We start from the raw sequence: 57,454 nt of genomic DNA on the forward strand, positions 1-57,454 counted from the left end.
GGAGAAGGATCTGCTAACCCTACCGGATCACCTGAGATCACCATCAGTCTATAGTTTTCTATGTTGTGTTTTGAAAGCTGTTATTTGTGTTTTGATCATTTTTTTTTTTTTGCCATGGTGTTGTCAATTCGTTTTAGTTATCTGATGAGTTTAGCCCTTTTCAACTGATTTTTATAGTTTGTTCATATGTTGTACTGTGTTAAGCGCCCGCTAACATGTTTAACCCTGCCACATTCTGTATGTGCCTGTCCCAAGTCAGGAGCCTGTAATTCAGTGGTTGTCGTTTGTTGCTGTATATCATATTTGTTGTTCGTTCATTATTTCGTACATAAATCAAGCCGTTAGTGTTCTCGCTTGAATAGTTTTACATTTGTCATTTCGGGTTCTTTTATAGCGGACTATGTGGTATGGGCTTTGCTCATTTGTTGAAGGCTGTACGATGACCTATAGTTGTTAATTTATGTGTAATTTGGTCTCTTGTGGAGAGTTGTCTTATTCGCAATCATACCATATCTTCTTATTTTTATAATGTGTTTGAATATCCCTTTGCCTTTGGTATCTTCTGCCTCTCTTTTAGTAAATAACTAGCGAACTAATGTTTTCTAAAATAAAAATATAAGACGTGGTGAATTAACGACAACAGAACTTTAATCTTTCTCGTGTATATTTTTTTTTCTAGATATTTGAAGATCATATTCGTAGACATTAAACATTGATAGTTACAATTAGTATGTCAAAAAATGTCGATTAACATTAGACACATGGAAAGAGCTAGCGCTGGTAATATTCAATTTTGGTGGCAGAGGGCGATGTAAGTGCAAATGTCTGCTTCCGTTTTAGTTTGTGCATGTGTGCAAATAAAAACTCTCACAAAATAATCGTTACAACAGAGTTCCCATGCTTAAGATATCAATGATTTGGGTTTTATTACGGTCAAATCATTTTCTTCGTCGTCATGTATAATCATGATTATCAAGTTCAGTTGAAGATATATACAGTAAACTTGATTGGGTCAGTGTGAACAATCAATGCATATTCCGGATGAATGAAAACATAGCAAATTGTACAGTAGCATGTTCCATATTCTAGAGTACAGCTACATATGTGCAAAACACAAGAGTCAGCTCAGTAACCAGCTCTTCGGTACATGTAATGGCAATACTTATAACAGTCTTTACTTAAATTCTGCGTTGATAGAAATTGTTAAAAAAAGCTAAGGTTATAATCTCGAGATAAACTGACATGGCAAAACAACGGAAGACAACGAAAAGACAATTAAGTTCATAAAACACTACAAAGAAAACTGACGACTGAGCAAGAAGGACCCAACCAAAAACTTGCAGTGGACTCATATACTTCAGAAGGGTTATTAGATCCTACTTCACATGTAGCACCCGCCGTGTTGGTCATGGTCAGTACGAATTCGGTAAAGGGTCTTATTCGGTGGTTTTTAAACTGAGGAAAAGATTGAGGGATTCTGGTTCCGATCATTTGCAACATATTAGCGGCTATCTGTGATACAGATATGCCATTACGGTCAACAAACTCGTGATTGAGTCAGTAGTACATACAATAGGATGACTTCAATTTTATCACTTGGAACACTTGATTAAATAAATTCATTGTAAGCAGCAACCTTCTATCAAGGAAATCACGATAGGAAACGTTCTGGAATAACGTATCAACTGGTAGGTACATACTCTATACAAGTATGCAGGCGCTGCTGAAATGTTGCTTAATAGAAATGAAAAATTCACCATTGGAAAACTGAAATTGTCAAGTATTGTACTCAAATTGTCAATATCTAGATTTCAAGATTTGATGCAGACTTACATTTGCAACTGTATATGTGGTATCCTTTATTTCAAGTTCGATGGAAGAGCTGTGTTCAACATAGTCACCACACTTATTCAGTGAGATAATATCGTCGTCTATAAAGCGGAACGCGAAGTTAAAGGATTATGCTAGTTTCTTACTGAAATCACCTGTATTAAATCTGCATCGTGTGAATAAAGGAGCAAGTTGGCATGAAAAGAAAGGAACGATTTCTCCTGAATTTATCTCACATTCGGGCAATTTTCAAAAAGTCTTCCATTTTACCAAAATTATAGTATCATATCTTATTGATTTATACTTAAGGGTTGTTTGTACTTAACAACAGTAGTCAAAAGTTGCCCGGGAATGGAATTTTGTCTATAGAAAATGGGTATATTACAGGAGTGATTTACCGTTTGCAAAAACATTTAAGTAATAGAAAATATATATATAAAATCAATCCAAAATTATTACATCAGTTTTTTTTTAGATATCAACCCTCTCCGTCTTAATATCGATCAGTAGATTAACAAACTTACATAAAACACATTCACCACAAACCACCCAGTATAAGAACAACACTTAACTCGGAAAATAACCGTTACGGTATAATAGATAACAAAACCACAAAAATACTCAAAGTTCTTAACCTGTCGTCCTACACTTATTACCAGTAAAAACAGAATAGGAAACATGCATCAACTTAAGACAAACGAATTGATAGTTCTCCTCCAAAAATAAATATGAGACGAATTGATTTATTAACCACATGATCCTTTATCAATAAATCAATTAGCCTTGGAGACAGATTTGAAATACATTTCCAAAACTTGTAACTTTTATAAACAAAGTTACTGAAAAAAAGCTGAATTTTGGAACATCTGGTGACAGAACAGTATTTTTAACTTAAGAATCTTAAGATACATGTGACGAAGCATTTCGAAAAGTTACTGACCATTTAAATTGTTCAAATAACAGTTTTCACTATGATATGGATGAAAAGATCGATTACAGTAGAAAATGATGAAACTTAGATAAAGAAATCGAAATTTTAACCGATATAAATATAAGGGGTATTTCACATTTTTTACATGATGTACAGAATTCAAAAGGCATATAACGTTTCATGTGAAGCTTAAAATCGCAGTTATCTAGATCAGTTGCCAACTAAGGCTTACGAGTCATGATCTGTCCGGTTTTGTTCGAGTTGTCTCTCTTAGATTGGTTGCCTTGCTGGGCTAATGACTCCTATCTAGCCAACGCGTTTTGAAGAAAAAAACGGACTTTGCCACTGAAGATTTAACCTATAAAATCTACAATGAATTCTTATATTTACAGTAAATGTAAAACAATCTAGAAGCTATATTCTAAGATTATGTTACATGTAAATACTCTAAATATGGATATAATTTCTGCAGATGTACGTACTTTTTATCATGTATGTCATGTATACGAATGGTTGGCGTAACACGTGCTACAGAATCCGTTTTATACGATACGAAAATTTGTAACATCACCGAGTGGCATATGCACTTGCTAACATTTTTTAATAATCCACATATTTTATAAAATGAATATATTTAATCATACATGTATTCTTCATCATATATATGATGGCCGACTGCTTAGGTATACAGTTATCTGTCAGAACCATCAATTCAATATTCGAAGTTACATGTATCTTTTTTAATCATTGATATACAATATAGCGATCCTCTGAAACCGTTTAAGGGTATTTTATTAATCAAAATTGAAATGTTTTCATAAAAAGCAAACAAAACAAACACAAAATACGCGTGACCGATAGTATCCTGAAAAAAGATAAGAGTCTTAAATGTATAAAAATCCGTTTCCGTCTTCTAAATATACTGTTTCAAGAGAAAATTAAGGCGAGTTGATAGTTAAAATAATCATGTTAACATGATCACAAAATTAAAGATATTTCAAATGAAAAATCTAAATGATTTTGAAATTGTATACACCATATTGAGAAAGTATTATTCAAATCTCTCTCTCTCTCTCTCTCATTATTCGAAGAACGAATTGGGTGGTTAAAGAAATGAAGTTCGAAGCTTAAAGTAGTTTTTCAATCGATATTTCACATAATTTTTTTAGCAAAATATGCGTACACACATATACATGTATAATATAAGATTTATATTTGAGATTAAATTCCGATTTTGTACAGTACGAATCATATGTATCCAATTTACCATCGAATTTGATGAATGTCAATAGCCTTTTTTTTAAAATTAGAACTCTATTTTACGTGGAAAAAAGATAACGGATGAAAAATCTTAGTTGTTTTAAAGGTAATAACTATATTGTCGAAATGTATTAATGAAGTTTAAAATATCTTACGATATCAAAGGAAATGGTAAGGAAATAATTACAAATATGTATTAGTCTTTTTTCATGATTGATCTCTTTTAAATTGACTTATTATTGACCGTAAAACCAGTACCATTACTTCTTTATATTTTTTAAAGATTTTTAAGCATGTACACTAAGTCTATAAGTGTTTTTTATTATTAGTAGTCATAAGTACTTATTAAATTGTAGACTATTAAAATGATGATAGTATATATCATGTTATAAATTTGATTTTCTTTCTCTCAGATGTTGACTTTAATACTGATACTTAATTGTTATCTAAAGAAATCAAAATTCCTTGCAAATTTTATGGAAGTTTAATGCGGTAATTTTTAGTTGATTAAGAAGCGGCGTCTTAGCTGCTGCGCTGGTACCCATAGTCGTTAGGCAACATGTTCAAAGTGTCGATTCCAGTTAGAGACAAAAACTTACACTTTCATTTAAATTCTCTTTTTTTCAGTGCTAGATCTTAATCTAATTATCGTTATTTGTATTAGTATTCATATTATCATGATTATCAATATTATTTTATTTTATTAGAATAATAATATTTATTATTAATCATACTTCACGTTAGAATGCCAGATTTTGATTGGTTGATACGACACATTTTACTCTATTCCTTGGCTCAGCGGTAGACAATTTGTTCAATGTCACCCTCTCGTGCAGATCAATCAAAAATTGATAATTTAAAAGACACAATGACAATGTTAAGGTTCTACGTTTTAGCCTCGGAACTTTTCATGGACTTTCAACATAAAAAAATCCACATCTTGCCGATTTTTTGTTACATTTCTAATGACTGTTAGTTACGTTGTTAGGTTCACGAACTCATAGTTTATTACTTTCAATTTAAATTCTTAAAGACAATAACGACAGAACATTCAGTATGATAAGATAAATAACAAAAAGCTTAGAGGGTGATAGAGGAGATTTTTACACCGTTTAAAACATTGTCAACCGTGGCGAATTTGGTACGATTTCAGTTGGACGTCAAACGAAAGTTATCCTTTCAAGTTGTAGGAGCTTTTTTCACAAAAAAATTGCGACAAAAACTGAGCGTAACTTATACTGAAATGTGCATGACTAAAGAGAATTTTTCTTGTAAGTTTTTTTGGTGAAATTGATCGCTATCCACAGTATTTAAAATTTCCGAAATTGAACATTTACATCACATTGTGTACACTTATTTTTATCAATTTATGTTCTTATATTCGCGGTCGTTTGTATCGTATACATTTAATAATTGACCGCCTTCCTTCTTTTTTTTCAGAGAGAATGCATATCAATCCATGTTGGCCAAGCAGGCGTTCAGATTGGCAATGCATGCTGGGAACTCTATTGCTTAGAACACAACATCAATCCCGATGGAACCGTGCAGGACGGAAATGGAAGCCTAGACGATTCACTGAATACATTTTATAACGAAACAAGACATGGCAAACATGTACCAAGAGCTATATATGTTGACCTTGAACCAAGTGTTGTAGGCATGTTTATATTTGTCAAAGTCTGTTTTTGTTACAATGGAATAGTTAAATTAAGTACAACTAATTGTGTAAAAGTTACAAAATCTTTTATTATCCCAGAGGTAAATAGCCACTTGTGAGTTTGAATGTCCGCCTCTCTATTTTGACGCGTTTTGTGCGAAAACATTAAAACTTGGAAGCACCTGAAGTTTTTTCCGAATGTTTTCTTTTGAACCATTTGTCAACTTGCACTAAACTTTATTCAATAATGCCCCTTTGGGTTAGAGAAGATTTAAATTGATTGGATGGTCAATAGGTCAAAGTTTAAAGTCGCAGCATCAATTGATAGACAGAATTTAAGAATAATTTCTGTTTTGTTTTGAACTATATGTTCAACTTTTACCAAAACTGACAAACTTGAAAATTGCCCTTTGGAAAGAACAATACCTCCTATTCAATTTTGGCACAGTGGTTAATAAGGGTAAATAATATGAATAAATGGAGGTATATGGTATGCTAGCAACCCAAATAAACAAACGACCAAAGATATCTAGAGGGTAATTAAAATTAACAGGTGTCTCTACAATATATCAAGCTCCAATTCGCTCCGAGTCGGAATAGTTGGAAATTTTTTAAAGGAAACTATTCAAGTTCTGTCATCAGCACCAAAATCTCCTAATGACCAACAACAACGACAAAAAACCATCAAGACAATGCAAATTGTGGCACAAGAAAACTTTTAAATATACTGTTTTGTTTGAAATTGCATTAATGAACAACGCACTCATTTCGCTTTTTCTGCGTTTGATGCTCAAGAAAACCATACTTTTAAGCAAACTGAATTCTTTAACTGTTACAGGTAGTAGTCAGCTTACGAGGGAAACATTCTTATATATGATCAAATTGGTGCTATATTAGCCCAATTATAAAGTTTTAACTATAAAAACATGTTTTTGGGATTCAATTTTAGATGAAGTACGAACGGGTAAATACAAAGAACTATTTCATCCGGAACAATTAATCACTGGCAATGAAGACGCCGCTAACAACTTTGCAAGGGGTCACTATGCCGTCGGAAGAGAAACTGCTGACGTTGCATTAGATAAAATACGACTTGTGGTAAGTCATCACAGAACATTACTGTTTGATTTCCGTAAGCATTTATAAAAGAGATTTCTTAAAACTAAAGAAGAAGTTCGCATTAAAATTCACGTGATAGTTTAAACATAAGACATCAATTCTTATATTCCGAGAGAGAAACAAAAGACACATTAATTTGAATATATGTTTTACGCTTGGAGTGTTAGATATTATGAAATCATCTCGACGGGTTTGAAAAAGTATATTTTACCGTAGTTGGTAACAAGTGTTCCAGAAGGAATTTTTAGTGGCAAGTTATTTTATATCGATCTTGTTTACCGGACTACTTTTGTTACCAATCTGAACAAAATGACGGCTTGCATTCCTACTTTATATTCAGTGGGACGTTTTGTGCGTACTTGGGATCTGCAAAGATATATTTTCAAAATAAATGATTTACTTGAAGAATTCGGAGGATTAAATATTATGTTTAAAATACAAAACGAAAAGAGACATCTTTCACTATGTTTCAATGAGTTTTGATTAACAGAATAAAACAGAGAACTGACATCGCCATCAAAGCAGTTGCCATGCATGCATCGCCATTGACTTTAGGCGTCTACGACTATTTCAAATAATCATAATAATATATTCTGCCAATTTTTTGTCTTTAAATTTCACAACTTTCTAAATATTTTATCTTCAGTACCACCTCTCGGGAACAATACATATCCTGAATTGTACAAGTACTCCCCTTTTATTCTTTGTCATATAAAAATAAGGAGATGTGGTATAATTGCGAATGAGAAAACTTTCCGACAGCGATCAAAATGACGTAGAAGTTAACAACTATAAGTCACCGTGCGGCCTTCAACAACGAGTAAAACCCATATCGGGTAGCAAGCTACCAAGAGCCCGACATGCGTGAAAATGTCGAACAATACTAACGGGAAAACTAACGACAAAATTTATGTAAAAAATATATATTCATATATACAGCTAATTGCACACAATTTTATTTAGGGGCCAGCTGAGGACCACCTCAGGGTGCAGGATTTTCTCGCTGCATTGAAGACCCATTGGTTTGGTGGCCTTCGGCTGTTGTCTGCTCTTTGGTCGGGTTGTTGTCTCTGACATATTCCCCATTTCCATTCTCAAATTTATTCTATTTAAGGCTGACATGTGTAACGGGTTGCAAGGTTTCTTAGTCTTCCACAGTTTTGGAGGAGGTACCGGAAGTGGTTTCACATCCAGGTTAATGGAACGCCTGTTCGCGGAGTATGGAAGGAAATCTAAACTGCAGTTTGCTGTATATCCATCTCCCAGGGTAAGGTGTTTTGTTGTTGTTAATATATTTATACTGCACTCTTTCTATTTGAGCAGTCAAAATGCGTTGACTGTACATTTCTATGTCATATACAGGCACTGACCCGATATCACTTTTCCTCATGAGTATTTAATACTCATTCTCTGTAACCACTTAAACTTTTTCGGCACACATTGTCACCGATCTTTCTGAAAATTGGCTGATATGTATATCCTATTAGCCTAGTCAGAAAAATAATGCCAACCGATATATATATTGGTTGGTTACCATGGTAACAGCGGAGAAAGTTGGGAATTTTGAGGAAAATACAATATTTGGTGTAGTGTTGTGAAATTATGCGGCTACATCTATTAAAAAGAAGCACAAAAACAATTAATTTCAGCCTTGTTTTTATCAAAAATCAAAAAAAGTTATGGGGAATCTACCTAGAAACATCTGAAATTAATTTCTAAAAAATTGGTCATTGTGCAATATTCCTCACAATACGAATTATCTCCCTTTAACGGGTTACACTAATGACTGGACCAAAACGAAAATGCTTTTTTTATTTCTTAAAAATTTTGTCAAATTTGAATTGCTATAAATTTAGTCCATTTAATACATAAATATAAGAAAAAATATAGAAAACTTTTAAATCTTCATAAAACGTGACCTGACCAACGCTGACAATGACAGGACCAAATGAAAATGCTCATTACTTTTTTATTTCTTAAAGGATTTATGTTAAATTTGAAATATAATAAAATTGTATCATTTAATATATAACTATATGAAAAAATTTAGAAAAAAATATTAAAAAATTCCGAAAAATTCCGAAAACGTGACCCTTCTAACGTTGACAATGACCTGACCAACAACAGCAATGACCTAACCGATGAAAATTTCTGTGTTATTTTATATCATTAAAAAAAGGGGGAAAATATATGTTTTTGGGTAAAAAAAAACTTGACCTGACCAACGTTGACGGTGTCCTGATCGTTGTACTACCTAATACTTATTTATATCTGATAGGATTTGCTTAAAATTTATATAAAAAAAAAACATTAAGATTGAATGATAAAGTCTTTATCAAATAATAAAAAAAACTGGGAAAAACAGTTTAGGGTACTGTGACGGGCACCAGGTTATTTAAACTTTTTATGGTATTGAGAAGTATATTGTATTTTACTGTGTTGTAAATTATGTTGTATATTACCAGTTATAATTTGACATGTTTGATCACAAATATAAAGTAACACACAAAAGGTGTGAAGTAGGCCAAAAATACATGTAAGTTGATAAATCCAATATAATTGTTTTTTAATATTTTCATAACAGTAAATAATTATTTCCACGCACAACTTAAGGCATGCCCGAGCCTTGTGTCGGATATCCTGGTAGTTTTAAATATTTTCATAAAAAAAAATAAACATTTCGCGGACTACTTGAGGTATGCCCGAGCCCCTGCATGCACGATATCTTGGTAGTTTAAAATATTTTAATAAAATATAAGTAAACATATTCAACGACTTAACTTGAGGTATGCCAAATGTCCTCGAAAGTCAATACATTTATCGTTTGCTAATATGTTTGAAAAGCATTTTATATTTTCTTATTTGATAAAATTAATGGTTCAATCTAAGTGTTTCTATAAATTTGATGCAAAGCCTATTACATATAAATAGGTATAAAGTAATTTTTCCTGGTCATGATAACGGTCAGAATATAGGACAAAAAGTCACAGACAGAAAGTCACAGACAAAAAGTTTAGGAAAAAAAGTCACATGTATATATGTTATAAACATTGAGTCCTGTTTCAAAGTAAAATCTTTTTTTTTTTTGTTAAAAGAAAGACAATATACTAATTTTGAGAAACATCTTTCTGTAATGCGCTTTCAGCATGTTCAGTGAAAATCAAATTATATGTACATGTATGTTATAATTCTTTTAAAGAAACCCTCTCACCGTAAAGAGTTATCATAATTTATGGTCAATATTTTTTAATTTGCTGCTAAAAATCCATAAAGATAATTGTTATTTTCTCAAATTTCAATAATCCAATGCCTAATACTAATGTTAAGATAGTGCTACCATAGGCGGATCCAGGGGCCCTGAGGGCCCGTCCCCTCCTTATTTATTGGAAATATTTGGTTGATTACATATGGAATCACTGAAGCATAAATGTAGCGAGCCATCACTTTAGGCAGTCAGTGCGACCCCTTATATGAAAATTGTCCAGATGGTACATTTCCACCCACTGCTCGTATTAAGACCACCAGCCACCATCTGACAGATCCTCCCCGGCCAGAACGGCACACAAAAATTGTGTCGGATGGATACCAGGGACCATCGGATCAACGGCCGACAGTACCCGCCCTTGTTGGTTACGCCCTTTGTTTGCTAAAGAACCCTTGTGTTAATTCTTTTAGGGGCACCCAAGTTGACCTATTGAAATTTCTGTCCTTGTCCAATTGATCCCGATTTCCAGTGATATTTCAAATTGTCCGCCTTCATCCCAGCCTACCCATATTGCCGGACCTTTTTGAAATTGTCTATTTTTTTCAACTTCACCTAAAAATGATCTTCATGTAGATACTCATCATCCAATAATACAATAATATTCAAAACGTATAGCTATACATGCTTTGCCATTTCAACATTGAGTTTAATAATGAATGAGAAAAATAAACAGCTCATAATATAGGTATTTTTTCCTTAATAGAAAGAAAGGTTCGATGGTCAATTATCATTTACTTAGAGGACCAACGTCTGACTCTTTTTGTTCTATTTTGTATTGTGTTGAAGTGTGTCAAATTAATTAATTTTGGGTCAGTAGACTAGCGATGGACCAATGTTCCTATTAAATTTATTGATTTTGTTCTCTTCTGAAATATACATGAGATATTTGACACTGGACACAAAGCAAACCATAACTAATCGATCATTTTATTTTTACAAAATCTTACCCTCCCCTCCCCCCCCTAAACGATATTGATTATTTTCATTTGTATTTATTTCTGTGCCTCACACACAAACAATTTTAAGCTTGGCCTTTCTTGAACTGTCAATGTTCTGATTGTATCATCTTAATATTATGTATAAATAGTTAGGAGCTAGTAGCTAGTAGCTAGTAGCTAGTAGCTAAAATTCCGAACTGTCAACACCAAGTGGCACTTTGATCTTTTGATCTCTACTACAGCATTTGAATACTAGTTGGTGGACTGACTTGTAAAAGTCATCATTCTTTGACATTGCATTAAATTGAAAACTTACAGAAGAGAGTTTTTGTATGAGAGATTTAGTCTATTTTCAAGCGTTTTCCAAGTTTATGCATATACATGTAATTTGTTGTTTCTATGGCAACACTATCACTAATAATGCCTGGAATATTATGAATATTTCTCAAATACAAGAAAACCTGCATATGTAAGCAAAACTGTATACATTCATTGTTATATGTATCGAAGTTCATTAATACGCATTTGTAAAAATTAGTACTTATCCGTATTTTTGCAAATGAACTACTTGTTTCCATGGCAACACATTCAATGGCAAATATTGTCCAATTGAATATGTAAATTTTTAAATTATTTTATTTGTTTTTTTCTAGATTGAGTAATTGTTTTTCTTGTATATTTTTCATGATCATGAAAACAGACTGAAATTTCTTTATAATCAGCACTTTTATCCAGAATAGAGAAATTGTGTTTATTTCCTTCAAGTGGTTACACCATTATCGAAATACTATACTAGCAAAATCATTTATATATACACATGTGTGTATAAAGAGAAACTTAATAAGTGTTTTAGTTTTCCTACTTTTGTGCACATTTAAGAAACTAACTGAAACTTTTTTCAAAATTGTTTTAAACTTGTGTATCAAAATGAAATTGTTTCCATAGCAACACAGTTGAAACTATCATACCGTTATATATGAATATGTTTAAAATTTTGATGATTACAATAATTTCTACATATTGTATATTTATTTATTTTTTTCTGACTGCAGAATTAGGTTTTAAAACATTTTTTTTCAAAATTTTCAAAAAAAAAAATTTCTGAAAAAATGAAAACTAAGCATTTTGTATCCATGGTAACAAAATATTGAGACATACTTCCCCATTACTTTTTCGCATCATTGATAAGATAAGACTATGATATTTATGAATTCATGGTGGACTTAAACTCAGGTGTCCGCAAACAATTATGGTGAGCATTCAAAAATTACCTCAAAAGGGTATTTTTTACCTAATGCAAACCACATAAAAAGGGGGGTATATGTGATTATGATTGAAATGGAATATGAAAATATCAGTTATTAAATTACATTAATAAAATGCATATATTTAATAAAATCATAAAACAATATTCATTCTCTTAATTATTTATTATGAAAAATTATGTTGAAAATAGCCTTTTTCAGCTTATAATCATAGATATTCAGAAGAGGTAAAACTGGTCATCGGTTGCTATGGCAACCGATATGCTTAGCAACCAAAATTTTGCCATTTTGTGTTTTTTTCATCAAGACTAGTAAGTGTGTGCAGTTTGAAGAAAATCCATGACCATGCGTGCCACACTCCCTATATAAGAGTTTAAATTGTTACAGAGAACCAGTATTAAATAGTAAAGCCGGACCTATATTTAATTATTCATGATGACCTCTTCAACCTGTCCTTGTTTCCAATGTATACAACGAAGCGTGGAACAACTCAAACTTATTTCTTTTACAATTGTTGGAAAAACATATTTCACTTGTAAATATTTTTTGTTTAAAACCTATAAATCATTATGTTTTATGCTTATTGTTGATATTTTAGTCCATACTCAAACGAATTCGTTCACCATCGATTTGTTTCAACAGGTAATGTCCATTTCATTGTGTTGTATATTTCTCCGCCAGATATGTCAGAGGCCTTTTTAAAGGGGGATTTTTCCCAATATTTATATCAAATAAATAACAATAACACAATAAACAACAATTGAAAATGTTTTTTTTCTAGATTGCAGTATAAAGACAATAATAGTGTATTGACTTGACATATCAACGATATAAGGATGAGGCCCGAAACGGGGAAAAAGCTCGGCAGAGCCTCGCATTTCCCCGTTTCTAAGCCTCATCCTTATACCGTTGATATGTCAAGTCAATAGACTATTATTGTCTATATATATGAACTACTTTAAAATCATAGCGTTCAAACAAAAATTATTAAAACAAATAAATAGTGTTGACGGTTATTTCAAATAATAAGTTATTCTTTCGAAAAATACGAATAAAAGGAGATGTTGGGGGAATAAGTCAATAAGACAGAAGCCCAACGATACACAAAAACGATACGACATTAAGTAGTTATCATACGAGCGTTTGTCTTTAATAACAAACAGATGTCTTGCCAATAAGTTCAACTTAGTAAGGCGAAGTCTAAGATTTATAAAGTAAATCAATAAGTGTTTTACTTTTCTGGAAAAAAAAGCGTATGCTCTTAATCGAAAACACTTTGGACATAGGCGTTGTCTTCCATCTACCGGAGTAAAAATTACTACACCATTGTCTGATACGTCGTTCATTTAGACATTCTATTGAGACCGGTTTTGATATCTTATTTAAAAAATTATCATTAAGCAATAGTGAACCCTTTTCAAATGAATATCAAACTGGTTTGATAAAAACTCATCAAAAATACCAGGCTTATAATTTGGTACGCCAGACGCGCGTTTCGTTTACATAAGACTCATCAGTGACGCTCGAATCAAGCAGTTGGAAATCCAAATCAGATACAAAGTTAAAATGCATAGATAAGCGAATATTCCGAAAAGTTGAGCCAAATGAGGATAAGGCTATCTATATATGGGGTAGAAAAACCTAAGTTTTTTTTTTAATATTTCAACATTGTATAAACAGTAAATTTACAGAAAATGAACATATCAATGATATTTCACGTCAGCACAAAACTGCTGACTTCTGGACTAATAAAGTTCCGTTATTTATATGCAGACTTCAACAGCTGTTGTAGAACCATACAACGCCATCTTAGCCACTCATGCAACAATGGATCATGCCGATTGCGCATTCTTGGTAGATAACGAGGCCATATTTGACATATGCAAAAGAAATCTTGATATCGACAGACCGTCCTACACTAACCTAAATAGACTGATTGGTCAAGTTGTCTCATCTATAACTTCGTCATTGCGTTTTAATGGCGTTCTCAATGTTGACATGAATGAATTTCAGACCAATTTAGTGCCTTATCCACGTATCCATTTTCCATTGGTTAACTATGCACCAATTAAATCAGGTAATTTGAGTATCAAATACTTTTCTACATGTATTTTATCTGTTTAGTAAGTTTCTGACAGTGAGCTCAAACCTTTATGTTTGAAAACTTTATATGAATATCAGCATCACTTGTCGATTGTCGGAGAAACTTTCTGAACTAATTGTCCTTTTTTATTCTATTACCGGTACGTTGTTGATTTGAGGTTCTGTTACAAAGTAACACTACACCGGGTATCCCGATCCGAAATCCGAGGAGCAATTACACGAGACCGCAAACGGTGGGTAAGTAAAATCTGTATCCGAGCATTATGCTCCGTGGGAATCGGATCCAGATTAATTTACCCAACGTTTGCGGTCTCTTGCAATTGCTCTTCTAGATTCGGAACTCGTTCGTTTTTTTTTTCATTACGAATACTTGAGAAGCATATTCAAAAAAGTTATCTCGGAAAGAGGTAGTACATGTATGCTTAACCGATGAGAGTGTCTTCTTTCCGACAGGACTCATTTTGAATTTTCACTGTAGTCCACAATGTCAGAGCTTGTTGTTAGTAGTATTGGACTCTACCATCACTCCACATTCTTATTAAATCTTCAATTGCATTTTATATAAACTAATTTGATGTAGAGCGACCCTGATAAAAAGTACTATAGAAAACAGTGTCGTACGCATTGATTCGGTATGATAAGTATGTTTAGTTTAAAGAAATAATTTTTATTTAAAGGGGATAACACCATAAGACAATCCAAAATATAAATAACAGATAAAGTACATAATTTACACAAATAGATACAAATTCATATACATGTATTCATAATATTTTCATATCTAATGAATGTCAGTCAATGATTTCGTTACTTTGTTACAGCCGAAAAGGCATATCACGAAGCTATGTCCGTAGCAGAGATCACAAATGCCTGCTTTGAGCCAAGTAATCAAATGGTTAAATGTGATCCGCGTCATGGAAAATATATGGCATGCTGTATGATGTATCGTGGTGATGTTGTACCAAAAGATGTCAACGACGCCATTGCTAAAATTAAGACAAAACGAAAAATCCAGTTTGTAGACTGGTGCCCGACTGGTTTCAAAGTAGGAATCAACTTCCAGAAACCGACCACTGTACCAGGTAGGATACAGGAAATTTTGTTAAAAAAACCCGTTTTTTTTATTTCGCTCTCCGTTTTTTGGTCAACAAGTGTAAACTAGTTTTGTTTGGGGGTTGGGGCGTTTGGACTTGGGCAAAACTTCTCAATACTCATCTTCAAATCTGCCTAATGTGATTTAGATATATACGCCACAGAAATATGCATTTAGATTCCACTAGAAATAAAAAGATAAGTTTATGAAACTTCGTTTATTTCTACTCTTCCTGCAGTTTGCATCCAGTATGTTTGATAAATCTATGAACGTTTGATGACACTGTAGAAACTCGTTCATTGCAAACAATTTACAATGATTTATTTCAAACGAAATGTATGTTTCTATGTTGTAATGTTACACTACTGTTTCATGTTAGGGTGATGGTTGGCGCCTGTTAAAACGTTTAAACCCGTTGCATTGTTTGCACCTGTCCTAAGTCAGGAACCTGTTTCAGTGGTTGTCGTTTGTTGATGTGGTTCTTAAGTGTTTTTCGTTTCTCGTTTTTTATATAGATTAGGCCGTTTTCCTGTTTGAATTGTTTTACACTAGTCATTTTGGGGCCCTTTATAGCTTGCTGTTCGGTGTGAGCCACGGCTCCGTGTTGAAGGCCTTACTTTGACCTATAATTGTTTACTTTTTACACATTGTGACTTGGATGGAGAGTTGTCTCATTGCCACTCATATCATATCTTCTTATTTCTATGTATAAACAAACCATAAGAATGGATATATTATCTTATGATACTGTACAGCACGCGAAAAGAATCCATAGAGAAATAATGCTGAGAAACTTCCTAGTTTTCTAATGTTGACGAAAGAATTCCCTTTTTACACTTATTTTGTAGGCGGGGATTTAGGTCCGGCACAAAGAGCTGTATGTATGTTGAGCAACACTACAGCCATAGCGGATGCATGGTCGCGAATAAGCCACAAGTTTGACCTGATGTATGCTAAAAGGGCTTTTGTCCATTGGTATGTTGGTGAAGGTAAGGATTTTTTATTAATGTAACACTGATTACAATTTTCTAATAATGTCATTTTGCATTTACCTAGATTTTAAGGGGTAGGATTATATGCCAATGAATTCACCATTTTACAAAGCTAAAAAGACTAGTGTCATTTTTTCTACTCTAAGTCTAGTGCTTAAATTGGTCGCTAGTTGAAAATGACGATACTAGAACGTTAAAGATCAGTCACAGCATTTTTGTTTACGTTTTTGAAAATGTTACCCGGCATGCATGCATTCTGTAACTAAAATTTTGTTCGAAAGTACACAGGAACGTCATGAGTCATTGTTAGGGTCACGTGCTATTGACGATCGCACTGCGTGTACATTTGTTGGATATTGCTCACTTTAATAAATGAATAGATTGATTTGTTACATGAATTTCTTATTCATTGGCGGATCCAGGGGGGGGGGGGGGGATTTGGTTGATTAAATTGGGAACCACTGAAGCATGACTGTAGCGGACCCCCTCTTATGGCAGTCAGTGGGACCCCTTTATAAAAAATTCTGGGTCCGCCACTGTTATTTGCTTCTATGAACTGTTAAGTTCAAGATTTCACATTGATTTATGTTTACTTGAAAATGTGGTCGAAGCCTAGTGATTGAAAAGTTTCAAATGATGAAACATTTAAATACTGACATACCATGCATGAGTTTTGACATTCATTTATAGAAACTGGATTTGCAAAACACATGTTTATTATATTTCCTATCCGTACATTCTGGTTGGTTATTGGTTTGATCATTCACTTGATATCTTAATCTCATTTATATAAAGTGACATCGTAGATGGATCAGTTGATTTAATTTTGCCCCAAAAAATCAGTAGTTTTCAGTAGGTTTTTTTTGTATCCATTTTAAAGACAACATTTAGTTGTGTCCACGCTTTCAGATCTCTTCCATGAAGAAAAATTGTAAACAGTTATTCCCCTGATACCTTATTTTTTTTCTCCAGACGAAGGTTATATCTTCCAGCTGTTAAGGGTAACATTATTCTAATCATACCATATCATATAAAAAATATTTTATTAAAGGAATGGAAGAAGGCGAATTTTCTGAAGCTAGAGAAAACGTGGCTGCTTTGGAGAAAGATTATAATGAAGTTGGAATGGAGTGTTATGAAGTAGAGGAAGAAGACGAATACTAGAAAAGTTAATCTTGCGAATAAAATATTACAAGTTATGTCTTTTATCAGCACATACAATTGGAATTCTGGTGATAAAAAAGTTTCCCTTCAAAAATGAGCTCCTTAATTTTTTACACGATATCCGCGAGGACAATATTAATTAAAAGTCTATTGGAAAATATACACATAATTAGTAACATATTATATGTAAATAAACAAATTAAACCAGACTGAGTATAAACCAATAACGTAAATAGTTCATTGGTTTTTTGTTGTTGTTATTCTTAGCATGCACTCTTACAAGATAAACACATGTTCTTTGTTGCATAGCTTTTATGCTTTTTAAAAATTGAAAAAAGATATCGCATGTAAACTTCAATGAGACAACAACCTAACAACTCAATCAGTAAATATATGTAGAGGTAAACATACAGTCTTCAACAACATACAGCAAGTCAAGCTCTAAAGCCCATAGTGTAAACACTTTAACCAAAAAATTTAACAGACCCTTCTAAAGATCTGCCTCAACAATAATTAAATAACATAGGATAGGTATGTAGTTAGCTACACTCGTTTGCGATTTCATATATAGGGTTCATTTATGTCAACGACCATTAATCATTTGTTGGGCATGGATTTTTTTTTCGAATTCAATATATAAATATAGGCAAAGCATTTTTATTAGTAATTTTTCAATAGCATACCAGGAACAAGAAGGTTTATTTTATGTGTATCCCCACCATCCTATAGTGTTCATTGGAAACAAACTATTTTTCTCATTTCATTTCTTTTCTTTTTATTGTAGTTGATAGATTTTATAGACTGCCGGGCTCACTCTTACTTTTCAGTGAGCCTCCATCCTTTCTGAAACCCATCTGCAATGAGCTTCATACTCAGAATGAAAACTCCCTAAAAGAAGAGTTTTGATATATAATTAGGTCTTTCCACTTTTCCGTGGAAAGACCTATTGATTTTGTTCTGATTATTATTTTTTTTTTCTTCCGCCTTATTTTTTCTTAGTATACGTAGTATTGTTGTTTCACAAGATGTCGCTTAGATATTTGGTATATGATATCGAACAGTTTATACGCTTTTTAAACTGACAACCGCTTAACCGAATATTTTACGTTGTTATCTCCCCAAACACTGTTTTTCTTGTGGCCACTACTCCTTCGCAACCGTAAAAGATTACGACAAATTTATTTTACCAGATTGCTCGCTATATCTTCAGGATGTTGAGTTTGGTTTTCACCGAAGCGTTCCGGAGACTCCATATGAGAGTTATTTCCCCTTATGCATTTGATATAAGTGATATGCATTTCTAACTGGTTAACCATAAGTGATAGAGACCTAGGGTCTTTTGATTTGAGGTCCTTGGTCCAAAAAAAGGAAAATTTGGTCAAGGTCAAAGGTCAAGGTCATATTCTAAATTTTGATTTTAGCTTATTTTCACTTGTTTTCAAAAACCGTATAAGATATCGACAACATATTATTACTAAATTGTTAGTTGCGACATGTCACTACACGTACATTTTGGTTTAAATGGTGCGCTAACATTAAATTAGAGTTTTCTCCCCTCTTGTATTTAAAAATACGCGTATGGTGATATAACTCATTAAGCATATATAATTAAGACCTAGGATCTTTTGATTTGAGGTCCTTGGTTAATGACCTTGAAATTGAGCTCAAGGTCATGGGTAAATTTGACGTTCTAGATTTTGACCTTTGCTTTTACCTCATATGTAAACATGATAAAGCCATGGGACTTTTTGCATTAGGTTGCAAGCCATTTGACCTTAGAAAATCCAACCGGAAGTGACCATGTGTAAACCGGAAGTAGCTATTTTTTGTACTTATTTAATATAAAAAGTATAAAGAACCATATATTTTTGGAATCAGTGTCAAGTAAACATTCAAATTATACCGGAAGTGACATTTTTCAAACCGGAAGTGACAAATAATCTCCCTTATTTAAAAAAAAATGTATAGAAACCATATATTTTTGGAATCAACGTACAATAAGCTATCATTTGACGCTGGAAATGACATTTTAAACCAAATTTTAATATTTTCATATCAAAATAGATCTTTATGGGTGGAAAGACCTTCAATTGTTCTCTGAACAATTGGTTTTTAATTCATCATATTTTACCTCGTCTTCAAAATTTCTTATATATATTATTTTACCCTTTTTAAAAAAAAATATCCTTTTAGAGCTCCGAAAGTTATAATATATGTAGATATTTCTAGCGCACAATTCTAATCATAAGTACACATACATCTATCTATATGTTTTGCTTATCTCATTTAAAACAAATTAAATGGTAATTTATTATCAACTATGATAAGGGAGACCACTGTGAATTTATATATTAAAGATTTGCTTTTTTTAATTTCTATGTGATAACTTTGAATCTTATTTATTTAGATGGACTTTTAGTCACTATTATATCCGTAACATATGTTGCCATATATTTAAGGTTATTAAATTAGTTTGATAATGCATTTATTTTAAGGGGCATCCAATCTGATACATCATATTCTTATAATTTCATTCCTCATCCCCAAAAATATTTCCATTAATCTGTTTTCAAGTTATCAATATATCCCGTAAACCCCGTTCAAAGAATTCGAAATTCAAGAGCTTCATTTATTATACACATAGAAATAGGAATGATGACGTCCAGGGGCAAATATTACATGTACAGGACGGTAACATATTAACAATTATGAACCGACACCCTAGCCGGAATTTTAACAGTGTCAGATTCATTATTAGCGTTCATCATTTTGGAAACACCTCTATGGTCTTGTTGTATCGGGCTCGCCTCTAGTGGAGAGTCGTTGGTTTGATCTCTGGCTGGATCAAACCAAAGACTTGTAAATTGATATTCTCCGCTAGCACACGAAATTTAGAAGTAGGAGCAAAGGAGTCAGTGAACAAGCCCGCTACAATTCAATTATGGTTAACGGTGTCGGCTTTAGCATGGTTGATATTGATGTCACATTAACATTTTATCGTCCTCATGTACATGTAATATTTGCCACTGGACATCATCTTCATAGTCATCATCATCCTTTTGGCTATATGACTCCGAGCGTAATGGGTGTTTCAACTTGCTTTCAATTATATAAGTTTATCTATATGTGTGCATATCAATGCGAATCTACGAGAAAACTTTCTTATACAAATAAGAAAGTTGAATTTTCTGCTTTTTAAGAAGAATTTTCTTCTTTTTCAGAATATAAAACATTAATGACAAAGTAAATTAGAATAAAATTGAGAAGGGAAATGGGGGATGTGTCAAAGACACAACAACCCGACCAAAGAGCAGAATAAACTACAAAATTTTTAATTTGAAGTTTTATCTTTGAAAGAAAAGTTTTTGTTTCCAACTCCGCCAAGAATGTAAGGGGTTTAAAGTTAATAAAGCCAAAGCATTTGAATCATTCGCAAAATGAAAAGCAAATGGAAACATTTTCATTAAGACGTCGGTCGCTCCTCGGTTTTAACCATACAACATTTTGTATGTCTCATTTCAAGTGGCTATATATATAGTGATATTATATAATTACTCTTAATCTTAATAATCTTAATAATATCTGATACATGTCAAACTTTAAAAAAATAACTCCAATTTTTATTATCAATTCTATTTACATTGTTCAATTATATTATGGTAACATAACAATGTTTTATCAAGAAATAGATAGTAATGTCTTATACCGTTTCTAAATTTGAAATATATAAGGGTAGGTCGTCTTGGGCCTTGACTGCTCACCCTACCACAATAGATCCAAGTGCCCCTAAACCTTTTGTTATGTTTCAAAAGACAATGATAGGTGTTGATTTAAAAAAAAAATATTGTTGGTACAGTATTTGATATAAAATAGATACCAGATTATAAACAGAAGCATATTCAGGGGACTGTAGAGGACGTAACCCATATACACTTTTATTGGAAAATATATCATATTTTAGCATAAAATCGGCCAAATATTTTCCGTTTTATAGAATTGCGCTTCCCCCTTTTCAAATATCCTAGATTCGCACCTGGTATAATATGTTGCCGTGGAAGTATGATTGCAGAAAAGATTATTTCCTATCATATCAATTGCACATTCTAATCAAAATATTGCATATTGATTATGCATCGTGACTAACGTGCAGAAAATACCAGTTTTACACTAAAACTTTCACTCGTCTGCAAATCATCATGATTCAGCTTTGATGACATCATCAGCAGCATTGTAAAACGGAGATCCTAGACAAAGGTGCGTTAGTTGTATGTGGTTCTTCACTCGCCTCGGCTACAACGTGCTGCTAATCTTAAAGAGGAGACACAGAAACATATCAGACAAAGAAAAATGGTAAGGGAATACATTTTCTCGTAATTTACATGTTTATTTAATAATTAACCATTTTGATTGACATTCCAGGTAATATATAATGAACAGACAATCGGTACTATAAATTTGATAAGCATGTTAACCCTTATACAATCACAACAGAACAATTGATACCACCAAAAATCCCTGTATATCATTCTTTATATAACAATTATTAAAATTGAATAACTGATCCCTTTAGAACAATCCCTCCCCCTCTTTATTGCCTTTTCCGTATATGTTCGAATGCGAATTTTACTTCTTAATTTTCTTACAATAATTCTTTTCTTCAATAGACCTGATGTTTACGGTCAATCCAAAATAAATTATCCTGGCAAGGTAAAATGAGTGTAAAAGAAAATTGAAGAGTCATCCCTTACTAAATCAAGATCTCTAAATACAAATTCAGATAATTTAGCAAAAGATAAATACCAATTATTAAGATTGGATAACTGATCCCATTAAAACAATCCCCCCTTGTTAACTGCCTTCTCCCCTAAATGTTTGAATGCGAATTTTCCTTCTTTTCTTACACAATTCTTCGACGTGTTTCGTTCAATCCAAAATAAACGACCTTGACAATATAAAATGTATAATCAAATAATTTTATATTATTGTATAAGAAATAGAATGTAAAAGAAAATGGAAGAGAGCCATCCTTTACTCCCTTGATTCACACTTGGTTAAATTGGCAAAATATTTCGACTCGACTTTCCTTGAATATAAAAATTAATCTTAATTTCAAATTACAGGAACAAATTTTATCTGCAAACAAATGAAACACATGAAACTTGCCCACATCTGAACTTGTAATAATTCCTTCGTGCTGATTTATCATCAGAGTAACATCTGATTGCAATAATGTTTTTTTTAGATGTAGTTTACAAACATCTGTTCTGCTGAAATGATAACATAGATAGTTTTACTTTCTTCAGATAAGAGGTGTCAATTTTAATTTGTAGTCAGTATATCTCTTTAAGTGCACGATAGAGAAATGATCAGTAGAATGTTCGACAATCTTGGAACTACGCATGAGTCCATAATAAGACAATCTAGGAAATACATCAACCCATAATGACACAATCCAGGAACTTCATGAGCCAATAATAACACAATCTAGGAACTGCATGCATATATATATATACATATAAATTATGTGTCCATAATGACACAATAAAGTAATATCATGAGCCCACAATGATACAGTATAGGAAATACATGAGCACATAATGGCAAAGTCTAGGAACTACATGAGCCCATAATGATACAATCTAAGAACTACATGATCCTATATTGACAAAATCTAGGAACTACATGAGCCCATACTGTACCAATCTAGCAAAAACACGAGCCAATAATGACACAATCTAGGAACTACATGAGCCCATAATGAACCAATCTAGAAACTTGCCGAGTCTATAATAAACCAATCTAGGAACTACATGATCCAATATTGAACCAATCAAGGAACATCATGAGCCCATTATTACACAGTATAGAAACTGCATGAGCCCATAAAAACAGACACAATCTAGAAACTATATGAGCACACCATGAGTTTTATCCACTATTCGAGATCTGATTCAATTATTATAACCATTTGAAAACAATTATCAATTGATAAAAAAATAATTGGTTCTTAATTGATCTCTGTTCGCATTACATTGCGTGTTTTAAGAGCTTTTTATTATTGAACAATCAGAGAATGTGGCGAAAGACGAAACTATTTTTCTGATTGATTGATTGTTATCTGCTTACAAGTAGTACATGCATGTTCAGGGCGAGAACAAATTAACAGTAAATACAATAGGTAGGTCGACCGGGATAAAGGGAGATAAATTAAGAAAGTCATTGGAAAATACAGGTATTTTGGATATGGACAGAAACGTAGTTTTGCAACAGACCTTCTACAGACAACTCAAAGAGTTGTTGCAAGGATTCTTAACGTTCAGAGAACGTGGCAATCTCTTGACTGGAGGCATCAGATTTAACGTCTCCATTCTAACCGGACGTGGTTGCGAATAAATACATCCTGCACAGTCAAACAGCTGGCCCCACTTTGGCAACCGTTTTACTGACGATCGGAAGAAAACTCAGGGATGACCATATTTCTGCGCCCCAGTCAACCCTAGGGATCCTACTTTTCTGAAACCCTGAAGCCGGAAACTTATTCAACACTTCTATTGAATTCTTATTATGTCTGTCTTCCAATGTCTTCCTATATGTGTTATTTTGTGTTTAAAATTTGTGTCTTTGTCATCCATTTTGCGAACAATGATCTGTACAGTCAACGGACATTACACTTTGAAATGAGAGCTTATTGATTGTTGTTTAATCCTTATAAAATACTTAATGCTGGGATTCAAACTATTTCTGGTACACTGATTTTTTTAAAAGAAATGTCGCTTTATGTATTGTAACTTGTGTATAAGAATCACCAGATATTGTAATGAGTGTGCCCTTCTCTAATATTTACAGTGAAAAACGTTTATACTATTTTTTCCTACTCTTACTTTTAATACGTTATAATTACAAGCCAGACGAACCGCTTTTTTAGAAAGCTAAGATTGTTAAACGTCTGCAATAATAGTGCATTAAATCAATTTCGGTATCTTGTAATTGTGTATTCTGTAACAGCACATCAATTGATTTAGCAGTGAGTGTGCAACACACAAGGACACAAAGAAGATGGATGAAAAAAGAAGCGTTATCTAATAATGTCTGTAAAAGCGATTAATTTTTGCAGCGTAAAATGGTTTATAAATATTTTTTGAAACCTTGGAACTTGCAGCGTGAAGTCGCATTCTGCTGAAAATATAAGTAGTTGTACATTTATTTCACAAATGTAACAAGTACTTATAAGATTGATACTACAAAACTCGATTGGGGGAGATGGAAACTGCAGGGACTGTCCAACACGATAAAGTATGGCAGTAGTTGTTAAATTCTTTGTGTATTACAGTTAGAAAAAAGGGTATGCAAACATTAATTTTGAAATGTTGAATAGATCCAATTGGGGACCAAACTAACAATTTCTCGCCCTTCTCGAATCAAGAATCCAAACACGATCCCACGCAGGCAGTTGATATGCAGCTTTGAAAACAACAGTTTTTTACTTATCTGATTCATTCAAAAAGCTGATTATTAAGTTCATGATTCTAGACAACCCGAAGGCAAAAATGAAATTTAAGAACGTTTTTAAACCTTTTTGTTTTATAATATAATACAAAAATAAGTTTTGCCTTCTTTTCGGGCCATTATTCGTGATTAGCTGGGAATAGTACATTATCAATTGGTCTCAGATTTCAGAGATAAAACCAATTGCAATTTATCTTTGATCAAATATTGACGTCCAAAATCGTTTTACTCCCTCGACAGATCGGAAACCCATATAGCCGCATTCAGCATAATAACAACGGACCTGTGCCCTCGAACCTGAGCCTCTGTAAATTTAACCGAATAAAGCGTGAGAAAGAGGGAATCGCATATGATGCATTTGATCTTGATGTACTTTACATTGGATTGCAATCTCAATAACTTTTATCCCAGATCTTCTTTTACTAGCACTTGCAGCATATATACCATACATTAACTAGATAGGCAAGAAACACTCGAGGGAGATATATACATCTACTGCACCGTTAATTCTTCACAGAAACACTTAGTACGTTTTCTGAGTCAATACTATCACACAATTTTTCGCTTCTGGGTATACTGCAGTTTTCCTCAACTTTCATCATTAATTCTGACTAATATCAGTAATTATATTGATGTTTAGAATTCTACAACAGATTTAACACATTGTAGCATTCGCATTTCATTTAATTTACTTGCCAGTTTTACATCATTTCTTAGTTGTGTAAAAGATGCAAGTAGACAGCCTTGAGGATATTGCGTTTATAATTACAATATAGCCATGTAAAATTACTGATTTTATGAACTGTAATGTATAAGTATTATATATACCCACGAGGCTGTTAGCCCGACGGGATATAACTTAGTTCCAACACGATATCATGGTAATTGCAAAATGATTGCCTCATAATTTAAAAGGATGTACTCACAGGAATTTGATCTTATGTTAGGATAAAGTATGATATCCATTACTTTTAATGACTCCAGGTGCAAATTGAGTTGCTTTACTTTACTTACTTTTATGCCATTTTAATTTCTAAATGTGCCATTTCATTTTAATGTTTCTTTTTTTAAGGAAGGGATAAACAGTCAATCAATTTTTAAACTAACTGTAGCTGTAAGGCCGTGTCTGTCATCTTTTTTTTTACAATTCGTTTCGCATCAAATAGAATTTTCAAAACTATCAGCAAACCAGCAAGACAGAAACACAATATAAAAGGCAATCATAAACTAAACATACCAATAATTTCAGTGGCTTCATTTTTTATACGACCGCAAAATTTTTGCGGCTGTATAATGGTAGAGCAATATCGTCGTCGTCGTCGTCCAAAGACATTTGGTTTCCATACAATAACTTGATTATAGGTAAACAACAAGGTTTCATATCGCAAAAGGAAGGTTGGGATTGATTTTGGGGGTTATTATCCTAACTGTTAAGGAATTACGGGCCAATAACAAGCATTTTTCTTGTTTCAGAACAATTTTTTGTGTATAAGAGTATGGATCTCTATGAAATTGTACCAAAAGGTTCCATATCTCAAAAGGAAAGTTGGGATTGATTTTTTGGGTTATGGTCCAAACCGTTTAGGAATTAGAAGCCAAAAAAGGACCAAAAACAAGGATTTTCTGGTTTCCGGACAAGAACTTGAGTGTTAGTCTATGGATCTCTATGAAATTGTACTACAAGGTTCCATACCAAAAGATGAAGGTTGGGATTGATTTTGGGGGTTATGGCCCTGACCGTTTAGGAATAAGGGGCCAAAAAGAGGCCAATAACAATTCTTTCTCCAATACTATATGTATAAATTGCTTTATTTCTTGACCAATTTAAATGGGGTTTAATTAACAGTCTTGAATTCTTGGGGTTCTTTAAAATGCTGAATCTAACCGTGTATTTAGAATTTGGTTTTTGGATTGGTCGACATTGAGGTCCAATAGGTTCAAAATTAAACTATGTTTGATTTCATCAAATATTGAATTCTTGGGGTTCTTTGATATGCTGAATCTAACCATGTATTTAGATTTTGGATATTAGACCATAATAGGTAGATATGACATTATGTCCAATTTAAAATGTTTACTTTCTTAGACCCCATTCATTCTGTGTCAGAAAACTATGATGTGTCAAATATTTAATCACAATCCAAATTCAAAGCTGTATCAAGCTTGAATGCTGTGTCCATACCTGCCCCAACCGTTCAGGTTTCGACCTCTGCGGTTGTATTTAGCTGCGCCCTGTGGAACATTTTATTAACCTTACTATCATTTTTGTTCATTAACTTGGCCTATCAAACTACTCATCAGTGTCGAGTTTTTATCCTTTGAAACAAAATAAGGATTTAGAACATTCATTTGCTTTACATATAAATTTGTCACAATAAAAACTCTATTTTCTTGATTTTTGAAAATCAGAACAATATTATTGTGAGTTGTTTTTTATCTCAGACTACAGCAAGAAAGAGGAAAACAAGAAAGTACAACTTTAACTTATAATGTAAATTGAGAGTTATTTTTAATTTACCTTTTAAGTGCCCCGCCGTAGCGGATGGGGCATTAAGTTTTACCCTTGTCCGTCTGTACGTCCGTACGTCCCAAAATTGGTTTCCGTTCTCTAACTTTAGTTTGCCTCAACCAAATGTTATGAAACTTATACACAATGCTTATTACCACAAAACACATATCAAGTTTGAATTTTGGTGGCGTCACTTGTACAGTTCTTGAGTTATATCACTTTATAACGTTATATGCAAGCGGGTGCATCATCTGTGTCCTATGGACACATTCCCTATTTATTTCGTTTTATTTTATTGCCTAAATTCATCATTTTATTTCCTATTTTCTTCTAGACTAATAGGGGAGCATTCATCACCTGTATTATATCATACACCTGGCATGATTTTTACATAAGTACTTTTTAAAACCTATCTTTAGATTGAGAGACAAAATTGAAAATTCTAACCTTTTTGATTATTATATTTTTTTATGAACATTTTGGGCTATTGAAGTATGAGGGTGTGGATGGGGGTTTACACCATAGAGAATAATTGGCAAAAAATATAAAAAATAGAGAATAATGAGGTGCTAAAATATAAAGAAATAGAGAATAATGGGCAAAAAGTATAAAGATTTAAGAAAAATGGCCTAAAAAATTAAAGAATACAGAAGTGAAGGAGTTGGTACAATCCCAGGTCAGGTCCAATCAAAGACCTTAAAATTTGTATATGCTGTTTCTCAGCTAAGGATACGACATTAAGGAATAAAACATGTCAAAGACTGATTGGGCTCGGAGTCAGCATAATGTGTCCATTTATTTAGAACGAAGGATGAAAATGTTTTAACATACTGCTATTTTATTAAGAAATTTTCAAATTCTATAAATACTTATATATTGATAACGATACCTTCTTTTTTTATGATTTTATTCAACTTAACAAGTAAACTGCATGAATCATTCAATCAATCAAGATAATTTCAGACTTGTCAGAATCGTTTTCTCTTATTCTCTACAAACTATCGGTTTTGATTTATCTTTTTTGGTGCAGCAACCATTTTTCTGAACTGACATGTATAAAATTGATGTATTTTCTAAAACCTGGCAAACGATTCGCTTTTGTTGTTATAAAATATCAATTAAAGGAAGGCGAAACTGGCATACCTTTGTTTTATAAGTTTCTCTAGTATATGTAACGTTGATAAGCAAATAATCCGAAAGTGTTTTTACACACAGAAAATATATCTTTTACATGTGAAATATTAGTGTCTTTTTCAACTGATTTTTATAGTTTGTTCTTATGTTGTGCTGTTACACCACTGTCCCGGGTTAGGGGAGGGTTGAGCGCTCACAAACATGTTTAACCCCGCCACATTCTTTATGTGCCTGTCCCAAGTCAGGAGCCTGTAGTTCAGTTGTTGTCGTTGGGTTATGTCTGTCATATTTGTTTTTCGGAAATTGTTTTGTTATAAATTAGGCTGTTAGTTTTCTCAATTGAATTGTTTCATATTTTTCATGTCGGGCCTATTATAGCCGACTATACTGTATTGGTTTTTCTCATTGTTGAAGGCCGTACGGTTGCCTATAATTGATTACATCCACTTTATTTGAACTTTGGTGGATAGTTGTCTCATTGGCAATCATACCTCATCTCCTTATTTTTATATTAGTACAAAGGCGCTTGGGGCATGGATCCCCCTTTGTTTAATTTTCTTTAGTAATTTATATTTCCTTGGTATTGCAACTTTTTTTACTTATTAAATGTCTTCTTGTTCTTACCATGGAACAAATAATAGATAAGCATCACGTATTAACTATTGTTATTGTAAGATAGTATGGGTAAGGTAAAGAACACATAATTCATGAAAATAGATTGAAAAACCAAAGAAATATTAATTTGCAAAAAAGAATAATAATAAACCCCGAAAAAAAAAAGAAAAAGGGAGGCCAATGCCCCCAAGCGCCTGTGCTTTAGTTCTCAGGGTTCACGGGATGCAATTCCGTTAGAGAACTACACAGTCCTGCTAATAAATAGCTCTTTTTCTAGATCTAGGTATTATATATTTGATTTGAACTAAAGTAGCACATTGTATGGTGTAATTTAAAAAAAACAATATCATGAGAGTGTTGGTAAAGAATTCCAACATGCATTCAAAAGATGTGTTCAATAAGATAGGAATAAAATAAATATCTCAACTGACGCATAGACAGACTTTGACTGCCATTTTGGTCAGGAGTATATTTAAACCAAATTGATTTCAATACATAAATCGCAGTTGTTTTAGATAATTTATACAAATGAACATGATAGCCAAATGTATCCGAATGCATATGAAAAATGATATCTATGTGTATATGTGAAAGTCATCGAAAGATAATACCTGTCTGTTTCTTCCAATCTCATGATAGACAACAGCAATATGTATATTAAACAGAAAAGATAAGAATTCTAAATGGATCTATTCCCGTCAAAGATGATGTCTGAGAAACAACTGTTCATGTACATAATAATATTATCAGTTTACGGCATGTGTGTGAAAATAATGCATTTATTACTATATATATATAAAAATATTAATTTTCGCGAACCATTTAGGTCACGGAAATTCCATTTTTTGCCATCAGTAAGGAGAGTTGTACAAATAATGTGAATACACAGAACCCCGATCCAATTCATCTTTTGCTAAAAATATTTATCATTTTCTGTTTTATATCTCCTAACATCATTCCATTTTTCTCTAATTTCGATTAAAATATGCCAAAACCTGCAGTAAAAATAGATGTATGCCCCAAATAAACATTCCCCGATTGGTTGAACTACTATGGCGTCGATGTAAAGCAAGGCAAGCCTCGATGTAAAGCAACGCAAGCCTCGATGTAAAGCACACGCTTCCCAAGAGTAAGGAGAGTTGTACAAATAATGTGAATTCACAGACCCCCGATCCAATTTATCTTTTGCTAAAAGTGTTCATCATTTTCTGTTTTGTATCTACCAACAACATTCCATTTTTCTATAATCCCGATTTAAACATGTCGAAACCTGCAGTAAAAATAGATGTATGCCCCAAGTAAACATTCCCCGATTGGTTGAAAAGCTGTGGCCTCGATCTAAAGCAACGCAAGCACACGCAAAAATTTCCGTTGACATGTTGAACTTCGACCCCGGGATTCAGCCGAGGTAACCTTCAGCCGATTCACATAGAGATTTTCTTGCGCTCAAATGTAATTCTAATTATATAGGAAAAATATCTTAAGTAAACAATCTATAAAAATACAAAGGGAATTAACGTCTGTAAAAATATTTATACAGGAGATTCACACAAACGCTTCAGATCATTTTGCTGCATTAAACCACGTTTGAAAATACCATTGAACTGTACATAAAAATAAGTAGATGTTTACCATGGCAAATTATTCTCACAATCAGATTAAATTGAATTTCCTGTTTGGTTTTATTGTGTTTTATGTTGCCTCCCATTTGAGGATACTCACATCAGCTTTTTTGTAAAGTTTTTAGAATAAGTTAACGTCAAATCGAGCTCTATTATATATATGCATATGTCAACAGATAAAATTGAGAATGGAAATGGGGAATGTGTCAAAGAGACAACAACCCAACCAAAGAGCAGAAAACAGCCGAATATAGTTAATTCTCATTCCGTGCATACATTTCACATATCGGCAATCAAGTAGATAATCCCGGATGAGAAAACTCATCTGCACAATTGAGTCATATATGATCTTATTCTCAGGTATCCCGCATTTAACACGTAGTTTGCACTCTGCATGGTGAAAGAAAGTCAAGACCAGATTGACATGTTTTTTTGAACAACAAGCTTTTATTCTAAAAATACAGAGAAAATTATAATTGCTATGAATCTGTGAGTCATACTATATCACTATCAAGTATAACGATGGACAAAAACCTGCCTAAGTAAACATTACTAATCGCTTCCTTTTGATATGCATTTTTTATAACGATAGCATAAAACACTTAATTACAAGAGCCATAATTTTAAGTTGTAACTATAATTATTGTAATGTTATTGTATTTTGGACTTGCTTATGCATTATCATGAAATCATCAGAAGAGCGTTTCAAGAGCTGTGAAATGTATGTTCCACGCGCCAGGCACGTTCTGTCGACTGCTGAGTTAGACAGGAGATCAATTTCAATAAAGTGACAACGGATGCCAGATGATTCGTTTATAGATTTTACAGACAGATGTTTTGGTTGCGTAATATTTTTGTTTTTTCCTCGAGCATAATTTCCTATCCGTACAGTAATTGCAAATATCGCTGCACTGAAATTTTGCTATGGTTTCGACATGACGTCTAAACGTGAATTCCAAATTACGGTGAAATTTTATTTTTGTAAGATCGTTACCATAGTACATACAAAGTACTGTACTGTAAGAAGATAATAAAAAAAAAGAAGAAAGACAGTACGTTTTGATATTTGCAGTCGTAACAATAGAAATCTTATCGCAGTCTATCTTTTTCAGAGAGAGTGTATATCAATCCATGTTGGTCAGGCAGGCGTCCAAATTGGCAATGCATGCTGGGAACTCTATTGCTTGGAACACAACATCCAGCCTAATGGAACCATGCAAGATGAAAAGGCAATTATGTCGAGCGGGGACGAGTCATACAACACATTTTTCAACGAAACCAGCCATGGAAAACATGTACCAAGAGCTATATATGTTGATCTTGAACCAAGTGTTGTAGGTATGTATATTTGTCCTAGTATAACTGTTATAAGAGAAATGTGTAGATGATGCACATTTTTTTTTTTGCATACCTAACTAAAAAGACTATGTTTGGCCCCACTCATTATACAATGTTTTAAACGTCGGCTAAAATTAAAGACAACATTGTAATGAAGTTTATTTTATGTATATTCTTTATAAAAAAAAGAAATTCACCCAACTTTCTAGGCTGCTTATGTAGTACTGTGCATTCTAAATGTTTTTTTCCTATGTTATACTGTACACTGAACTGTAACGTCGATTGTAATTTGTCTTGACTTACATCCTAGGCAACATATAATCAAATACTCCTTAAGCTCCCCTTATGTAAATGCAACAAAAACTATAGTTTTAATTTGGTTTACTACACATGATCATTTGTCGACAACTGTATCGCTACGTTGTAAACTGTTGGTGCCTGAAGTTGTCAGTCGCCCTGTTATCAATACATCGTCATTGCTAATGACTTTTTCTGTATATTTCGGTAAATTATCAGATAAAAGCAGGTTAGAATATCTCACTGATAGTTGGATGATCTCTTTGGCTGTTATTAAATCTTGTATGACTATGAAGCTTTTATATCTATTGCTTAAACAAATTATCTTTACAATTTGTGTTTTACCTTCGGTGCGTGTTACATGGTTTGCATACGAATTGCATTGATCGAGTCGACTCAGAACGAAATAAAAAGGAACGCTTTTTCGACTACCCAGTATAAAAATGTATTATTGGACTAAATTGTAGATGAAGTGCGTACAGGTTCATACAGAGAACTTTTCCACCCAGAACAATTGATTAGTGGCAAAGAAGATGCTGCTAATAATTATGCCAGGGGACACTATACCGTCGGCAAAGAAATTGTTGATTTGGTGCTAGATAAAATACGAAAAATGGTAAGTAGACTCAATATCCTACCAAATATATATTTTTGAGTATATATTGCTGCGATATACACTCAAAGGAGACAACAAAACACTCGTTATGGAAAAAAATGACAATGACTTATTTCTAATGTCAGTTCAATTTTTAAAGTCCGCAAACGGGAAGATGGTACTTTTCCAGTTGAGATGTCCGTGTTAGACATTCAAAATTTAACTCAAATATAACTGGACAATGATTGGTCGATTGATTGATTGTTCGCATAACGTCTCTTGAAGATACTCCATACAAAATGATCACTAAATGAAAGAAGTGGGTTCTTCAATGTTGGTCGAACGGGTTGAAGGGCGGGAAATTTGGACTGTGTTTAAAAAAAAGGTATGTTGGATAGGAGCAGGTATTTTTTGTCTTGCAACAGGCCCTCTAAGGACACTTCAGATAGTTGTTGTAAGGGGTTTTTAAGTACAGGTCTGGCCCCCGATCGGGGAATATCCAGTTAACAATATCTTAATACCAATATACCAACTGGGTCGTTTCAATAAACGTTCTGAATATTCATGTAATATTTTCCACTGATCGTTAAGCAAACAACAATCAATCATCAGTTTGGCAATGATTCATAGCTTTGAAAATTACAACATTATGCCATCAAGTTGGTAAACTGACTGTTGTGTATATGATTATATTTGTTTTAGAAATTGTTAAAAATCAGACAGATAGATAATCAAACTAATGTGTTATACAGACTTTTCTATTAATACATGTTTTACTTAATGTTTGATTAATAACACTATCTTGAAAAAGAGTTGTACGATGTTCCTAAAGCAACCAAGTAGAAAGAAATTATTCCTTGTTTTGATTTTAATGTCTTATCATAACACCGATGACTCTATGGAAGATCTTTGATAATTTAGTCGTGTTTTCTTTAATATATGATTGCAAAAACCTGCAAAGGTTGCTAATATATGATAGCAGCATTACATAATGTGAAAGGATTCAAGAAAAGATATATATATAATGTATAGTAGAAAATGATGAATTATATTGTAAAATTAAGTAGAAAACTTGAGAAAGTTTATATTAAGATACCAAAGATACAAACAGCTTTACGACTTTTGCCGAATATAAAAAAAATGAAATGATTTCAAATAATAAATCCAACGCACGGAGACATGTTGGCTCCTTTCATCAGCATTTTTTACACAAAATGTAAAAACTGAGGACAGACATTTCGTAATGTTCACGTAGGTTACTATGTAATTGCATATTTTAAGTGTTTTGTTTAGTTTTATATAATATTTGTTAAGCCACAAAAACTACTTCCATTTATAAATGGCACGTAAACAACTTTGTTTTAACTTTTCTTTTTTCTCTTTAGGCTGACATGTGTACTGGATTACAAGGTTTTTTAGTCTTCCATAGTTTCGGTGGCGGTACCGGAAGTGGTTTCTCCTCCTTGTTGATGGAACGCCTGTCTGTTGATTATGGAAAGAAATCTAAGCTTGAGTTTGCTGTATATCCAGCTCCACAGGTATTTATTAATGCGTTATTGAAAAATATATAAAATGTATCATGCATGACAATTCCGAACTATACAGCTCATATAAGCAACATGTTCGAAATATGCACATTTGAACGAATTAATTAGTGTTTTGTTTCTTTTCGACTGTTTCAAATAAAATGCTATGCTTCAGATCATATAAATAAAGAAATTATTCGCAAAGGTTTATTTACAGATTTGACGAATGTAAATTACATTTGCAATTGGTGATTGATAGTTTAAAGAAAATAATGGCTAGTCCTTTTTAAAACAGAAAACGTGTTACTTTATATTAGAAGTATTTCTATGTTTTATTTGCAGATTTCTACAGCCGTTGTAGAACCATATAACGCCATTTTGACCACTCATACAACATTGGAACATTCCGATTGCGCATTCATGGTTGATAACGAGGCAATATATGACATATGCCGAAGAAATCTTGATATAGAACGACCGTCCTATACTAACCTCAACAGACTTATTGGACAAATAGTCTCCTCAATTACTGCGTCTTTACGTTTTGATGGTGCTCTCAATGTTGACTTGACTGAATTTCAGACCAATTTAGTGCCTTATCCACGTATCCATTTCCCATTGGTTACCTATGCACCAATCATATCAGGTAATTCTTCAGTAAATAATTATATAAGTCAGCTGAAATATTTTGCTTGAATTGTTAGCTACAATGCAGTATTAAAATCGCATGTCTGTTGTTGAAGACCATATGTTAACCTTTAAATTTGAGCCAAAATCAAAAGGAGACTTACAGATCGATGGGACAGTAAACTTAAATAAACAAAAGTCATAATAGCAACAAAAAGGTCAGCATAGTTACAGTCTCAAAAATTAGAAAAGCGCATGTTATAATTCCTCCAGTCATATTGTAAATATATTTAACAGAGACAACTAACGGTCCGACTTTAAAGCTATGTTCTTTAAGGTCAATAAACAATTTATATCATTACCATGCATGTCAAAATGCCAGATTTTGATTGGTCGAGGGAGATAATTTACTCTATCCCACGGCAAAAACTCCATTACCCTTTACAGAGACCCTTGATCAACAGTGCGCTTTATTAGATACGGATGGATGTTATGTACAAGACGTCATATTTTATTACTTTGAATTTGAATGTTAATAGACAATAATAACAGAACATTCAGTATTATAAATTAAATAACACATAGTTGAGACGGTGATAGAGCAGATTGTTACCCCTCGAAAAGGCATTGTCAATCTTGGCTTTGCAGCAGTTGAAAATTCTTTGCTCGAGGTAACAATCTGCTCTGTCACCATCTCAGCAATGTGTTATTTTATATACTATATTACAGCTAAAAAGACAACTACAAAAGAGGTTCGCCGCCTTGGCTTATCATTTCATAGGGGTATGTCTGACCGCCTTATATATAAAATAAGAAGATGTGGTATAATTGCCAATGAGACAACTTTCCACCAGAGACCTTATCATCTATATATCACCGTACGGTCTTTAACAATGAGCAAAATCCATATCGCATAGTCAGCTATAATAGGCCCCAAAATGACAAATGTAAAATAATTCAAACGAGAACACTAACGGCCTGATTTCTGTACAAAATAATGAACGAAAAACAAATATGATATACAGCAACAAACGACAACCACTGAATTACAGGCTCCTGACTTGGGATGGGCACATACAAAATGTGACGGGGTTAAACTAGTTTGAAGGCGCCAACCCTCCCCTAACCTGAGACAGCGGTGTAACAGTACAATATAAGAACAGTGTTTACTATAACGTATGGCAGATTATAATTGCTGTACTTTTGAATGGATTTGAACCAGCAATATATTATGTTATCACTGTAACCGACTTGGTGATTTTGCTATACGGTTCTGGCCTCGGGTACGGGAGGTCATGTGTTCGATCCGCGGCCGGGTGATAGAATTTAATGTAAAATAATCGGTATGGATGGACATCGCTTCTTGTTACCTTAGAATGTTAATAAACCGTTTCAGCGTGTCGGTCAAGTAGAAAGTAGCGTTCATATTTATATCAAATCTAGAAATGTATTTAAGTTTCCACTCAAACAGCAGTCAATTATTGGTGTCTTCTTCGCTGTCTGCGTCCAAGCTATGTCGATTTTTATGATTTGAAAATAAAATTAATATGTATTCCTTTATTTGCATGGTATAATTTCTAATAAAGGACACATTTTATATACCCAATGAATGTTTCGTTGTTATGCCATCTAATTTTTTGCAGCTGAAAAGGCATACCATGAAGCTATGTCGGTATCAGAGATAACTAATGCCTGTTTCGAGCCATGCAATCAAATGGTAAAATGTGATCCACGTCATGGGAAATATATGGCATGTTGTATGTTATACCGTGGTGACGTCGTACCAAAAGACGTAAATGCCGCCATTGCTACAATTAAAACCAAACGATCAATTCAGTTTGTAGACTGGTGCCCAACTGGTTTTAAAGTAGGAATCAACTATCAGCCACCGACCACTGTACCAGGTAATATAAAGAATTTTTGTTCGAATAACTTTTTTGTATAACATTGATTCCATTGAGATTCTGATTTCACTAGAAAAAGAAATATTACATTTCTGGAGCCTAATTTGTCACAGCACTTGTCTCATTTTTTTTTTATCTACAAAGGTATAAGTAAAAAGATCTGACAAAAATGCCTGTGCAATTTATCACCATTAAAAATAAAATGAGGAATAATTGCCAATGAGACATCTCTCCATCAGAGACAAAATGACGTATAAGCTAACAAATATAGGTCACTGTACAGTCTTCAACAATGAGCAAAACCCATACGACATAATAAACTATAGAAGGCCCCGAAAATGACAAATATAAAATCGTCTATTATATTGAGAACTAGAAAACCAATCTTTTCAAAAAAAATTGTTGAAATTTTTTTGACAACCTGCATTTTATAGTATCACAAATACATAAATCACCAATGCTGATCTATTAGCCTGAAAAGGCTTTTTATTTTTTAGTCTCTCTATTTCTATGCATGAATTAATTTTTTGAGTGACGATCTCTTTGAAAGGTGGAGATTTAGCTCAGGTACAAAGAGCCGTCTGTATGTTGAGCAACACCACTGCCATAGCCGAGGCGTGGGCGAGATTGGACCACAAATTTGACCTGATGTATGCAAAGAGAGCTTTTGTCCATTGGTATGTTGGTGAAGGTATGTTTAATTCTTGATATTACTTCTAATGAAATTCCTTGTTTATTTAAACACGTATGTTAACTATTTTTATTTTCAAACAACAGCAAACTAGAAAGATTTACCAACGCATGAACTCAAATGTTTTCTGCAAATTGTTTTGATATAACTTTATAAGACTAAATCTCGGAACGTCTTTTTGAAGCAATATATATAAAAGATACTTTCAGCTCTGGTGTTATTACTCGATTCGTCCATATGACAAACACAAATTCGGGAGTTCGATAGAGAGTTGACTATCATTTTTGTTTATCCAGATTTCAACCGAAATTCTGTCATACAGGTGTCTTTGGAGTCATATACATGAATATAGAACCGGATTTTGTACATCTTATTCCCTGTTATAATAAAATTGTCTTTAAATTCAAGAACATTAGTGATTGGTGAATGCATGACGTCCAGGAGTGAATATTTAATGCATATTCAGGACGATATGTTAATTTAAATTTTAGATACCTGCTATAGTCCGACATGCTATCTTTTGTTTTACCCAACCGGAGTACAAATGAATCCATGACTTAACGAAGTAAAACCATTGCAAAAATAGGGCTTCCGTTTGGCGGTCACGGAAGTTTGGGGACTTAAAATCCGATGCTTCGTGTGGGGAGAATGCTAAGCTCTATGTACGTTAATTTAAAAACCTTGCAACATCTCAATAGAAAAATGTCTGTCATTATCCTACGCACCTTCATTTTCCAGTGGCAGTTAATATTTCAAGCCCTTCATCCCGGTCGATAGGTATACAATTTGCCAATTTATATCATGAAGGTATTTTATAAAAATAGCATTTCGAATTATTTTTATGCAGTCATTTTCAAAGAATATTACTATTTGTCGTGCGAACTTTCAAATTTAAAATTTGACTTGTCGCCCTTTGACAGGTAATTATCAACAACACTTATGTAATCTCCAATAATCTTCCGCAAACTTTGGATTCCAACCTTTAATGATAAATCGGTAAACGTATGATTAAAATGATTCATCGTTACTTTATAAGTTTATGAATTATGTCATTGTACAAAAACTAACATGCAGCTCAACATTTAGCAGAAGATTTTAGCTGCTTTATTATTTAGGCCGTTTTTTTGGTATTGACACTTGTAAATATATCGTTTTTTGGCATCCTAATCTTTCGGTCTCGAATGAAAGTGATTACGAGTATTGTCGACTGGTGTGAATAAAAATTAATACAATGTGTTAGAATGAATTAATTGGTACAAGTGGCACAAGTGTCCGTTCGCCTGTCTGTCCATGTTCCTGGTAAAGGCAACTTCTCCTTTACCACTTGACGGACGTTGTTGAAACTTTACACAGCTGTAGAACACTACCCTAAGATTTGTATACAGGAACATTATCTCGTTAGAATATGTAAAAGAGGAGATACTCGAATTTACTTTATTCAATATATACTAATAGTATTGCGTGACCAGATGGTATCTTTTTTCTGAGTTCATTAACAGTCTAGTTGGATGCAGTAACGAATACATGTAGAACATCTATAAATTCAAAAACTTCTTTAAAATTATCTACAAATATACCGGATATGTCTACTGCCATTGTTATGCGCTAGACCCTCACAAACATAAAAAGGGTAGAAGAGGAAATATATTTTGATAGTATTAATCATGATAGACATTAAATTATCAATTTAATAAACTTTTGAAGGAATGGAGGAAGGTGAATTCTCTGAAGCTAGAGAAGACATGGCAGCTTTGGAGAAAGATTATGAAGAAGTTGGTGTCGAGTCCACCGATGAAGGCGAAGAAGCAGAAGAAACAGAAGAATATTAATTATAGAAAACAATTTCATTACAGGGGAACAAATATTACACAAAAAAAAAATCTGCTATTTTATGTCTTCCTATTATTTAATTAAGTTTCATATGCATTCAAAATGCAATATTTTTACGTGTGCCTTTATTGTAAATATTAAATTGTGCCAAATTCTTTAATGCATTCACTTTCTGCATATATTATTAATTTAAGTATTCTTTAAATCAAAGTAATGTCTGTGCCAAACTTAATATGACAATAGAATAACTAAATGTACAATGGATAATTTTACTGTGAACGGAAGCATAAATGATGTTTAGATCTTCTTTTTTCAAAATATTTGCACATTCGTAACCGGCTATAGGCGTCACAATAATTGAATTAGGAATTCAAGGTCCTATAGTACAATGCTATTCCTACTAAATATTGATATTTTATTAGGGTACAATCCAATAAATTGCAGAGCTTAATTATATTTTGGGGCTAAAATAACGATAAACACTAAAAACCTTTCGTGCATGGAAATTCCCCCTACTTGCTTCCTAAAACATGTTGTGTCGACTGTGACCTCAAAGAAAACCTATAAAATTCAACAATGGAACTATAGGGAGTGGATAAATATTGCAATCAACAGGGTAAAGTGGTAGAATCTTTTTCTGTTATTATTTGATAATGGAAAAATGCCGCGTGCAATGTTTCCGGACAGATATGGTGGTAAAAATACACACGAGACATATCTAATCAGCGTAGGGTTTATCAAAAGTTATCAAACTTGTCAGGATTGGTTTAAATTCATACAGAATTGAAAAAGTTTAAAGATTTAAATCTAATGATTATGATAAATAAACACTTAAGTTAATTTAATTTTGACATACCGTACACATATATGACAAAAGTCTATAAAGATCCTTTATGATTTTCTGCTTTTCTTCATGAGAAAAAAATTAAGACAGCAAATAAATGATAGAGACCACGGCTCCATCTATCCTTGCCAAAATAAAAGAGAAAAAATTAGGAAAAGGCTTTTTATTTTGTCTCATATTAAGAATCCGCACAATTTACTGTACAGCACTATCATCTTATATAAACTCTGCTTTCCTAAATTATTTTGTTTGTTTTATAAACTTTAACACGTAAGAAAATCAGTTATTACTCTGAACCAATGACTGCTGTCGATGTGTGGTGAGAAGATGGTAGTTATCGTTCTGTTTAAAAAAAAACTCATCAAAGGGCTGATTGTAATGGAAGCTTGATGGACGTACTCTACCCGTAGACAAAATGATAATACAAATAAAACTCGCTTGATTTCAAAACAATTTTAGAAAAATAGCATCGTTACCCACTTGAAATTTTCTTTTGCTCAGTAAAGAACGGATAAGAAAATGGAGGGGAGAGAAGGGGCTTAGGAAAGTTTTATTAAAAACATTTCATTCTAAGTAGCAATGTTTCCATGAATTATTTTATCAAAAGTAACCTTATTTGGTAGTGTAATTTTATGTGTGAATGTGCTTTTATAAATAGATTGTGTACATGGTTGACCAAACGTAATTGTAGAATAATTTATTTTCTATTTATTTATTTTTTAAGTTATGATAATTATGTATAATTTATCTCAAACATATTATAGTATATCACTAGAGTGTGTGTAATAGTCTCATTTTGAATACGACATACATTTCACAACATTTTACTTTGAGAGAAACATGTTTGCATTTGTATTTTTAATGGATTAAAAATTTAAAAGTACGAATCTTTATTGATATTCCATTTACTAAGTTGAAAAGAAAACATGGATTAAAGTTTAACGCTGGCTGATTTGGGACAAGGAAAAACCTATACTTATTTACGAAGGTGGACCGGGGCCATTTATATCAACAACTTTTACATACTGGTTTTTGACATCGCTCTTATGTTAGTGATTAAGAAAATTTAAATAACAGCATAAACAATATCACATACATAAAAAAAAATGAAACAATTTGTAACACCTAAAATTATGAAACGACCCGAGCGCATTGGAAATTTCATATGGCCCTTTTCCCTTTCACAATTACACACACACAGACATACACTCAAACATCTTGCTTACATCCACACTCTATGGGATCTGTTGGATAGTTGTTTCATTGACAATTATACCATACCTCCTTATTTATATATAGATATTATATGGTCCAGAATTTTCCTATCGAAGGTCGGTGGTTTTCTCCGGGCACTTTGGCTTCCTCCACCAATAAAAACTGGCCGCCACCAAATAGCCCAAAAGCGGTGCTTAAAAGTGGCGTTAAAACACCAAAAATCAAAATCAAATCATGGTCCAGAAAATTTAAAGTATAATCTTGAATAATGAATTGACTGCGTCAATGACAGATAAATTGGTGACTGAATGGCGCAAATACTTTCTGTATATATTGATATGTACTATACAGACATACTGAGTCGGAGTTGAACGTGTTCACATTCTGATTTTTTTTCCGAAATGCCGCGTAATTAAAACCTCTGGTCTTTGTTAGTCATTGCGTTTTTTTTTTAATTTTGGTTCATTTATATGTTTCGGAGTTTAGTGTTAGTTTAGTTTAGTTTAGTTTTCCCTGAACTAGTATATATTATTTTTTAGGGGCCAGATAAAGCCAATCTCCGGGTGCGGGATTTTCTCAATGTGTTTTAAGACCCATTGGTGGCCCTGGGCTGTTTTCTCAATGTGTTTTAAGACCGATTGGTGGCCCTGTGCTGTTTTCTGCTCTTTAGTCGGGTTGTCTCTAAATCTTATACACCTTCCCCGTTTCCATTCTCAATTTTATTAGTTGAGAAGCAGTAAATACAATTCAAAAGTCTTCAGTTTGACTGGGCCAGAGTTTTAACCACGACAATCCACAATATATGTCATCTAAGGCAAACACGAGACCACCGCGTTGTTTATATGAAGAGCAGCTACATAAGCTCAGGTTAAAAAATAGCAACAAAACTTACAAAACGAATTTAAAATATGTTATCTATGATAACATTGAACAGAGGTTACAATAACAATAACAATCACTTAAAACATAGTTCTGTGTAATTGGTTTTGTGTTCTGCCAACATTAATAATCTTGAAAAAAATATTTTTCACTTTTGTTTTTCTTTCAAATATTTTGCTTTTACTTACTATGTAGTCACACCACGAAATGGAGGTTTATAGTGATTTTTTCGTCCGTCCGTCTGTCTGTTTGTCCTTCCTTACTTAATCAACTAAACATAAGATTAGAATTCAATAAAACTAACTCAAAATATTAGTACCATATGGCATTGTGAACCTCTGTTTTAAAATCTAAATGGATTATGAGGTTTCCCATTGGAAAACAGATGTTACCAATCTGTTGAAATAGGGTAAAAGGCATTAATTTGTGAGCTCTGCTCAATATTGTTATAGTTGCCCTATATATATGTATCGATCTTATCTGATATCTAAGTTAATTTCGATTGGTGTTTGCTTTGCTCATTGTTGGGTCTCAATACGGTACAATACGTTTTAGTTTTTTTGCACTTTAGGTTGATATTATTGTATCATTTGATGAAAATCATGCATATTCTACTGATTTTATTTCATTAAACTTCAAGTTGTATAAAACAAACTGCTGAAACATCTAAATCCTTGTTCCACGCATATGTGTTGTCGACAGACTTCATAAGCTCAGAACAGACATATGTGCACAATGTTTGTATACTGTTCATTTTAATATCATAAATTGGCGATGCTACCAAATATAATGCAGATATCATTGTATAATTTTCAACTGATGTTATAATAACCTATATTTTTCTTATTTTGGATATTAAAAGAGAGGCGAAAGATACCAAAAGGATATTCAAACTCATAAGTCAAAACAAACTGACAATGCCATGGCAGAAAAACCGAAAACGACCAAAAGACAAACAACGGTACACAAAACACAACATAGAAAACCGAAGACTGAGCAACACGAACCCCAACAAAAACGGCGGGTGGTCTCAGGTGTTCCGGAAGGGTAGTAGGCAGATCCTACACCATATGTTTCGGTGGGATGATATCAACTTCACCACTTGGAACTCTTGGTTCAATAGCTACCTAGTAAGCAGCAAGAAATCATGATAGGAAATGCAATTTCTAGAATATCGTATCAACTTTGAGATATATACTCCATATGCAGGCGCTTCTGGAATGTTGCTACATAGAAAAGGAAAATTCACAATACACCAATAATTTGTTTAACCCTGACAAGAGAAATGAATGATTATTCATTGACAAAGAAAGACACGATAGGGTTAATCTAAATAAACACATACATTTAAACTTTGAAACAAATATGGGGAAATAATCGATAGAAAATGCGGATATTTCTTGAAGTATTTTTTGTTCGGTTTTTCTGTGACATAACCTAAACCACAGTGGAACCTTAATCATTAAAGAATATCGAATTAATACATATATTACAGAAAGAAAAGAAAAACAGAAAAATAAACATACAAGATAATAAGAAAAGCAACACGCAATATTGAGAAGTATTTACGTACAGTGACTAATAAATGCTTAATTGATTGATACTAAGTGTATTATGCTGGTGTTTGTCAATATTGAATAATTGTGCATTATATGATAAGGTGACTAGGGTCAAATCAGATTACTACATCAAACATTTGTTCAATCCTGACAAGAGAAATAATGATTATTTATTAATGAAGAAAGACACGATAGGATAATCAATGTTTCATTGAATCGGAATTGATTTTTTGGAGGAAAACTTTTCGTATTGACGTACATGTATGAGAATATTATAATGGCTTTTGAATTTGAATGTATGAGGATAGACTAAGACTCAGTTTGTGCAAAATCAAAAAGAAAAAAGAACGACAGCGCAGACAGGCAGGTACCTGAACCGTTAAATAAACCATTACTAGTATTGTTCACGAAATGATAAAAATATCATCCATGTTTTTATAATTACCTCTTCGAAAGAGAGAGAGAGAGAGAGAGAGAGAGAGAGAGAGAGAGAGAGAGAGAGAGAGAGAGGGAAAAGGGGGTAAAAATTAAGATTGGGCAGTTGTTTTAGTCTATTATAATGTCTTGTCAGGGTGAAGAGATCTATTGGTCTCTCACAATGGAAAAGAACTGGTGGGGAATCAATTTGATTCATGATAAAACAATCTCCACACTCACATACTTCGAATCGTATTGCTGCTCTACATATCAAACTCACAGTAAGATCTTTATCAATCAAAAAAAAAAAAAGACCCATACCACCTGTATAAGCAGAAGCTTGAAAGTTATCAATAACGCCACATCTGTGCATTGAAGCACACAGATGCGCAACTTCCGAAGCAAATTCGTCGACTCTGCGATCTTTTCCGAAGTCCTACGTTTAACATTGCCGAGTTTATGACCTTCGGTCCTTGCTTGGAAGTTGACAGATGCGAGTTAAATATCAGCAAAATACAGGCTCCAAGGGACAAAGAAACCTAACAAATACTAGTACAATGATAATTTTGCCTACAATCTTAATATGGTAAAATACAGAAAAAGACAAACATTTAGAAAATAAAAAGAGAAAAAGATATACATTTATGTATGATATTGCCAGGAGAAATCATGTACGAATAGGGCAAATTATTCGGTAGTACAGTATAACAATCTAAATAAACAAAATGACTGAAAGAGGACAGAAGTAAAAAGCAAACGCAAAGTTGTGCAGAGAAAACATAACATGAAAGCATGCATACTGAACACAGATTTCAAACACTCATTGTAATGGAAAAGAACCATTAAACAAATTATGCTTGTCTAGATATTTGTATTGTATCTGTAGTTTATGGTCAAATTGCCAGTCAACTTATGACATAATTTGTTAGAGTTCTTTGTCTATATAGTTTATTATTAGCTGTGTTCTTTAATGCACAGATTTATCGTGATCGACATCTAGTAAACACTCCGAGGCTCAAATCGTTGCTATGGGCTGTCTTGAACTTGCGAATCTTTTCTAATAAACTAAATACATGTACAAAGTTACAGAGAATAGAAGATACATATAAATAGACTTACCGCATGCATGTCATGTGAATTGCTACATTTAAGTTATTTAGTTTAACTAGGAGGATATACCAGTGAATACCACATCTAAATTTACACAGCTTTTCTACTTGTATAGAATTTGTAGAATTCAATAAAACACGAACTTAAAATTAGTATGTACATTGTATTTGGGATTTTACAAAAATAACCAAATAAGATTTTTTGTCTATCTGCTTTCAGTGTTTTACAAGTCACAATCTTTTTCTTCTTCAGACTCCTGGGTAGGAGTGTAAAACTTTCCGGATAATGTAGTGGTATTCGTCACCAATGTCATCTGAGTCACAAAGATGGCATTCTCTATTGTTTCTTGAAAGACCATGCCATCTTCTTGTCTTAATTGGCAATCGGTGACTAATCCATCTTAATTTGCACAATTAAGGTAAACAAATGGATAGTTGGGAAAATATTGTTATATTTCGGGGAGATGTGAAATTTTTCTCTGTGTTAGAAGGCATCATTGTGAAAAGTAAAATAACAAAAATACCGAACTCCAAGGAAAATTCAAAACGGAAAGTCCCTTAACAAATGGCAAAATTAACACACACAAACACATCAAACAAATGGAAAACAACTGTCATATTCCTGATTTGGTACAGGCATTTTCCTTATGTAGAAAATGGTGGACTAAACCTGGTTTTATAGCTAGCTAAACCTCTCACTTGTATGACAGTCGCATAAAATTCCATTATATTGACGACAATGTGTGATTTTAACATGGAGAAGAATAATTTCTAATTTGTTTTCCCAGGAAGGTTTTATAGCTTATATAACGGTTCGTATACATATTTTCACTGATAAAGATCGATAGCTAGGGGACCTTAACATTTGTTTTCACCATCTTGCCCGTTAGCCTTTCTGTATAATGTCCTCTTTACTTCATGTTTTGAACCTTTTCAAACGAATCATAAAATAAAATAACTGTTCTTTCCAAATATCCAAATCACAAATTTTGACCTTAAGTTAACTTAAAGTAAGTATACTTTAAATCTTTATTCAGTCAGGCAGGATATGCTTGTTTCTACAAGATGAAGGATTTTTGAATAAAGTGATCTAATTTCTAAAAGCATTTTGAAAACTCCTTGTTACATTGAAGAAAAAGTCTGTGACTGTTAAACAAAGTTTGCTTCCGGTTGATGAATCCGCTTCCTCTGTTAAATTTGTTCAGCACTACCATTCCATAGTTTGATTTTTTACATTCAGACCCTATCAGAAATTACAAAAAAATATATTAAAGTATATTTTTACGCAAAAAGATGTTGCATTTGAATAAATTACAAAAAAAAAGCGGTGCTTTAAACTGTATACTTTTGCCTTTATAAATATATTTGGACTTTATAGAGTTATAAGTCGATGAAAGTATAATTTATATAAATTTTTTTTAATATTTTTGTTTTATTGTAATACCTTCCCCAAAGTTTTGATTGTATTGTTTAGTGTAAAAAAGTCATCTTTCCAGAAGATATACGGTAATATGGAATCGAATATATATAAGATCCTTTATCCAAGTATTTCAACACCAACCTATGGGATTTTCCCAGTAGATTTAAAAGGCACTTTGAATATATAAATACAGAGTAATACGTATATATAGATCATTACAGTTCTACAGTTGATCAATAGAGTTACCGATTTAAAAACCTTCGTTAGTATTGATTGGTGAGTTGGAATCAAGTTAAGACAAGACTCCATTATTAAAATGTTACCTGTGACACGCACATTATAAAATATAGGACATTATAAACAGCTCAATCAAATGTCTTTGGAATGGAAAATGGTCGAAACATTATGACCCTAGATAGCGACACAAATAGTTCCCCTAAAGGGGGATTTGTTTCTCCGATAGACAATTGTGATTCCAAAATGGAGGATGGTAGTGTGGAACTAAACGGTAAGAAACGTAAACTTGTCGTTCATTTTGATCTCAGGAATACAGTTCTAGTTTCCGATTCAGTAACGAATGTATCTATGGAACAAGCGCTGAACAGTTTCTTGACAGGCGTCGTTTGGGGTAGAGATCTTGAAAATGGTGTTTGGCGATGGCATTCATATACCCCTTCTCTTACACCTCCTGCTGAGGGTACAACTACTTTTTATAAATATTTAGAAAGAAAATTGGTGAAAACTCCCAAAGACAGAACAATGTTGCGAATAGCAACAGGCGATTTCGCTCACAGTGATATTGGCAAGGGTTTTTTACCATATTTCAATTCACACATTGACAAAATGAAATGGAAACATTCGGAAGTTCCGGAATCAGGGAAATTAACAATGTCTGGTTCAGATGGCAAGCACTATCATTACATACTGCCTTCCGTATATAAAGCAATACACCAACTTCATGAGGACGGCCGGGATTTTGCAATTGTGTTCAGAACATATGGATTGGATACCGCAAATGTCATATCAAGTGTTAAATTTGGACTGGCAGGGAACCATCCAGGATTTCCGGAAGATCTTCAACTTCCGGTAAACCAGTTAGTTGGAAAGGTAAAGCGAGGTGATAATCAATCAATTGAATTCATGACGTACATGGACGACTCGACGGTTAAAGAATTCAAAAATGATCGGGATATTTACAACATGCTTTCAAAATCTCAGGGAATATCAGGGTATATGGACGACTTCCGGTATTGGCAAGACAATGGATACATGTATTCTACCGCCAAACCTTTGTATATTGACCCTTTTGATACCAGGGTCCAGCATATTTTTTTCGATGACAATTTTAGAAAATATGAAAATGATAGTATCGTTGACATCCGACTTTTCGATTCCGCTGGGTGTAGAAACTCCAAAAGCGTTATGCGACCGGAAATAGAAAAATTCGAAAATCTGTGTGTTGTACAAGCAGATTTAATGACGGCTATAGACGATGATGATTATTTCTTGAAAAGTATACGAACTTGTGAAGAAAACTACACACAATATCTAAAGAAATTTCATGGAATAGTTTGATGTTTGTTTAAAAAGTGCTTTATTCCTTTAGAGTTTATGGAACTAAACTAGTCATTTGACTATAATATTTTATGGATATAATAGTAGTTATGTATGATCAAATACTGCAATATCTTACTCTGTGATATACATTTGTACATTCTTAATCATTGTATAGTTACCTATTGAATTAAACACACCATGACATGTCCTTTAATTGAAGTGAGATTTGATATTTTACTAAGGTTTTTAAAATCTATGGTTCATTAGCACTATTTATCTAAAACATTTAAAATATTTTCAATGTACGGAATATTTTTATAGATTTTTTTCTTCTTTTTTTATATACATATTCGTCCAACTTCTTGATATCTAATTCACCTATTGTTATTTACGGTGTATTTTTAATTACCTTTTAAGATCATTAGGTATATATATATATATATACGTGTTCTTTATAACGAATTGCACTTAAACTTCAATGGATTTCAATCTTAATTTTGTCCAGCGCTTATACAAAGTTTTATATGTAAAGAAATATACCTTATGGATTTAAGTTCTAACGATATAATTGCTGGACACGCTTGATTTGTTCTTTTGAAAATGAACTATCTCCCCACTTTTCAAAATTTCTCAACAATACATTTCAATGTTGATACTTGACTTCTGTGGTTTTTATGAAGTTTTAGTTTACGCTGGAGATATAAATTCTCTTCTGATGGACCCTCCAGTTTATTATCTTTTCATATATAGATACGAATTTTAATCTCGGAATTTAATCATAAGCATATTTTAATTTGATATTTGTGAAGCTCAGTTAAAAATCAAAGCATGTATTTTAAAAACCTCATTGTTGACCCTGAATTTTAAATTTGAACGAATGCCAAATAGCTATGGATTTTAATTAAACTTCAAGAGATAATACATAAAATTTTAAATTGTATGTATACAATTAATGTCAAGGAACATTACTGATTCACATTGTAAACAGAATGACGCGACGAAAAATAAGTAAAGAAGAAACTATAGACAAAATATTTTCTCGTGATATTTTTCCTCATTCATACAAAGTACATATTAAAAAATAAAATCATTATGCATGTTTATGGAGCTAATTTATTGAAAATATCTTTGAACTTGAATGAAGTGAATTTAAAAACTTCAGTCTTTAGCACTTTTTTTCTGATGTCGTTACCAGGGAGATTGTTTCGTTGTTGAGCAAAGTGTTTACATTAGTATTTTTACAGAGAAATATTTAATGAAATAGATTTCAAGAGATTAATATCATCTTATACATTGATAAAAAACATGTCCTGCAATTATTATTAGCTATAAATCTAAACCATCGAAAGGGCATAGGAGCCGAGAGACAACACTCTGTTTTTGTCCCCCACCCAAATATTTGGCAAAATAACTGACTAACTTCTAGACATATAGACTAAAGATGTATGTGTTTTTTGTCAGAAGTTTGCCCCCCCCCCCCCCCCCCCCTATACACACGCACACATTCACCAGTGTCTAGCCCTGTATGTTTGTCATAACACATTATATGCAATTTTCTCTAGTCTGATCCATTTTTCTTAGATTCTGAAAGAAAGATAATGTGCCAAATTTGGGCACTTGCGTAGGCCTTTCAGCCATTGTAAATTATATGAAATCAATTAATACAGTGTTTGTTTTTCAATTCTCATTGATGAAACATTGTGTTGTCTTTTTGTTAACTAGACCGTAATTCCTAGTAGCGTTAAATCAATTCTCTTTATACATTATGTATAAGCAGTCTGAGAACTTGCATAGAAATTAGATGTAAAATGTGATAATTGATAGAAATCAGACATGAAAGATCAGAATAAAACATTGTTAAGTGTTAATTGCGGTCTACATATGACTATATATATTAACATACTTTGGCTGGTGTGTGATAAAAGGGTCAGGAAAAAAAAAAACCAAACAAATGTATGTGTAATGTAAAATTTCAAATAGGGTTGCAGGTATAAAAATATAAGGCATGCATGTGGATACTGAAACTGACTTTATGTAAAACATTAATTTCAAAAGCTCACATCGAAGGACTTCCATCCTAAGTGGGCCAACCCTCTTAAATCCCTATTCTGCAGCGTATGCCGTGGTGTTAGAGTTGTAAGAGTTGCCAATTTCCGTAAATATGTGGACAATCTAGTCTCCTTTTATTCGTCAATTTAAACTTTCTCACTCGTCACTTAAAAAAACATAATTACTCAGAATACTGCGATGTAAAGTGAATGCAATTAAGGAAATGAGGAATAAAGACCAAAAAGACAGCGACGTAACAACACAAGCTCATAAACAGACATAATCGCCAAAATTGCATGGGAAGTTCATAAACAGGAATAATCACCAAAATTGTATGGGAACCTCTCGGTTAAATATTTTTCTTGTAATAGCACCAATCAGCATCCACGAGTTTATTTCAGTTGCTAATTTTTGTGCAATCTCAAAAAATGGAGTAACACAAATAATTTTAGTTTTAACAAAGGCATTTAAACATATTTTACATGATGAGAGTGATGCATGGGATATAAAAGATTTTATTATGATTATCGTATGAATATTATATGTTATTAGACAATCTGATATTAAATTATTTTATCGAATAGTATATATTTATACCTGCTTTATGTTTTTTTTTTTAAACCAGAAAGTCAGCTATGTCTATGCATGTGTGTAAGTTAATGTAGATCTACACAGTAGTGCCGATTCTTTTAAAGATATTTATCATCAATTATTTTATATTTTGGTATCAAGTTTCTTTTTAGCATCTGTGTCCCTCCTAAACAAGTCATTGATCTTTAATATGAAGGGAGATAATGTGTAAACGCCAATTAGATAGCAACCCAAAGACAACAGTTTCGAAAAAACTGAGACGAAAGAAAAAAAAATGCAAACAAACAACAGGAAACTTAAAGATTTGGTTACACGAACCCTACTTTACCACCCCAAATCAAGTCATAGACAGAGGTAGCCGTCCTGTTTAACGTATAGGGCTCTTTTTTTTTACTCGTAATTCATTTAGTTTTGTTTCAAATGGACCCCAAAACTCTTTGATTCTATGAACACTATCTCAGTCGATGTGTTAACACATCAAAAGGGATTAGTCACAATTTAAAATGAAATTGAATTGAGTAAAGCCGTTTTCATTTGAACAGCTTAGGCGGCATTGAGTGCAAAATATGGTGGAACGGCACGTACGCATTTAAAATGTTTGCGCTGCTAAGTTCCTAGATCATCTGTAACATTTTTATATATGTTATTATATTTCGTTATATGGAGAATTGGATGATGATGGACGATCTTTGATTGTTTCTGTTGAATTTATTTACAACTTTCATATAACCGGGAAGATTTACAGCTAGACATATAGAAAAGACAACTGTCTATTGTTGAAGACTGCTTAAATGAGGCAGAAGGTACTTAAGGGATAAAACAAATACTTGTCATAGAAAAACTGACAATACCATGTCAAAAAATAAAAGACAACAGTCTATAAACACTAATTAGAAAACTTGAGACGAGCAATACGAACTCGACCAAAAACCCGGGATTATATCATTTGGTCGGGATGAATAAGCATCTCACATATGATAGTTTAGCGAAGCAACGTCACCACTGTTTCGGAGTTTGGACGCTTACAGTAATCTACGAGTTTATTAATACACTCAGGCACCATTGTGTGCAACAAGAGCAACATAATATAGTATACAAAATAATAAATTGGTCAATTAATATTACAAATAAAAAACAACGCAACCCTTTTATCACTACGGGTGAAAAAGAGGTTTTCAGTATTTGTGAAATAAGTTCAGGATAGTACTAGCGTAGAATAAAATTTTAAAGATAGATTATTAATACAGTTCATGCACTTCGCATTGATTTTATGTTGACCAGGCTTTACGAATCAGGTTCGTCAGAATTGATTCTGTTCCGCTTCAGAATTTTCCGTTGTTTTGGTATCGGACGATTCCATGGGTAAAAATCACTGGGTCGGGTTGAATTAATGAATGGACTTTTATCAGATAAACTATCTGCTTCAAGATTTTGGGTGTTTCTGTTCTGGATTTCTTTGTAATCCGTGTGTTTTGGTTCTCTGTCATCGTTTGGTTCGTATAATTCCCCTTCTATGAAAAGTTTATCTCTTACCAATACAGCTTTCTTTCGGTTTTTTTTGCCTGCTTTAACACAGGATATAGGTTTTTTCTCTTCTTTTCAATTTTTACCGGAAATTGTGCTCTGACAGAAATATTTGCCCCCTTTAATTTGTGACAGTTCCTCATTACTAACTGTTTATCTTTCAAAGATACAAATTTAGCCATTATTCTTTGAATATTTTGTCTTTGCTTTCCAAAACGATGTACAGAAACGAACTTTGATATTTTTACCGATTCCAAGTTTTTTGCGGATAAAATCCATTACAGTGTACTCTGTATCCTCATTTGGCTCCTGTTTTATTCTGGATATAATGATATTGTTAGTCATTGATCTCCATTGTAACTCTTCGACATCGCTCTCAATATTTGTCAATCGCTCATTGACGACTTTTATATCGAATGTGTTTTCTTTATCATTTTTTGCTTCTTCTAACAATGATATTTTCGACATATTTTCTTTGCAGCGATCTATAATTTTATGCACAACCGTACCCATTTGTTCTCCTTTTTTTCGATCATTTTATTTCGGTTAAACACAATTTCGCACTTCTGTTCTACGTTTTCAATTCGTGTTACCATTGAATCTAATTTCCCCTCAAGTTGCGATATCCTAGTATCCAAGTACCTTGAGTTACCATTATAATTACACCATGCAATTTAATTTAGAAAATTTGTAATTCAGTAAAAAGAATGATTATAATCAATTTTGTATTTTATCTCTTCTGAGACGTAAAAGAAAGTTTGCTAAATTAAGCATTTGTGTACGGAAAGTACTATTATTTCTTCTTTTCTCTTTTGGTAAAATACTTTGTAATGATTAGCGTAAAGCAAAAAAAAAAAATATGATCAATAACGCATGTTATATAGTATCATCTCTATAAAATAATGCTACTCGACAGGAAACCAAGTCGGGTTCATTTATTCAAAGTATAGAATTGTCTATAGTTACTGTCAATACACAGAGCATTGCTTCTCCTGATATATCTCGCTTCTGTGGGAAAACCAGAGTGCAACATACAGTCCTCAACTCTAGACAGGTTTAATTACAATAATTATGCATAGCTTTAAATCTTCCTGAGCAAAGACTTGGACATTTGTATTTGCTTATTCTCCGTTGAGCACGCGGTATTCAGGAGTAAAAGGAAAGACTAGTTGGCTTGTGTTCGGCTATGGTGACATGTCTTCCTGTGGACTGTTCCCACGTGAACTATTACGTTAAAGATCCTGCTCAGCTGTCGGTCTAGTACAAAGCAGGGTTTGTTTCATATCACATGAACATGTTCTCGTCCTGAATATGCATTTATTTTGCCACTGGACATTAAATAGCCATCCATCATCAGCATCCTAATCGGCATGAGTCTAAAAAGTTATGAAAGATTTAACAGAAACATCCCTAATCTCCGGCGCAGAGATCATGTCCGTTCCGTTCAATACTACGTAACACTACACTCAATGGTTTATTCTGGCTATTCCTACATTTTGAAAATATGGGTAAAATAGAAAGATTTTATGTTGGAGTTCCCAGAATTTTTATATAAACAACGGGGTTATGTAGGATTATGTTGTAACAATACTAAACTAATGAACCAAGGTAAATCCAGGTAAATCTTGTGGAAAATAAAGAAAAAGAATAGTTTCTATTACAATATTTTATTTAATAATTTCATAGCACATTTTGTGTAAATAATATTCAAAATAATAAAATGACAAATGTAAAACAATTCAAACGAGAAAACTAACGGCCTAATTTATGTACAAAATAATGAACAAAAAACAAATATGTTACACAGAAACAAACGACAACCACTGAATTACAGGCTCCTGACTTGGGACAGGGCCATACAGAATGTGGCGGGGCTAAACTCGTTTGAAGGCGCCAACTCTGCCCCTAACCTGGGACAGTGGTGTAACAGTACAACATAAGAACAAATCATAAAAATCAGTTGAAAAGGGCTTAACTCATCAGATGGATACAAATAGAAAAACATCTAACAAAAACACAGAGTGGACGTGAACGGGTACTTATACATCCCCACAACAAAATGACACTAAGTACAGATCTGAGAGTACTCGCAGTTACTGACAGCTAGTTCAAAGCCAATAACAACTCAGAAAAAAATCATGAATCTAAGACTAAAATATCAATCAGTACGAATCCAACATCAAATGAATTTAGAGTAAAGACGTCATAAAGTCTGTCATTTATTTCTCTGTATTTTCTCTTTCTTGGAACACGTTTCCTGTATTGGATAAGTGTGATAGCATGGAAGGCTTCTTCTTGTCTCAACAACTTGATCATGCTGAAGATGTTTGGGTGAGGTGCATTGACTAACTTCTTCAGTTTACTATGCCAACCTTCTAAATGATTTGTTATTCAAATGATAATATTAATTAAATCTTTGAAGCTAAAGTTGAAAGTGTAGGTTACTATTTAATGCTTTAACTAACTTTTCTTTTAAATAGTTTTTTTTCCAGACTTTTAAATGCTGTTTCTACTTTTTCTTTTAAATAATTTTATTTTCCAGACTACTAAATGCTTTTACTACTTTTTCTTTTAAAAAAATTTATTTTTCAAGAACTTCCATATTAGAAACACTTAATTATAACACTTGATCCATGTTTTCAAAAAAAAAAAAAAAAACATTTTTTTACATAAATTTCATATAAATAATTATTTTTATTCAATTTTCACAGGTAAAGTTACCTGTGACCTAATTAGACACTAATGACTAAAACAACATATTTTGCAATAACAACATCTATTGTTCTTCCCATAATCTCCCATGCAGGAATAGTACAAAATGTAGGAATAGCCAGAGAACACCCACTCCCGACCGTGCGAGGGCTGTATAGCCAGTCAAGGTCGTTAAAAACTTCCATCATCAGACACCCACTCAATATGACCTCTGAGGTCATATTAAGTGCAGTTTTGCGGATCATGTATGAAACTGATATGAACTCTGCGCCGGAGATTGAAACAACCCATGATGGTCTGCCGTCAACACAAAATTCACAAACTATGGAATATTGAGGTTAAACAACCTCCAACGAGATTCCAGCATGGCTTTATTATGACATTATTCATGGCAAATCAAACTATTGTGAATTGCCGATATACATATGTGTAAATTATAATGACCTAGACTAAGCACATCCAAAAATATACTTTCAAATATAAGTCTAAAGTAAAACCGCTCATTTAAATACCCTTTACTTTTTATCGAACTAAATATAGTAATTACTAACAGATGATTGCACATTTTTTACAATCCAAGGACGCTTACATAAATTTCATATGAATAATAATAAAAAAACCCGGATGGACTGCATAAAGATTAAAATAACCAATTGGTTTTAACTAAAAAGTAGCTCAAAGAAGTCAATCTATTGATATATATATGGGATTCATGCCCTTTTACAATTGAAAATCGACCTCTGTACTTCCTTGTAAATTTCATGTGACAACATAATGAACGTGATAATAAAATGTGTTGATAAAAAGTACGAAAGTATGCCAAGGGTCTGTGAAAGATAGATAACCTATTTCTGTTTGAATAAAACAAGACGGAGAGATAAACACTTATCCGCAAAACCAGAAAAGGGGCGATACAAACCCCTTCAAAAATTGAGGGTGAACTTCAGTGCTTCGGAAGGGTACTAAGCAGTTCCTGCTCAAAATGACCCCGGCTCCGTGTTGCCTATGCATAAAAATCCAATGGTGTTCGTTGAAATACAGTATGATAATAAAACGTTCTGTCATTTATCCACACAAGTCTGGAGAAAACACCTCATCGTGTTTTAATAGCATGTTTGTTATAAATTTATTGTTATAGACATAAGGATCTAGGCCCGTATGCATAAAGCTAGCCTACTAAGGTTAAGATATTTAATCGTAATACTAATTTATCGTAGGACATGTAGAAAAATCCGTCCGTTCGGAACAAATCTTAACTGCAGTAGCTTTATACATACGGGCCCTAGTATGTAAATTACATAAAAAAGCAACATTTGCATCATCCTAGTTTTTGTTTCTGGATTTTTCATAAGAAATATATGGCAAATTCGCAGTCAGACCGGTGGTATTCGTCGGAGATAAATATTCTAAATTGTTTTTGGTATAATATAGTCGTGTCTTTAAAGTTTCATGTTCCAAGTTACTATCTATTTATAATTAATCTTATTACTTCCTTTTTTTGTTGTTGCTTACTTGGGTTTTTTTGGTCGTCTGTCGTGATCAGGATCAGGTGAAACAATTCTTTTTGATGCTTTGAAAGAAATCGAGGCGAGCCAGACACATTGTCTAGTCCTTGATGTTTCATTGTCATTTCTATAATTTATGCATATCATCATCCTGTTACACATATTTTGTGTTTGATGTAGATAAAATATCCATTGCTGTCACCGTATCATGTTCATCCTGAATGGTATGATTCACCAAAAAATCATTTCCAAGAAAAACTGA

General features: G+C 32.9%; 2 protein-coding genes and 1 pseudogene across 3 annotated transcripts; all 3 read left to right on the forward strand.

Moving 5' to 3' along the window:
* Positions 1–5,466: 5,466 nt before the first annotated feature.
* LOC127717346 (tubulin alpha-8 chain-like) lies at positions 5,467–17,617 on the forward strand (annotated as a pseudogene).
* Positions 17,618–21,781: 4,164 nt separating this feature from the next.
* LOC127717320 (tubulin alpha-8 chain-like) lies at positions 21,782–41,538 on the forward strand. Of its 2 annotated transcripts, none has more exons than XM_052223063.1 (8): positions 21,782–21,967; positions 32,116–32,341; positions 33,106–33,254; positions 34,619–34,771; positions 35,102–35,405; positions 37,030–37,290; positions 37,841–37,981; positions 39,686–41,538. In XM_052223063.1, exons 1-8 carry the CDS (start codon positions 21,965–21,967, stop codon positions 39,808–39,810), a joined length of 1,362 nt encoding a protein of 453 aa, XP_052079023.1. In that variant the 5' UTR covers positions 21,782–21,964; the 3' UTR covers positions 39,811–41,538. The 2 variants fall into 2 exon arrangements, with proteins under 2 accessions (XP_052079023.1, XP_052079022.1); XM_052223062.1 differs by lacking the exon at positions 21,782–21,967 and adding an exon at positions 31,883–31,968.
* A 5,950-nt stretch (positions 41,539–47,488) lies between these two features.
* LOC127717362 (uncharacterized) lies at positions 47,489–51,454 on the forward strand. Its single transcript, XM_052223064.1, has one exon. It carries the CDS (start codon positions 47,639–47,641, stop codon positions 48,827–48,829), a length of 1,191 nt encoding a protein of 396 aa, XP_052079024.1. The 5' UTR covers positions 47,489–47,638; the 3' UTR covers positions 48,830–51,454.
* The last annotated feature ends 6,000 nt before the right edge of the window (positions 51,455–57,454 follow it).

Source organism: Mytilus californianus, unplaced genomic scaffold (assembly GCF_021869535.1).
Source record: "Mytilus californianus isolate M0D057914Y unplaced genomic scaffold, xbMytCali1.0.p SCAF_1, whole genome shotgun sequence".
NCBI classification, from domain to species: Eukaryota; Metazoa; Mollusca; class Bivalvia; order Mytilida; family Mytilidae; genus Mytilus; species Mytilus californianus.

Excerpts from the sequence above, each read along its gene's own strand:
- LOC127717320 (XM_052223062.1), top strand. The coding sequence starts at position 31,939 with ATGACGTCTAAACGTGAATTCCAAATTACG. Across the intron at positions 37,291-37,840 it reads GCCACCGACCACTGTACCAG|GTGGAGATTTAGCTCAGGTA; the intron begins GTAATATAAAGA and ends TCTCTTTGAAAG. Across the intron at positions 37,982-39,685 it reads CCATTGGTATGTTGGTGAAG|GAATGGAGGAAGGTGAATTC; the intron begins GTATGTTTAATT and ends AAACTTTTGAAG.
- LOC127717362 (XM_052223064.1), top strand. The coding sequence starts at position 47,639 with ATGGAAAATGGTCGAAACATTATGACCCTAGATAGCGACACAAATAGT.